Source organism: Sebastes fasciatus, chromosome 3, assembly GCF_043250625.1.
Source record: "Sebastes fasciatus isolate fSebFas1 chromosome 3, fSebFas1.pri, whole genome shotgun sequence".
In the NCBI taxonomy this organism is placed as follows: domain Eukaryota; kingdom Metazoa; phylum Chordata; class Actinopteri; order Perciformes; family Sebastidae; genus Sebastes; species Sebastes fasciatus.
In genome coordinates this window covers 18,713,303-18,785,391 of record NC_133797.1, presented here as the reverse complement: position 1 = coordinate 18,785,391, position 72,089 = coordinate 18,713,303, and the positions used below count along the sequence as shown (strand labels likewise).

General features: G+C 41.1%; 2 protein-coding genes across 3 annotated transcripts in view; both read right to left on the bottom strand.

Moving 5' to 3' along the window:
- LOC141762695 (nephronectin) overlaps positions 1-5,140 on the bottom strand; it is an 8,575-nt gene extending 3,435 nt beyond the window's left edge. Inside the window, exons 1-5 of the mRNA XM_074626695.1 lie at positions 4,980-5,140; positions 3,115-3,239; positions 1,247-1,339; positions 1,001-1,123; positions 411-530 (exon numbers count right to left, since the gene is read on the bottom strand). Of these exons, the coding sequence (XP_074482796.1) occupies positions 411-530; positions 1,001-1,123; positions 1,247-1,339; positions 3,115-3,239; positions 4,980-5,056 (538 nt within the window). The 5' untranslated portion in view covers positions 5,057-5,140. The remainder of the gene's footprint in view (positions 1-410; positions 531-1,000; positions 1,124-1,246; positions 1,340-3,114; positions 3,240-4,979) is intronic.
- Positions 5,141-24,669: 19,529 nt separating this feature from the next.
- hhip (hedgehog interacting protein) lies at positions 24,670-66,150 on the bottom strand. Of its 2 annotated transcripts, none has more exons than XM_074629403.1 (13): positions 65,520-66,150; positions 60,215-60,407; positions 55,344-55,488; positions 53,540-53,741; positions 45,322-45,473; positions 43,284-43,457; positions 43,017-43,160; positions 42,612-42,730; positions 40,943-41,066; positions 39,299-39,444; positions 37,904-37,985; positions 28,549-28,697; positions 24,670-27,214 (listed from the first exon to the last, which is right to left on the bottom strand). In XM_074629403.1, exons 1-13 carry the CDS (start codon positions 65,829-65,831, stop codon positions 27,018-27,020), a joined length of 2,139 nt encoding a protein of 712 aa, XP_074485504.1. In that variant the 5' UTR covers positions 65,832-66,150; the 3' UTR covers positions 24,670-27,017. The 2 variants fall into 2 exon arrangements, with proteins under 2 accessions (XP_074485504.1, XP_074485505.1); XM_074629404.1 differs by lacking the exon at positions 65,520-66,150 and adding an exon at positions 64,706-64,816.
- Positions 66,151-72,089: the final 5,939 nt, after the last annotated feature.

Sequence of the window (72,089 nt, the reverse complement as noted above, 5' to 3'; positions counted from 1 at the left end):
ACAGGGTGAAACAAAAACATAATGATTGGTTTATGTTGCACTGCGTCACTGCGTCAAAAAAGTTGAGACCAGCTCAATTTTATTTGTAACGCGTCATGCCCGTCACACAGCGATAAGTGTCGACCATGAATTTGTAGCTCCATGAAATCAAAATAATGAGCTGAAAGACACTAAATGAAGCTGAGGTGTAATAATTCTCTGTGGGATCATCACTACAAGCTGAAAATTAAGAGAGATGATTGGTTAGGCTAAATAGCAACCCCTCCAAAACACGACCATGATATCAGACTGAATAATGAAGTGAATAGAAACAGCAGTTCAGGCGGACTATCACGCTAACAAACATTGAATCTAAACAAGTGAGGCGTGCTGTAATGATGAGCTGGGGGGTGTTTCTGAAAGAGCATTACCTTCACAGGTCTTGTTGTCAGCGGCCAGGTGGAGGCCGGGGGGACACAGACAGCGCATCGCTCCCCCTCTCGCCATCTGGCAACCAAACTGGCAGCGCAGCGAGAAACATGCGGCCTCTCCTGGAAGACAGACGGGGAAACACTGGCTGAGGATCGGTCAGAGAAATGGGCCACTGGATCACCGCTGAGAGAACCATACCATCATACCGCCACACACACAGCACACAAGTACATACTCTGCAACACTGGGGCTGGTAATGACACCATAAACAAAAATTTTGACCAAACACTGCTTAAAAACAAAAATCAGCATCTTACATAAATCACTAATTTATACTTTGTGCCCTTTAAATACCACCTAACTTTGTTATGATATCACTTTCTATAATATAAACGGTGAATTTCTGTCATAAACATTTATGTTAGCCTAAAATAAACTGAGTACCAAGTCCTCAGATACGTTAACCTCCTATTATGGTATAAAGATGGCAGATGGCTTTTTGTGAAAAAACTGATCCAACATCAGAAATATCATCTGTCAGTTTACAGATTTTCATCAAATTGTTCAGTTTAAACAGGAAATTACTCACTGGTGCAGGTGTATCCATCTGCACCGAGTGTGTATCCAGGTTCACAGTAACAGCGATAGCTACCGTGTGTGTTCATGCAGCGCTGGGAACACGGTCTCTCCAGGAAACCGCACTCATTCACATCTGGAGTCAATATGAAACATTATTGGAGCAGCAGATAGAAATCCTTGAGGTAAATGATGCAGGAGAACGGGTTAAGAAATTAGAAACATAAGACTGACAATTATTTTGTGTGTTATACTCTACCTTCATCACAGTGAGCTCCTTTATACCCTGTGGAGCATAAACACTTGTCTGGTCCCACACATTTTCCATTTGCACACAATGTCTTGCACACCGCTATACAGGACGACAGACACAATATAAACCAAATTATGCTAACATCACTAACTTCTGTACAATATGATGGGATCCATAATTATAGTACAGGTATAATAAATAAATGTACAAATTAAAGCAGCATTGATTGACTTTTTGTCCACATGAAGGCAACAGAAAAAGCTGTAAACACAACAGCGAATATTAAGCAAACTTTTGTAATGTCGTAAAAAAGAAATGTGAATTAGGCGCGTTTCCATCAACTGGTTTGGAGCGAATAAACTCAGCTTGTTGCTTACAGTGTAGTTTGGTCAGAAGTTGTCGCTATATAGGCTACGCATGGCTGTAATTCGCCAGTAAACAGGGTAGAAGAAGTAGAGGTTACGAACTGGAAACAAAACAAGTCACCTTGGCCATCTAACCAAGTTTTAATTGTTTTTTCATATCAGCTAGGACTGGCCATGTTTCATGCTGTCCGGAGATGAAATCAAGCATTCCTGCGTTATGGGAATATCTGAGAAGACGGCGACAGTAGAAACAGCTGATCAGTCATGGGCGTTAAATGTTCGCTACGTCAGAATTTATTCAGCAAAGGCGTTTCCGTAATCCATTCAGCACTTCGACTCTTTTTCGACCAAGGCAAAAACCACCTCCTGCAAGTGTAAAAACTTTTTGCACAATTGAGGAAGTTTTGCTGTCAAATTGTGCCGTTTCCATACAGCTACTCTAATGCAATACTTCAAAATGTGCATAAAAATATGAGAATGGAAACATGGCCAGTGACATGCATCATGTTATAAAGTTGATATGGCGATTGTGTTAGCAAACAGATGCCTATTTACGTCTTCCAGCAGATACAGAGCAACATCAGCATTAATTTGGAGTCGTGTTTCACGGCACCCGGTGAACGCAAGTCCAATATTAACTCTGCTTTTACCTCGGTTTTGGTCTCCACCAACTCCTGAGGGAAAAATTTGAATTTAGCTAATAAATGATCCACTATCTTCTCCAGCTAGTCGCTAAATTTGTCTTTGGGCTAAAAGATGCTAAAACACTCTGTAAGGCTGAGGGGAACTGCAGAGTTGGATGTTGATTCTCTGCTATGTAACACTGTCAAAATTACATATAGAAATTTGATAAACTGGTAATGTCAAATTATTGATTAGTGCAGCTTTAAATGTAAAAATGTTCAATTTAAAAATAAATCTTGCATTCACAGTTTGATCAAAGATACAGTAGTAGTTTCAACACAATGTACTTGAATATTAAAAGAAGAATGTTTCAGAGTATTTGATTATATAAAAAGATATTGGATTATTACTGATGCATTCACACATACTGTAAGTAGTATTTAAATTTTGTAGCTGGTTGAATACGTTTTAACTTACTTTACACACTGTCAGGTCATGTAATCTGTTTTATCACATTCTCATCACATATATGTAAAATCTTAATATTCAAAGTAACTAGTAACTATGGCTGTCAGATAAATGTAGTGGAGTAAAAGAGTAAGGTATTATAAAATGGAAATACACAAGTACCTCAAAACTGTACTTATGTGCAATATTTGAGTACATTTATTAATTTACTTTCCACCACTAATGATTCTAATAATGATATGTTCATACGGACAAAAACAACAGATAAAGTATGGCGGAAAAATGCAAAGAAAAAAGCCAGAAATGTAAGAATCAGAACTTCCTCTCACTTATTTCCTAGTATTTGTTGTTCTGCTGAGATGCTGAACGGATAACCTGTGAACTCTGGGTAATGTGTCATTGTACTGAATGGCTTACGCTGACAAATGCCGTTAACATTCCTCCATCCCACACAACAGGAAGTAGTCCGACCATAGCTGCAGTGTCCTGGCCGTGCGCGACCCCCAGTGTGCTCCGGCGCATCCTCCGCTGACCTGCGGAGGCTGGGACGAAAGGTTATCAGATCATTAAGCATCGTCAAGCCTTTAGGGCCTCAATCTCAGCACAGATCACCCACACAGACTGATGACCTGCAAGAGGGTGAAACACTTCAGTATTAGAAAAGCACAGAGGTCGGCTGTTCATCTGCCCTCACTGTGTGTGTAAGTATGCAGCGAGCTAAATAAACATATAGGTTGAAGACAGCAAGGGAATATGTTTAATCATCACTCCCAATATCTCATGTAATCATATCTGCAGGGTAGTATCACAGTAGAAAGATCAACATTAAGTCCCCAAAGGAAGTACGACACAGTATAATTAATCTAGTAAACACACATCTAGAGCCCACAATCATCATCATCCTCATTTACTCATTCACCACCTCCCAAACACTTAGATTTTACTCTTTAGTGAGCAATAAATTGAGATTTTAAACACTTATTAATCACTGTCATTTTGCATGATCACCGCCAGGTTCTTGTAGTGCTTCTTAGAGTGCTGCAGGCACAACATATTTTTGTAGGCCAACCCAGAAGTTAGCATCGCCCTGGTTCCTCTCGACAAAACAAAATGGGATTTTTCCATTGTGTTTTGGATTATTGCAGAAAATAAGCTCCGTGGCGAATAAACGTTTATGATACTTACAAGTTTTGTTCCGTAAAATAATCTCCACAAATGAACACCACTTTAATGATTTTTGAAGTGTGAATGCAATCGCCAGAAGTAAAAAGCTAACGTTATAATATTTAAACAAACTACACCACGGTCGCATGAGCGTGAGTATACACAACGAGAGTGTAAGAGACCAGGGGACGTGCAGCGTGATGATGTTTAGTAGTCTCATTTAGCCACTTGTTAGCAACCGCCTTTTTTAAGACATGCATATAAAAGCTTAAAAATTCACGAGTGGGATATTTACTGACGTGTTTTTCAAATCGTAGAACAAAACATTCAAATCTTTTAAGCTTGTGTTAACCACAGTTCTCAGGCATCTAACTAAAAGCCCATTAAAAAATCACATTGACTTCCAGACGAAGGGAACCGGAGGTGTTAAAATACTAACTCATTTCCAGGTTTTAGGACTCAATCCTGTAGCACTCTATAACACATCCATAGTCACACAACGGAAATGTTCACATCTGTTTAATGTGATGCATTGCATTATGGGACTGTTAGCTGTAAACACCATGGATACTACTTTTTAAGACAATAATAAAAAGGTATCTAAAAAGATAGGGATTAAAGCACAACAAAAGAAAAAAATTATATAGTCAAGAATTAATTTAGTCTACAATAAAATGCCACTAATACAATCCCACGTTCAGATAAATCTCTCCTGCAGTTTATAGCTTACCGGATCTTTTGACCACACTTGAACCCATTTATTGCAGCTATATACCGTAACTACTTATGAAACACCTTCCTCATTCCCAAACATTCACCAGAAAAAGTCCTTAAATTCTTAGCAGCAGTAATAATTTCCTCATTAAAAATCTGCTGTCATAAACAAAAGTGCAATAAACTACAAGGCGTACAGAACCACCGAACAAGCTTCATTCATGGCTGCTGTTAAATCTCCTCACACCCACAGCGCAATAAGAGGCTAATAAATTATTAGACACAAGCCAAGTGTAGGTTCATTTCACATGCTCACACTGTAACACACACCTTCCTTTTTTAAGGAGGCTGACTATGTTTCACAGATTATTGTTGTCCTGATAGATTCATAAATGATTTCTTACCTGTCCTGATGATGAGCCATGGAGAGCGTAATAAAATGCAGCATCACCACAAAGACCCTTCGGCTTATTTCAATCATTTTCTTCCACCACAGTTTCTTTTATAACCCTTCAAGTTCATATTAACTACAACTATCCTCCGAAAACCTTCTCTGCGTCAAACGAGACACTCGTTTCGTGATGTGTGTGTGTTTAAAAGGAGGTGTCTTCCGTGCCAAAGGGCGTTTACGTGTGTGTGATGTGTGTTTGTTTGAGGAGAGGGGGGTCACATGGTGTAATTGTAGGGTCCAGGTATGACAGCTCACCTGTACGCAAAAAACAGAGGTGGGGACGGACAAAGAGGCAGGGAGAAAAACAAGAAGACGACGACAGAGCAGTGATGGACTCAGGCTGTCGGAGGGGCAGGGACGGAAAAAATTAAAATGGCACGAGCGCGCAGAAAGTTTCCTAGCATAAGGCAGATATGGCACTGCATTGTGTCTTCTCAATTAAAAGGCCACACTAGGGGGCACTTCATCACGTTTTCTCTACTGGAAGGACACCCTAGAGGGCACTTCATCATGTTTTCTCCACTCGAAGGGCACCCTAGACGGTACATTATCACATTTTCTCCATTTAAAAAGCTCCTTGTGGGCACTTCATCATGTTTTCTCCAATCGAAAGGGCACCCTAGACGGCACGTTATCACATTTTCTCCATTTAAAAGGCACCCTAGAGGGCACTTCATCATGTTTTCTCCACTCGAAGGGCACCCTAGACGGTACATTATCACATTTTCTCCATTTAAAAAGCTCCTTGTGGGCACTTCATCATGTTTTCTCCAATCGAAAGGGCACCCTAGAGGGCACGTTATCACATTTTCTCCATTTAAAAGGCACCCTAGAGGGCACTTCATCATGTTTTCTCTATTGGAAGGGCACCCTAGAGGGCACTTCATCAGGTTTTCTCTACTGGAAGGGCACCCTAGAGGGCACTTTATCATGTTTTCTCTACTGGAAGGGCACCCTAGAGGGCACTTTATCATGTTTTCTCCACTCAAAGGGCACCCTAGATAGCACATTATCACATTTTCTCCATTTAAAAAGCTCCTTGTGGGCATTTCATCATGTTTTCTCCACCAGAAGGGCACCCTGAAGGGCACATTATCACATTTTCTCCATTTAAAAGGCACCCTAGAGGGCACTTCATCACATTTTCTCTACTGGAAGGACACCCTAGAGGGCACTTTATCATATTTTATCTACCGTAGGGGCATCCAAGAGGGCACTGTTTTTGAACATGGGGGCACCAAGAGGTGACGACCCCGAGTCCACCGGTGCGACAGAGGAAGAATGGAGGTACAGGAATGCAAAGAACTGGAAAAATATATTAGTTGACAAAACATGCACTCAATATCAACTCCCTAACTTGTTCTGGGCCATATCACACAATCTTCATCAGCAGATGCTCAGGTGTCATTATTCTGAGTACTTTCAGGTCGGATGGACAGTTCAAAATTCTTGACATTGAAAACAGCAATCGCCACTCAAGGTGAACAAAAGGAACTGGGCTAATATACAGTATATAATAGTGACATACTGATGGGAAGAGGGAACAAGTGATGGCTAACGAGGAACAGGTGAAACTAATCAGGGCGGGACAGACAATCAAAACTGGCGGGAAAACACAAAGGCAGGAAGTGAAGTAATCTGAAACGAGAGAAGAGGTGAGTAACAAAATAAAACAGGAAACACAAAATATGAATGATATGAATAAAACAAGGTAAAACATGGTCGCTCTTCTCCCAAGTCCGACTGGCCGAGTTTGATTAACAGATGGTTCATCCAATCACCTGCCAAGTATCTTTTCTTTTTTTTTTAAAGGTCCTGCCCTTTTCCAAACAGTTTCCAATGACGGCTTCTCAGATGGTTCTATGTAACAAACCATCTGCCAGGTTAGGTTACAGAAGATCGACACCATTCTCACATGCTAAAGGCTAGAACCAGCCGGCTAGAACCATGGACAAGAAGTCTGTATGTCCGTGACAATAAAACTTCACCTGCTAATAAGGACCATTTGATTCAGAATATATTATGATATTATTATATTTTTGTTATCATCATTACTGATTTTTTTATGATTGTTTCTGGCCGTATTTTAACATTTTACCCTTTTTTATGACTTTTTCCCTCTCTTGACTTGTTCGCTTGTACTAAAACGTACAGTAAAAAGCTGAAAAATGAAATAAAATGAAAAATTGTTATGCAATAAAGCTGAAAGACAGACAGAGATGAGGACTAAGTGTTTTCCAAAGGCCGGGACAACGATCTCAGGGTCGGAAATAACTGCTGGCAGCCTCAGAGGTAGAGCCTTTGAAGCCTTAACTATTACCAGCACTGATCACAGTGCAATCAGCTGTATTAAGCTCAAAGGCGCGGAGTGGCCTGGTGGTCCGCTCAGCATGCAGAATCACACACACACACACACACACACACACACACACACACACACACACACACACACACACACTTGCATCTTAACACTACATCTGTCTGATGAATGAACATCAGCTGTTAAACAAGTATTGATGTCATGTGTTAGAGGAGCAGTGTGTAGGATATGGCAGCAACTAGCGGTGAGGTTGCAGATTGCAACCAACTGAAACTTCTACAATGTGCCAAGCATGTAGGAGAACTACGGTGGCCGACGTGAAAACGTGAAAATGTGAAATGTGAGTGGCCCTATCTAGAGCCAGTGTTTGGTTTGTCCGTTCTGGGCTACTGTAGAAACATGGCGGCCGGCTCCGTGGAGAAGACTCGCTCCATATGTAGATAGCAACGCCTCATTCTAAGGTAACGAATCTAAGGTATTATATTCCCTTTCCAGCCCGGTCGTACAAAAAGGCGTGTGAATGACACGATATTACGCGAGGCAAAAGCGTGCAATAAGAACGCAGTGTCATGACAATTTCTTGCTTTAGGCGTGTCATTTGTACGCCATGTAGTCTGAACTGACTTAAATGAAAATGCATCCATGTACATATGCTACGTTGCTGGTTGCCTAAACCTAAGTGAGTGCTTTTGTTGCCCCCTGCTGGTACTGCACATTCTTACACATGTGTAATATTCACGCCTCGGCGAGGTAAAACGTGACAGTGACACGCTATCCTCTGGTGGACGGGTTGGTCTATTGCACGCTTTAGCATGATACCGGGTTGCCATTTATGCCAATAGGCCCCCCCTTAATGCTATGCATTGTTCCTTAAACCCCCTACAGCTTCACTATCTCTGCACCAAAGCCAACATTGTTCTGCTTTACAACAAACCAGACTTTTCTGTTTGACACCTCAATTTGTCTGACCCCAAAACAACAAATGGCACATATTTGGCAGGTTCCTCCAATCCCATCCAGTTAATTATGAGATCACTGAGGGTAGTTAGGCCCCGGGGTGCCGCAACTGCAGAGGAGACCGTAGCGTAGAAGTGCTCAAACTGCAAACCGCACAGTTTTTAGATTCAACCAATCATACTTGTAGAGGAATGTGATTGCATGAGGTGCAGGAAAGAAGATGCAGTTCAGGGTGACTGAAAATTGAAAATTGGTGTGTGTAAGAGTTTTGTCTCAGTTCATTTTCAATCTCTCTCTATAAACACAACCCCCTCCACCGCCCTGCGCTCCATCTTGGATGGTTTTTGTCAAATGTGTCACCACCACACATCAGCAAGTGAGGTGGAAAGAAACCATAAAATGTCTGTGCACGGTCTGCCTTGAATTAGTGCCAAACCTCACTCCGTATCTGTCATAAACGATACAATTAAACTTAATCCTGCCTGCCAAAGAGGAAAGGAGCGAGGGAAATGGAGGAAAAAGAAAGTGGCCGTCAACAGTAAACCAGGATGATAAACGTTGTCGGAGCTAGCGCAGTGTGTGGCAAGTGCAGGAGTTGATCAGAGGGTTGTGCTGCGCTCGCCTCCATCTGCCAGCATGCACTTGGTGGGAGCGGATCAAGATTTGAAGTGTGTGTCTGCGCCAAATCTGCAGATCGTCCTCCTCCTCTTTTGACGACATTAGAGGTGTAACACATTGGTGGTCTTTGATTCCTCGACTTGAAAAGGGATGCCCCACAAAGGGATCAGATGTCATTAATGTAAAGCTTCTTCCCCACCCCCCACCTGCTCAAAAGATATAACATATCCGTCATAAATGATGAGGTTGGAGTGATTCCCCCGATGTGAAAATAAGATTCCTGGAACAATGTTGGTGGTCAATCACACAGGCCGTAAAGACAGCCCTTCTGCTCGCATTAAATTGTTCTTTTTCATATGCAATCGTGACATGCGGGTGTATTTCGTGACAATTCAGATGCATTTTCTCTTGCCCACAGAGATGAAAAGACCACCAGTGCACTGGATAGTCAAATTAAACTTAATTCAATCATTGCTGGCTATCATGGTGGAGTTAAACACGGCCTCTAATGGCTTAATTTGGACTTAATTGTCAACGGTCTGCTTGAGGTTTCACTTGTGTATCTTTGCCCTTTTGGGTGTTTCTGTTTAATGTCACACTTGAAGGATTTACTTGCCACAAAATATAAAGATATGAGGACATTTATAACACAATAAGATGTGAAAAAGGGAGAAAATCTGTGAATGTATACCCATAAGAAGTTACTTATTGTGACGCCTACTGTGAAATAGACAATGTTTTTTTCTATGAAATTGGAAAATATATAGGAATATATTGCACACATGCCTACATCTTACTGAGAACATGATTCAGGAAATATGAAGGATGACTTTTCTGGTGTCGGACATGGACCACATGTTTCAAATGAGAGGCAACCACAAATCACAATAAAGTTGGAAGACACGGTCTGCATTTCAGCGTCATGCTATATAAACAAGGAAAAGATAGACATCAAAAGTAATAAATAAAGAAATGGTTGAAAAGTTACTTCTATGGGCTCTCGTAACGTCTTTTTCATTCATCCTACCAATGGACTCTTCCTAAGTGACCCCACTTGAAAACCAATGGACTATATTATTATCAAACTCTGTCTGACAGGTGACTTTTTAAATCAAACCAACATACTGCATCCTAAGCTGCTTAACTCAACATTAAAGCTTGTTCAGAATCATATTAGAAAGGAAAATTCAAAAATTGGAACAACTTGCTACTGATTTAATGATTTAAAAATGTCTGTCTTTGGCTATTCCCACTGGTATCAAAAGATGAAACACCAATTTTCACCAGGATGGTTTCATTTTTCTACCAAAAACTTTTAGATTCATCTTTTAAGCAGTGAACGCCATAACTTCCACGGGTTGCTATATTTATAAAGGCCCGGAAATTACTGAAAGACTACATTGCGGATTTAAATAAGCAATGTATTTAAAGATGCATTCAAGAACCCGTGTGTGACAATTAAGGGGATCTATTGGCAGAAATTGCATGTAGTATTAATAAGTACGTTTTTTTTTTTTGTATAATCACCTGATTATAAGAATAGTTTTGTTTTTGTTACCTTAGAATGAGCCGTTTATATCTACATAGGGAGCGAGTCCTCTTCACGGAGTCCGCCATGTTGCACCGCCATGTTTCTACAGTAGCCCAGAACGGACAAACCGAACTCTGATAACATTTCCTGCTTGGGCTGGAATTGATGACGTTACACGCTTCTGTCGCCGCCGCTTTCTCTCTCTTGCTTCACCACTCACTTCCCACGTTGACACACACACCCTACGTACTGCTCAGCTCCAACTGGCTCTAGAGAGGGCCATTGGCATATTTGCATCAGCTCCCGTAGCTCTCCAACACGCTTGGCACACGGGAGAGGCTTCAGTTGGTTTCAATCTCCTAACCTCACCGCTAGATACCGCCAGATCCTACACACTGGACCTTTAAGCAATATGTGTTGTATTTACATTGAACCAGATCACTCCTATGGCTGCTACTACCAGCTCCACTGAGCATGAACATCCCATTCTGCAGCTTTCTGTCAATTTCAGTCTTTTGGACAGACAAAACCAAAACAATGCCACATCATATAAAACCGTGGGCAGCGGCTTCCTGCACAGGAGCTGCCCGACTGGCAGAGTGACTGGTAGAGAAAGTTTTCTATTATTTGACTCATAGCAAAAAATATACAGCATAATGTATACCTCATGGTATGCATGATAAACACACTGCTCTGTTTTCATGCATTCATATGCATAGTTTCAAGTACATGTGGTTCTGATACACATCCATGTTTACAGTATGAATGCATGTACAAGTGTATATGTAAAGCAGATATTGGCCTATGCATGTGTACCCATGCATGTTTTTCTAATAGAGAAATGCAAGAAACAGACATTATGCAACACTTTTTAAAGTGCTCTTTAAAGGTTCCATATGTAACTTTCAGAAAATCCTTGTTATTAATGACACCGTTAAATGAACTGCAGTCAGCATCTTGTTGCTTGCGCACATGCTCGCACTCTGGGCATCCTGGGCATCGGCCAAAACAGTGACATGACATTACATTACAATCATATATCACAGTTACTATCTGTAATGTCCAATCTCCATGATACGAACTAGCTTGCCATTTGCAAAGGACTTCATCAGCTAATTTTGTGAAGCAAAACCGTCCCGAGTCGTGTACATAGAAATCAGTCCACAGGCTTATGAGTTACATTACAATCTGTTCACACATTGGCAATACAAATCAATTAATGCATGTACATTTTTACATATAGTACCTTTAAGACCCTCAAAAGCGATAAAAAAATAAATAATCAGGTTTGTAGTCTCTGCCATATTGTAGATATAAAATACCACGTGCATGACTATTTCTATATTTAAGCCGGCCTGTTGGAAACAGCACAATATAATGAAACTTTAATAAAAATCAAAGTTGTGTGCCAAAGTAGGGGTGTGTCATCATTGTTTTGAGGGTGTTTCTCTGATTTATGAGTGGCTGTGCAGAGAGCTTCATCACCACAGAGCTACCAAAGTGTTTTTTTGGTTAATGTTTTTACCAGGTGACCCCCAGGATGATGGACAGTCTGAGGTCAGAGTTCAGAGAGGGTATGCAAAGGAGTCGCCCAGGTGTGAGGGGTTAAAGAGTAAAGGTCAGGGATGAGGTCAGCAGACGGGACACCTGCGAGGGTCTGATGAGGACAGCAGGGACGGCTGTGGCAGGAGGACGATGTAACAGATTTGGGGAGGAAGTCTCACTTCATCCATCACCATGATGCTGATTACCTGGTGCAGGCGCAGCCTTTTCTAATCCTCTCCCTCACTCTGCCCTTCTTTCATGTGTAGGAACACATGTACATTTATACATTTACTCTAGCTTACTGAGGAATTTCAGTGTCTTCTGTTTGACTCAACCTCATTTAAAGTTTAAATTCAGCTTATGCCAGCGAAATAATTTGAATGAGGCTGTCTGTTTCGAGAACGGCAGTAAGAGAGTGATTTTGTGCTACGTGAGAAGTGATCCGTCTCTCAACTGAAATCATCCCATTAGCAGGTTTTCCACTTGTTTTGACGAAAAATGCTGGCATAATTATATCTTTGTATTATTATCAAGAAGAAGTCACATGACAAGGCCAAAACATCTAATCTATCCTAATAACAAGTGCAACATTTGCTGACTCCAGAAATCCACAAAAGCAAGGATTTACCTCTGATTTATATAATTGTAGATTTAATATACTTGGGTTTGGTGAAGGGCATTTTTCATTATTTTATGAAAATGTTAATACTTAAAGGATCAGTGTGTAACATTTCAGGGGATCTATTGACAGAAATGGAATATAATATTAATAAGAATGTTTTCTTTAGTGTATAAACACCTGAAAGTAGGAATCATATTTTTGTTATCTTAAGGCCATTACACACTGGCCGTGCTTTTTTTTGTGCCATCAATGTGCATGTTAATATATTTTTTGTCATTTTCGTCATGAGTACTTTCACATAGAAAATCCGCTTTTCAGGACCATTTCCCTTTTTGCGTTGTCGCGTTGGCTGCAGTAGTTCTCCTACACGCTTGGCACACGGGAGAAGTTTCAGTTGGTTGCTATCTGCAACCTCGCCGCTAGATGCCGTCAAATCCTACACACTTCTCCTTAAATGATTGATTTAATGACAGATAATTGAGGTCTAAATAGACAGAATAAAGAATGAAAATACATGTGTAGCCCCACCATCATCGTTCAACACACAAGATTGGAGCCTGCTATTATTACTAAATTGATTGACAGGTCTGGTATGATGCAGACTTATAACAAAATCTTGGTAATGAATGTTTTCTGATGATGTGACAAGTTTGTTTACATCAGTAACGTTTGTCAACACATGAGTAAAAGAGGATGTATTTCATATATTTATGACCAGGCTGATTTTTTATTTCAAAGTCACCGTCTCTGCAATCATATACAGTATGAATATGCCCAGTCTTTTATGCCTTCTTTCCTTCCTTCCTTCCTTCCTTCCTTCCTTCCTTCCTAGTCTGCTTGTGTAACAACCCCTTCCTGTCATCACTTTGCCATGCTTGTTAGGCTACAGCTAAACTGGAAGTACACAGAGTACAGAGAGGCAGTGCAGCCATTAGACACAGAGCTTTTGGAGAGATTAGGATGCACACAGTACACCGCCACCAACACAGGCAGTCTCTGTACCGAAGGAGGATTAGGGCTTTGGCAATGGCGAGGCAGCACACCAGAGCATTGCCAAAGAAATGATACGCCATATGTGTTTTTACCTTATGTGGCACTGATGAGAATGAATGGGCAATATTTCTTATTCAGTTAAATATTTCTCTGTGGAGACGGGCATGTTTACTCTGTAATCCTCCATTTCTGGAATAACACTAACTAGATTTATTTATGATTCATTTTGTAGAGTGTGCTCTGACGCAGGAGTTGGAGTTATGGGGGTGCATTTGTGTGATTGTGTGTGGGTTTGACTGAGAGGCCACGCACTGTTGTGATAGCAGAGCCATAAACAATAAGGCTGTCTTGTTTACCAAGCCTTGCTTTGCCTTTTTTTTTGTTTCAAAGAAACTCTTGATACATTACACAAGTTAAGAGAAGATATTATTTTTATTTTGACTCATTAAAAAGCTTTTTCTTAATTACGCTTCAACCCTTAAAGGAATAATTCAACATTATAGGAAATTAAATGATTTGCTTTCTTGCAGAGAGTTTGTTCTTTGACAGTCTCCCATGATTGTACATTTAAGGTCCAGTGTGTAGGATCTTGTGATATCTAGCGGTGAGGTGAGAAGATTTCAACCAACTGAAGCCTCTCCTGTGTGCCGAGCTTGTTGGAGAGCTATGGTGGTCGACGTGGAAACGTGAATGTCCGTTCGTAGAGTGTGTACGTGGGAAGTGAGTGGTGAAGCAAAAGAGAGAGAGAGCAGTGGCGACAGGAGCGAGTAACGTTATAGACTGATCGCCCAAGCAGGAAAAGTTAACAGAGTTTGGTCCGCGGTGAGAAAGAAAAAAGTGGTAGATGACGGGATGAGAGACAACGTAGTGTAACGTTATACAGACATAACAAGGCTGCCGAATGGGAGAGGCATCCGCCGATACGTTACACGGAGTGACATGGTGTTAATAATAAGCCGACCGCCTCACAGTACCGCCAGCTGAGGGCTGTGATCTGTTTCTAAAGTCAGACACCTCGCTCTCTGAGTGCCATTCTTGTTAATATTATATTCCATTATTCCAATAGATCCCCCTAAGTGTTAAACACTAGTCCTTTAAGTATGGAGCTATTGCCAGGAAGTGATTAGCTTATCGTAGCATGTTAAGACGGAAGCAGAGGGAAACAGCTAGCCTGGCTCTGTCACAAGTCTACAGCATGCAACCAGCTGTGTGAGGCTGTACTGAGGCACAGCTAAATACTGAAGTCAGCATGCTAACATGCTCACAATAGCAATGTTAACATGCTGATAGTGATAGTGATCTCAAATCTCACAAGAATGTGAATGAGTATATTTCCCAAAATGTCAAACTATTCCTTTAAATTGGCTTAACCCTCATCCTACCAATCTATTTAACATACAAGGAATACCGACTGAGAATACATTTAAACTGCTTAAGCTGCATTTGCGTGCATTTGACTGGGGTTCCCCAGGACCTCAATACATTGGTCTTTTTAAAAAAGCACTAATTAAAACAGAAACAGAAAACAATGATATTAAGTCATTAAATTCATGAAAAAGTGGAATGTAAGAATAAAGCACCTGTGAGATATGACAAAAAAGTATACCTCTGGGGTCTGTGGGGACCCCAGTTGGTAGGAAGAGGGTTAAAGCTGCAGTGGCTTGGAGCAAATATGATTTAAAAAAGTTTTTTTTATAAAACGGTCGCTATATCCTGACAGTCGTGCATGAAACAGGCAATCTGAAAAAATGGTGTGCCTCTGTGTCCTCCGGTGCTCCTAACGGCATCTGCAGGATTTCACAGACTGGAGGAAAACAACCAATCAGAGCTGATCTGGAGTCTGCCGTCTCTGAGCAGCTGTCAACCACTCACGACCTCCGATCAAACGGTCAAACCGATGTTAAAATACAGTAATGTAGGCCTACTCTATTCAGCAATGCACAGTTCACGCAGGAGGCACATTTATTCCTAATAAGAATATTACATAATTGTTGGCTTTTGTCAAAGTGGTAGCACTAGAACTGGCACTTAAACTCTTCCACACAACTCTCATACTACGCAAAGGGCAGCCTCTCACACTAGGCCTGCACGATATGAGGAACATCTGCGATGTGCAATAACACCGTTCAATATTGCGATGATGATATGACTTGCGAGCAAGATGGATGATGGTCCTGGAGAATCTGCATGCAGAGATGTGCATTTGTCTCCATGCATGTGTGGGTTCATGCAAGATTCTCTCTCTAAGTGTACGTGCTATTCTAGTGTGTGTGTGTGTTTGTGTGTGTTTGTGTGTGTCTGTGTGCTATAACTTGTGCAAGACCCCAGCCTCTTTGCTAGTGGTGTGTGTGATAAACTGTTTGGCCCACACAGCGCAGCAGAGCAGGCCGGGTCTGTACAGATAACAAGGCGGCAGGCATCTGGCAGAGTTCACCGGCCTGGACACACAGACACACACAGACACACAGACACACACAGACAGAGGGCTGATGCAAGCTATGGCCCCACTTCAGTCAGAGGAAACCACATCTCTGCAAGCACAGAAAAACCAACTGTGCTTTACTTTCTTTTCCTTTCGCTGATCCTTTTTCTCTTTCTTGTAGGGCAAGAAAGTTCTGGAGGGAAGTCGGTGTTTGAAGAGCAAATATGTGCAAAGACATCAGAAAATTGTTCCGGGCCATTTATCTTGTAAATGAGAGCTACAGTTCGCTCTGCTGCAGTGGTCAGGTGCCTGTGAGCATCAGTGCACAGTTAGTGGACCTTTTTTGGCATTGCTTGGTCGCTTTGGTTGACGCACACTCTGACAGAGACACACACAAACACATACACACTATTTGACCCCGGTGTCAGCTCTGGTGTTAGCAGTAAGGCTGCGGCGGATGTCCCTCTGTTGACTCGGAGTGATGTAAGCTCGAGATGAGCCCCGCAGATTAAGAGTGAAGGCAAACAAAGGGCCCTGCCAAGATGAGCCACAGTGTATACAGATTAATATAACAATACAGCCACACGAGCGCTGCCGTAAACCATTTGCATAACTCTTTTTAATGTGTTTCGGAAAATTTCCTTGCTTTGCTTTGAGGGGATACCCCCACATGGAAACTTGTACCTAGGTGGTCCATTCCAGCCGACATCAGTTGTTTACCTAGCCCTGCTGAGGATCACAGAGAGGGGAAGCAGACAAAGAGCGATGTGTTGTCTTTGACAGCCACATGTACATTCGTATAGATCAGACACACACACACATACACACACACACAGCAATATGTCATATATGCAAAGTCACACTGTAAGGACCTTCATGCTACTGTACCTACCCTCACAGGAGCACATTTCACTTGTACTTTTTATGACAAAATGTTTGTTACATTTTTTTTCCTCAATCAGGAAAAACACGACAAGTGAACAGGAATACATTATGTCTCAAACTGGGGGCACCTGAGGAGTGATAATAAGATGAATAAATCTGATTCATGTGGTCACAATAAAAAAACATGAGTGCTTTGCGGGATAGCAAAGATATGAAGGTTCAGGTTAGTAAGATAGCAAAACTACATGTTAGATGTTACGTGCCTACAAGATGAACAGATTTTAACAGGACAGAAAAGGTCCTCTCTCTAGGTTCCATGGTGGAGAGGAGGTCGTGTTGCTCTGGCTCTATCTGTCTGGCGACGCCGGGGAGCTGCTTGACATGACATCCTCCTGGATCCAACTTCTCACATATGTTCACATTATATGTATTCATTTCTGCCATATGGATTGTCTATGTTGTATTTTCATTATGTTGTTACTCTGTACACACGACATCTATTGCACGTCTGTCCATCCTGGAAGAGGGATTCCTCCTCTGTTGCTCTTCCTGAGGTTTCTTTCATTTTTTTTGTGAAAAGTTTTTCCTCATCTGATGAGAGGGTCGTACTGTAAATGACAGAGGGTGTCGTATCCTGTAGAGTGTGCAAAGCCCCCTGAGGCAAATTTGTAATTTGTGATTTTGGGCTTTACAAATAGACTTGACTTGACTTAACAACAGATACAGGTGAAACTCATCAATCAAATCCAAAATATGAAGACTATCTACCTGTTGAGTTCACTGTCAATGTAGCAGGAGAGACTTGTTATCTTGAGTGTCAATAACAGTTTGGTAATTATTTAACATTTGTCATAAGTAACTCTTGAGAAACGTGTTAAAACAAACAAAGTATTCTTCTTCCTTGTCAAAACCAGGTACCTACCATTACCCACAATGCACCAACCATTGACTGGTCCGTCAGAGATTAGGGTGTGTTATGCCAATAGCGGCTAATGTAGCCTCGAGCTTACCTTACACAGTAGCTGGATTCTTGCAATGTCCCGCAATTCTCACGTGATCAAACGAACATCCATCTTGTCAGGCTTCCAGTAATGAGTTAGTGGCCAGTAAGTTTGATTGAAAGATGGTTCATCCAATCACCTGCCAAGTATATTTTTAAGGTACCTGCCCTTTTCCAAGCAAATTTCCAATGACGGTCTCTCTCAGATGGTTCTGTGAAACAAACTGCGAGCCACAAGCAGAAATGAGGAGCGGGCTACAGAGTTCTGGTTCATTTCCAAACTTGTCGTCTTCAGACCCAACAGACGCTTCCTCAAGTGACATCACTTGGTCAGACTTCACGCAGTTCCTTCTGAAGCCACAAAAGCATAGGTGCAGTTTGAACTTTAAGGTTGGGGGTTCACAAAGAAAATCTAGAGGGAATGTAAGGTTTACAACGCAGAGAGGTCTAACGTATTGGGATGTGTGTAGTTTATATATTACAACATCCAAACAGAATGCGATGCAAGTAAGCGTCAGTGACCAAATCAGTTTTATTGCATTGTTTTCTACTGGAATGAACTTAATGGCTGCGAGCGACGAAGAGAACAAAGCTGCATAGAGTGCCGTTTTGAGCTGTCAGATGCTGTTTCTATTTATTCTTTATTCCAACGGATGACGAACGACTGATTCGTGAAGTTGAAATGAGGAGTTATCTGATACGATACCTCATCAGGCTACTGTTGGCTGTATTGTATTTCATTTTCAGTAACTATTGCAGTATAAAACCTGTTTTCTGTTTAAAAAACAAACGTCGGAATAGAGCAAGTAGCCTACTACTCACCCATCTTTTAAGTGGTTACGTCTCTCGACTGATCTTGACCGCGCAGCTGATAGGTATGTGGTTTTTTTACATGACGTAGCAGAATATTTAACGGTGTGTGGACAGAGAGTGTCCGATGTTATTGGGCTATAAGTAAATAAAAATACCACAAATCTATCTTCTCATCTTGTTGGTTTCTTATTCTGCCAATATGAAGACACAACAAGGTCGATATTATTCATCATTACAATAAATTATTAGTTGTACATTATTATAAAACAAATATGAGGCCTTTCTAGGGGGTTCAGTGAGCCCCCTGAACCAATGCAAACTGTGTCTGTGCACAAAAGGTCCATTTATGTATCTTTCCTTCCTACTCTATTTATTATTTTTATATTTATGCCTTTCACACTAATTTATCAATCAGCTGATTCTGCCAATCCAACAATATCTGTGAGCCAATCATCTCGTTGCTCCACCCAATTTCATCAGAACCGGTCAGGTCTTTCCAGTGAGCACATCAGGACTCCCTCTCTACACATCACATCGAGACAGATTATCAGATGCATTCACTCTTTCACCACCACCACCACCACTGTCTAGACTCCGTTGGGGGGATATTGCTGTATGGCTCGTGGCATGTTTATCCCCGTAAAATGATGATGTCATTGAGAAAGACTGCTCTGATGGCTGCATGTCTTCAACTTTTTCAATTGTGCTCATGAAGTTAAATAAATTATTTTTTAAATTAAGTCTTTAAACCCTTCTTTCAACTAGTCTCTCCTGACAAAAATCTAGATCTACATAAAAAAACAAACATACCACATACAAGTAATAAATAGGGAGCAGACTGTTGGGATGACGTGTTGGCACTCAGAAATCTACACACACCTGATGTTTTCTCTCAGAATCCTCTAATTTCTCATGCTTACATTTTGCATCTCCTGCAGCACAAGACATCACGCTCGCCTCATTTTTTATTCGTCACCACTCACCCCCGTCAGTCTTACCTGTCGCCCAACACTCAGTGCTGCTCTCACCCCTCTGTGGGGGTTCAGCATGTGTTAACATGACAGATTGAGCCCCAGTGGGAACCTTAATTGCATCATTTCATGGATGCGAGTCAGTGCTGTGGTCCGGGAGAGTAAACAAGCTCTGAATCCAGGAGCAGGGAGGGAGGGAGAGGGGGAGTGATGGAATGAAGGGTGGATGGAGAGATGAACGGAGAGAGAGCTGGGTTTGAAGAAGAAAAGAGGAAGTGCTTCAGGATGGGAAATTGGTGTAAATAATAAGTGGGAAATATGAGATAGTGGAGGTGTGAAGACGGAAAAAAAACCCTCTCTTAGCCAATAACAAAAACCGACAAAAAGCAACAGCCGTGCATAAAACCACCCAGACCTCCTCCAAGGTGGTCGTCGAGTGAGGTTTGTTTTGTTATGTGATAAGCCGAGAGTTAAGTGAGGCAGAAGGAAAAGGCAGCAGCAGCAGGCCGGTCGGAAAGTGTGTCTTCATTAGTAAGTGATCGGGGCCAGGGAATATGAGATTTCAGCTGCCTCCGTCGGTCGTGCGTTTCAGCAGTAGTACTCACTGAGTCAGCCAAGAGTAAACACATGAGGTCACAGAACACACTACGCAATTAGGGGTGTGACAAACCCAGATATACAGCCGGGGGATTGACATGCACACACATGTACACATGCAGGTAGAGACTCACTGAAAGAACCACATGTTTACACAGTCCAGATCCAATATTCTCACATGAATCAATATGTTGATTTATATTCAAAATCACAAGAGAGTGGTGCCAATGTGGACAAACACAGATGTTAATGCACCACATTGATCAACTCAGCAGGGATCCTTCCCTGACAAGACATCATGACTTCATGTGTTAACGTGTGACATCAAACTCTATGTTGATGTACAACATGCTGTAGATTTTAACAGTGATTTTGTGGTGAAGTGGTAACACGGTACAGTTAGATCACAGTGGAAACAGTTAGTCATGGTGCAGGGAGTGTCAAACAAGACTTGAAGGGATGTCACAATCTATGGTGAGTAGAGGGAGATGTTTCCAGAAAAGTGTCATAGCTGGACATGGGTGGTATCAGAAATATCATGTTGTTGGAGTCAACAGTTGAGAATAATGGATTATAATGTGGGCTTGATAAAGGAGCAGAGCCAGACATCGGGGGAAAATCTGACGAAAATAGCTTAATTTTCTTTGTTTAGGTAGTTAAAGAAAATAACTTCAAACATGGTGGTCTGCATTTACTGTAAAAAAATGACCAGCTTTATTAAAGGGACTGTGCAAAATGATTTATATCATATTATGTTTATAAAGCTTTGAAAAGGCCATTAAGCAATTAGGTCATTAAAACACATATTTCACACCGACTCCAGACTTTTCAAGTTTCCATGAACGTCTGGGTACATTTATATATGTTTTTTCCACTGTTGCAACAAGTCGCCGTACTGTACCTGCACTGTTTTACCTCCACATGCAAGTTTATACTTATAAACCTCACAGTCACCTGCTGTGCTCACAGGGCGCCTAAATATTCACTTTATTTTTAAAGAATGCAGTTGAGCTTCCAGTCCTCTCCTGCATAAATAGTGCTACACCTGTACAGGACTGCCATGAAAAAATAGGTGCCAATACTGGCGACCAAACGTGAACTCAGCACTCAGCGAGGTATAGTGAAAATAAATGTAAAACTATAAAATGATTGGCGACACAATGACCTCACAATCTTGCAAAATGGTTCAAGTCACAGGATCATTCATTAAAGGTTATGTTCAAATCTGTAGATATCTCTGGTGAAGCTGGTTCTTAGCACATCTTGGGATCGTCACACAAAGTTTGAAGACAAAATTGAAGCTTTAATTCAGCAAATATGGTGCCACGTTTTGTTCCAAATCGCAACAAAATTAGTGGAGAAAAATACTTAAAAACCAGCAGCTCCTCCCACTTTGCAGCTTTATTAAGATGATGTGGCCACCAGACATCGAGCAGTCACGTGTTCCACCTTCACAGGCACTATTAATGTCTGCTCTACAGGATGCAGATATTATATTATATTTGAGTCATTTAAGCCGATGTATTGGCATTAAACAGTCTATATAATAATCAGTATGATAGTTTGCATATGGGATTGATTGGCCTCCTATGACTCAGTAGTTTCAACTGTAATTATTCTGCACATTTCCTAAACCCACATCACTCTTTGAATCTATTCATTATTTCCGTGCTTGATTTCACAAGACAGATATATTCCCTAAACAAAGCAGCTATTGCATGTCTATTGTATCTCCCCCAGGACGTAATACATTACTCCAGAACAGAAACGCCAGTAAATACAGCATAATGAATTGCTCACTTTGGTCTGGATGAGCAGAAAAAGAATGACGTGTGTCTTTTTAATCACGGGGCTATTGTTTTTTCCTGTTTTTTTCCTGTCTCCTCCTGTTACCCTATAAGTATTGCTTGTGCCGACTCTTTTACTCATGTATACAATATTATAGCATGCACTTCCAGCCATCTCAGTCCTACAAATATTTGGTATACAGGCTCCTCATGTTTATTCAAAGTACTGGGTTACACTGTTTGGGAAAGATAGCCAGACAAGGGCCCTCTGGGAAGGAAAAAGAAAACTATTCCAAATGAAAAGTAATGATTCATGCCACAGATAGTGTATAAACTCAAATATACGCTGGACCTCGCAGCGCTATTGGACAGTTCCACTTTATGCAATTTTGATTGGATCGGAACAGTGCATAGACAACTTAGTATTGCATTACTCTAAATATGGCCGTGTGTGCACTTGTGTGTGTGTGTGTGAGAGCAGAGTGAGGTGGGTGGTCTCCACTCACTATCAGTATACAACACAAAGCCTCATTGGTATTTTGAGAAGGAAATTAATATTGCCATCAGCGGTGGCTCTTGCGTGTGTGCCTCCATGCACGAACGTGTTTTCTGTACTTCCGAAGTGAAGAATTTCCACTTGAAATGAGGAGATTTTCAGGCTGAACTTTGATCGATGCCGTGACGCTGCTGCATGACGACATAGCAGCCATCTCAGCTCTCTCCTCGCTGTCAACTCTGCAGGCAGCTTTTCCATTCAAGCAGGAGTTAAAGGAAAACCCTGGGCCTGTTGCCACATTGGCCCTAGTTTAACTTAAACATTTTCTCAACATCCTTCTCTTTACTCTTTTTACCTGGCTGGAGGACAAACCATCAGTGGAAATGTTGCAGCTGACTTACCAGAAATGAGACAATTCCCAGTATGGGGCCACAACCAAGAACAGGGTTCTTATACATTAAATTACCATCCCATAATGACAGATTATGTCTAGACTAGAATCTTAGGTAACGGGTCTGCCATTTCTCAATAGTCAAGATTGAAAGTTAATCCTTTTTCTAGGTTCTTTATTTGTTGTTGCCATTTTTCATATAGTTATCATATAGTGAGGGTGAGTATATACATGTATATATATGTATATATATATATATATATGTATATATATATATATATATACATATATATATATACATGTATATATATAGCCTCATATAAAGAAACAGGGATATTGCAGTTTTTATTTTATACGTTTCAAAAGAACAGTTTGGGAAATACACTTTTTTAGCTTTCTTGCTGAGAGTTTGATGAGGAGACCAATAGCACTCTCACATCTGTATGAAAAAATATGAATCTACAGCAATAGCTTAGCATAGCTCAAAATGAAGGCAAACAAGGGGAAACAGCTAGCCTTCCTCTGTCCAAAGGGTAAAAATCCACCTACTAGCTCCACTGTGTAGTATATAATACTAATATACTATTCGTACAAATCTTAAGTGTGAAAATGACAAGTTTAGGGGTTGTTATTTGCTGGACTATTTCTTGGCTGGGAGCAGTGACTTGCTGGAGTCTCTTCTGGTTGTTTGCCAACCTCACGTTGACAACAAGATTTGACAAAAACCCGAAGTAAATAAATAAGATAATACGCGTTAATTAGTGCGCTTTAGAGATCTTGGTGGGCAGATTTTTATTCTTTTCTTTTCAACCTTCGGACAGAGCCAGAATAATGGTTCCCCTGTTTAGTCTTGATGCTAAGCTAAGCTAAGCGTCTCCTGGCTGTAGCCTCATATTCAACGGACCGATATTAGAGCGGTATTGATCTTCTCATCTTACTCTCTGCACAGCCGAATAGTATGTTATCCGGATATTAAATAGGCGTTATTGGTCGCTATAAGCACCATAGATGTTTAGACTGTTTTTGTTGCCTAAACCTAAAGAAGCCTTTTTGTTTGTATTCAAAATGTAACGTTTGATTCGGTTTTACATGTTAGAACGTGTTGCAACTTAGCTTATAGCTCCTGATAATGCCTATTTAAGGGCCCGATAACAGTCGAATTGGGTGCTCTGCTAGAAAGCAAAAAAGCACATTTTTCAAAACGGTGAACTGTTCCTTATTTAAAGACTTCTCGTTAATGTTGACTTAAAGTTGAGACTCATTCTTTACCTAGAGAACAGCAGTTGACATAAAACCTCACTACCAGGTTCACTATTAGCTGTTCTGCAGCTTTCAATCATATCACATGATCTTCCTCAGCAGATGTAGATGTTGCCCGGCCAACATAAGTCCATATGGACAGGTGCTTAAAGTGCACAGAGGTCAAAGGTCATGTGATATGATCAAAAGCTTCTGGGCCTTGCAGTGCTTTTGTTTTGTTAACAATTCAACATATATGGCAAATACAGTTTGCAATGATACATGAATAATAAATAACTATTTACTTAGGTTTAGATTACGTTTTTTTCCCAAGGAAATTTCTACTTTTCCAATATTAAAGTAGTAATAAATTACATTGGAAACTTCCTCAGAAATTATTAGAACATGTAAAGCGTTACCATATATTACTGAATACCAAAAACAAAAGAGACAATATTTCAGACATGCTATAAATTTTAATAGACATATTGATATTTCTGTAGAGAAACAAAGTTATCCCTAGTTTTATTTACAATACAGGAATAAAAAAATTGTCACATACAGTACAATGGTAAAAACAACATAAAAGAACTTAAATAATTATTTTATTTGTGTAACTACTTAAATAATGAAAATGGTTATTCTAGTCACACCACGCCGTCTCAGCAGCTACAATGCAACTTTCACATTAAGTGCTAAAAAAAAAATTATAATTTTCCATTTTACAGCATGAATTCCATTTTGACCAGGTAGAGTTGATTTATTTCAGCAAACACAAGCGAGGCGGGAGATGAAGAACAAATAACATCTTTTACGGACACTGAACTTCAATTAACCATGATACTTGGAAACTTGTTTTTCAAAATAAAAGTTGGGGAGAGAGCAAAACTGCAACTGTTTGCCTTCAAAACAAAATGACTGATGGTTCTGTCAAGACTCATTTTATGTTATGGGATTTAAATGACAAATGTGTAGTTAGATAGTTTAAGAGAATATGGGCATGCATGTATGTGTGCTGCATCTGTATGAACTTCTGTCTGGCATCTGAAAAGACACATTAAAGTGGCTCCAGACAATCCCGGTCTGTGTTTAACTATTTTCTGACTACATGTAGGGAGTCATATGTTCATTAGAGTTCAATCATTATCTCCATTAGACAGATCCTTCGGTTAATCTTAAATCTGCTCTCTACAGATAAGATCGCACTGTGAACTGCCTCCACAGTGACTTGGTGGCCCGACGAGACGTTTGATCATCTCACAACAGAGACACATTTCTGACAGTGGTAATGAAACCACATGTCAGGGATAAGAATTATATGGAGTCAGCCAACTGCTCCGAATTACTCTCTGCAGGCACAGACATGCATTACTTTTACAGTGGGGGGGGGGGAGGAAAAGAAAATAGAAAAGATACAGAGGAAAAAGCTGCATATGTATAAGTACAAGAACATGAAATGACATGAGCTGACAAGCTTAGTGTAAAACTGCTTTCTATAAACACCATTCTCTCCCATATATTATTACGCTTAAAAAAATAAACCCTCCTCTATGATAACAATAGTAATGCTATAGTTTTTTTTTTGCAATGCTAAGTAGTACTTAGGTAAGCTCTATTGGAAATATACTGTACATCACTGCGCTATCTCTTCCCTTTGTAGTTTTGAGTTCGGGTTTCAGTGTGTGACACAATGAAAGGAGTTTGTCAAACCATACCTGTGATAGTGTGATGTGTGATGTGTGTGTGTGTGTGTGTGTGTGTGTGAATGTTAAACTACTCTCATTGCGCTTTTTAATAAATGTTTTAATTCATTTTGAATAATAAAGTGAATGAAACAAAAATGAATACAGTGCATGGGAGCCAAAAACTCTGTTCAGATTGTATGAAACTGGCTTTGACAACGTCGTTCCTCTGTTGTAGATCCATTCTGTACATTGACAGCAAGTGAGTGTCGCAAAAAAAAAGTATACACACTGTATACTGTTATAGCTTTTTATGACAACGTGTCCCACAAACTAAATACAACATCATAAGTGAGACGACATCTCTCTTGTATTAGTGCCTTTAGAATAGTACGGCACATGTGACCCACGACTCTCATCGACTTCAGAGGTGCAGAGTGTTCCTTCAAAGTCTGCGTATGTGGACATTTATTTTGCTGGGTTTTGAATGGACCGTGAGCACAAATTGGATCTGGAGCCACGCCGCTCTGTACAATTTTGAATCCTTAAAGAACCTCTGAACAATCAACAGTCCTCACTGAAATGCAACAAACTCCCATTTTTGGGGGTCTTAAGGCAACAGAAAGCCCCTGAAAAGATCCAAAGTCTTGGGTTAAAATGGTCTGTTCCTGTGGAGTTCCTGTTCCTGTGGAGTCAGCCGTGTGCGAGCGTTTTCTGAACGAATGTCTTAGTGGAACATCCATAACTTGGCCGTGCTTATCAATCATCTCCTCTGCTGTCTGCAGGTCTCTCCGAAGTGTGAACACGGCTTGGATGCCAGGCCTGGTGCTCAAGAGCAAGTAGCTTATAGGCGAAAAAGGAAGAGTTTGGTGATGAGGATGAGGATGAAAAGCAGTCTGACGGGGATCCTGTGTGTGTTTGTGTGTTTGTGTGTGTGTGTGTGTGTGTGTGTGTGTGTGTGTGTGTGTGTGTGTGTGTGTGTGTGTGTTTACATGCCTGTGTGGGTGTGAGGGAGATTAAGAGGCCATGTTAAGGACACCTCGTTAGAGTCTGCTGGTGGTGGTAGGTAGATTTGTGTCAACTTGAGGATGACGGCGGGGAGCAGCCCCCCTCTGCTCACCCCTATACGATATAGCTGGTCAGGTCTAGGAGGTACGAGGTCATGTCGATGATGTGGTCCAGTATGCCGTCTTTCTCCTGGTCGTTGGGCATGCCACGCTCACTCTTCTCACACTGGGCCCCGGAGTAGCCGCTCTTACACAGGCACTTGTTGGGCTCCATGCACACTCCTCCGTTGCGGCATTCTGGTTCACACTTGGCTAAGGCCGCAGAGAGAAGAAGAAAACAGAGAGGTCAGAAGTAAAGTCAGAAAAGATGGTGTTCTGTTTCATTCAGGTATTTAAGTCACAAAAGATCATATAGATTTTTGAATCTTTATAAGAAAAAATGTGGAAGCCCTACAGTGTATGTTGTGCATTAATAAATAGGGATGTCACAAGAACCGATACTTCGGTACCAAGTCGATGCCAAAATTCTGAAAAAGGAACAGTACTCGCTTTTCTACAGTACCACAGGTGTAACATATGCCTCTTGCATGTTACATTAGATACACAATTTCAGTTTTAATAAATTGTTACTATTGTTACCATTATTTTATTCAGTAATTTCACCTTTAATTGATAGTCGTTTGGTGAACATATTTGTGTTATTTTCATATTTTTATGTGGTTATTTTATATTTTATATTTAATACTACAGTATCCAAGGTAACGATGAAGCTATACAAGCTCGTCACTAGGGGAACAAGTCAGACCGGGCTTGTATCTCCCAGGTGAACGGGTGTCCCGAAGTGCTAAGCAAATAAATACATATGGAATCGACATCAGAGCTGTCTGTGGTTCATTGGAGTGTAATGCTAACCGTCAGCCGTTGGTCTACGATCAAACACAACGCATTGGTACAAAACAAGGTTAACGGGGCCGTTATGAACTGTGTCTAGAGGTAGTAAACAGAAGAAAGACACCCTGTTACACAGGTACTGTCATGGCTTAAGACTAACGTCGTCCCGTCATCCTGAAGACAACAGAAAGTGTTTGGGACGCAGTACACTCACAATAAACGCGTCCTATTTTTCCCCTGATAATGTTACGTGCGACCAACAAATCCGTTTTGAAATAGTCACGACGAGAGCTAGTTAAGGCTAGCTGCCAATTTCAACTCAGGAGGTGCTGTTGATTCACATTATGATGCGTTCTAGAACTAATCTGTAAAAATGAGTATTGGGCGAAGGTAAATTCTAACATTATCATGATGATTTCAAATGTAATATTTTCAAATGTAGTTTTTGGTGAGAAACTTGAATAAATACAGTTGTTTGAAGGAGATATATTCACAGCAGAGGGAATTATGACCTGTTTATCTTCCTAACACTAGCTCAATAAGTGTTTATTGTTTTGTTTTTTACCATGGTATCAACTTGGTAGCAAGAATTGTAGAATTTCACTGGTATTGGTATCGACTACTAAATTTCCGGTATAGTGACATCCCTATTAATAAACCTAATTTATACATCTGGAAAGGAACAACACACCGATGTTTGTCCAGAGGATACCATGCTGAAAGGAGCAGATGCAGATCTACCAAAAGGCACTCACCAACTCGGCAGAAGGGTCCCTCCCAGCCGGGGCTGCAGCAGCACTTGCCAATCGGAGTGCAGTGTCCGTTCTTACAGTGTCTGGAACAAGCTGTCATCAGCAGCTCTGGAGGCTCCACCTGACGCTGGCACTCCTTCGGGGCATGAGGCCTGTAACAGTTGTTAGAAGGAGGGAAAGTCAATATGTGGGGGACACAAGCGTCACATGGCATGCTCACGAATTACAGAAAGGAGGATAGTAGGAAAGTAGTATATCATCGCTTAATGTCTTTCAACATAGTCCCACCATGATATCTCCCAATTAATGCCATTTAGTAAGTTGACAAGATCGGTTTTAGGACATTTTCATTAACACAGTTTTAGATATTGGCAGTCACATTAAATTATATTCAACTTTACTGTCACCACAAAGAGTACTGAGACAACGAAATGCAGTTGAGCACTTTCTGCTGAACCATGGACCTTTAGACCATCAGTCTAAAACCTCTTCCTAAAATGCAGCGAGCAAGCGAACTCTGGCGAATGGAGCATGAAAAATCAGCATTCAATAGGGAGTGAATACAAAGATTTTTAGTTTTTGCCTCTAAAGTCACAGTGTTAAGTCTTGCCCTCCTTATTTATATCAGGTCAAACATTGAGCTTACATCCAATAATAATGACACATTGGATCTTGAGTCATGCTACTACAATTTTGTATCCTTAAAGAACCCCTGAACAATGAACCGTCTCCGCTGAAATGCCTCAACCACAGATGCACCCAATAATAACGACTGTACTGGAAATAATTATAGATGTAAACAGGGTCGCATTGATTTAACAACGGAAAAATTGTGGTGTCAAGGTGTGTAGTTATACTGTTACTCAATGTTTGTATGATTTGATGTCATTTATTTAATTCTACTAACTTGTTCAGACTGCTGTCCAGTTACACTACACGGCTAATCAGCTCTGTATTTGTTCTGTGCTCAGCTGCTGGCAGGGTTGTCATGTCCAAAACAGAAATGACTTTTCCAGTATCCACAGGTTGTTTGATTGGGCTAGTAATGGATAGTTTCCTACTTCTTATGTCTGCTTTTAGGCACACTATGGTCAATGAGTCCGTTACGAAGTTAGAAGAGCCTCTCAACAACACACATCAGTTCTTATTTTCCAGATTACCACAGTTTCCACAAAGTTTCGTGCAAATCAATCATTTCAATCAAACACAATAGACAAACAAAAGAGCAAGGACTGGGCAAAACAAAACACTCATCCAACTCGTGTTGGCTGAGATACACAATTCACTATGATTCGTGGCAGTACTGTACGAAACATGTTGTATTTAAACACATTTTGATATATCATAACAGCTGTAGCTGCAACAAGATCGACAATCATATAGCTTTTGTTGATATGTAGCCTAAGTGGGATAGCACTTTTGAAGTGATGCACATTGTCTACATTTTCCGATGATTTGTCATCGATGTGTTGTCAACTTTTGTATATTGTCAACTCATTGCAAGTCAATTGTTAATCTACCATCTAAGATGGATTTAAACTGTACAGCAGACACTACCTGTGTCCAATGTGGTGCTTTTATTGTTATGACTCCTTAAATTCTCCCTTCTTGAAGAACAAAACAACACATACATGTAGGGTTAACACAGGGCCACCACGAATATAAACATGATTTGGAAAATGCAGACACACACAAACACAAACATCTCCACACCATATGCGTCAAGTTTGAACACCAAAGAGACATATTGTGATCATTCCATATTAAGACAAACATCCACACACGCACATCAGCAAATGGGCTGAAACAGAATTATTTCATATCACGCTCTACAAATCTGGAAATAATACAGCGAGTGCGTCATGGAGTTCAAATGTGAAGCGTCTGTTAGCGCCTGTTGCCCACACACTCGCACACATATTTGTCTGTGTGTGCATTTGTAAAAAAGAGAGCGGGAGAGCTATAGACGTGTAAACAGTTCTGTTGTGCCGAGGTAAAAAGCTAATGAGGCAACACAATTTGCTGGACACTGAGCGATACACACTCACACACACACACACAGGCTTGGTAACTGGACTCCTGTAGATTGACGCTGGTATGAGAGCTGAAGAGCATCAGTAGTGAGGTCAGTGTGTATTTATGTAATGCTTCGTCCGTAGGAGAACAGATTTCATCAATCATGGCTGCAGAGTAACTGGTCAATCAGCAGTAGAAACCAAAACTAGATGGGGCTCAGGACCTTCAAACAGGTGATCTTTTTGTATGTGAAATCTCAAATCAGCAATGTTTTAAATGTACTGTAGTACATAAATCTAGTTGAGCCAACTATGTATTCACTCTTACGCCTGGGCCACACTACCTGCGTGAGCAGCGTGTGTGCATTGCCGTGCAGGCGTGCCGTGGATCACAGCAAAAATAGACAATGAAAATGATCTTTTGACAGTGTATTGAAATCATACCAGCAACATTACTACAGTTTCTATGTTTCGATTAATTTCAACTCAAAACTTCCTGTTTCTATTTCAGAATAAAAGCCCTCTTTTTTATTTGTTTGACAGAATCCCATATTTGCGAACACAAAGGCTTTTATTCTGAAATATTTGCAGGACAGTGTTGTGGAAAATGCAGTGACTTGCACAACTTCATAAATAAATAGAGTACCGGCTTTTAATGATTGATTATTATCATTTACAAATGAGCACACGCTTCTTAACCTTTTTTCTGTCTAAAATAAATAATATAAATGAAATAGCCATTATGAAAGGCAAACTATGTAGAAAGAAAGGGCTGGCGGACTATGTGGACACCACACACGTGAGAGACGCAGCAGTTCAGCAAGGTAGCCATCACGCGCTGCTCACGCAGGCGGTGTGGCCCGGGTGTTAGATGCTCTCAGTATTCTGCTGTGGGGAAATTTTAATCTGGTTTGTTGAGTCTCACCTGCTCTGACCTTCAGTAGCTGGGTAAATATAATATTTGTTTTACCTGTTGTGCAGGGTTGACTGTGTTGGAAGACACAGCTTTAAATAGAAATCTGTCAGTTGTTGGATAAATGACTGTAACTACGATGTTGTGTGGTTATAATTGTATTTATTTGACTGTGCGAGTGTTTACTTTCTAGTTTGAAAAATATGTTGCAAGTGTTCTGACGGACACACTGACTGATGGCAATGACAATACTGTGACTGTGTGTGTGTGCGTTAAAGTTGCTTTAGGGATGGAGGGCGGGGGGGTTGATTCCCATGCTCCCATCAGCACCCAACTCCAGACTCCATCCGTGCTGGCTTTTGTTGTTGCAGGCTGCATGCAGTTAAAAAAAGAGCGAAGGAGGGAAGCAAACAGAAAGAGAGGGAGAGAGAGAAAGAGTAAGAGTCCCTGGAGGATTGGGGGGGTCTGTAGCTAACACTGTTAATAGCAGGCCGGGGTCAGCAGCGCTACTAAACAGTCTGTACGACTGCCAGGGTGGCTGTGAAAACAGCACCTGCTGGTAGCGCCACTTGACAAAGGCAGCTGGGTCAACAGCCACTGTGGGAATTTATCAACTTTGGGAGGGGTGGTGTATGTGTGAGAGTGAGGGAGTAGGAGAAGGGCGACAACTCTCACACATGAGGTAGTTACATGGACAGAGAGACAGATGATGACGAAAATTAGAAATAAAACGTAGATCATGTCGTAATTAAAATGAAAACAGAGTGGAAAGTGAGCAAGGGATACTAGTTCAGGACTGACTGCACAGCTCTAATGATAAAGCAAAGAACCAGGGAGATTAATGAAGGTTATCATTCAGTCGTTTTGTGCTAAAAACTCGCCCTCCCTTCTGTCCTTACATCAGGGGAAACTGAACATTAACATATCTTAACACTGACGTCCAATCGAGTCTGTGCCATCGGAGCAGTGTGGATGCTCTGCCTCAGATTTGTTTGATTATTATGTTTGTCAGTGCGTGTGTGTGTGTGTGTGTGTGTGTGTGTGTGTGTGTGTGTTTAGCTTGTTGGCTCGCGGGGCCAGTTTGATTGACGTGAGGTATATGTGAGAAAAGGGCTGTGGAGTGGTGTACATTGTGCGCCCTGACAATGGCTTAATCAAACGGCCCAGTGTGGTCTCTTTTGCTGTTTTGTCATCCGACTCCATTGTTTGGGGGCTTCTTTTGTAGCTTCATTCCTTGTTTTAATTGTGCAAGAAATTTACTGTGTATTGTAGGAGCCAGGGCTATTCAGTGCGACTGGCAAGCAGCTTTGTGGAGGGGAGGACCACAGCAGAGATGTAGGAAGATTTAGGAGGGATAGGAAAATAAAGAAAAGGCTTTTTTTCCCCCTGTAGCATGCTGGGAGCTAGCGCACCACACGCTCACACAGGCTCACAGATGTGCATGTTCGCGTGTACGCACCACCCACACGGTTTATATCTGTACACACACAAAAACACATAGAGGCACACATGCAGATAAAGATATCCACAAACGAGCACCCGCTGTCTCCTTCCCCTGTACATCCAGTGATTTGTGACTTCCATGGCTAATGCAGTTCATAAAGGAGGTCCCAGGACCCTATTCGAAGTTCACTGTGTCTCTTTAAGGTCTCTGCTCACTGTAATTCAATCAGTCCAGCCTGCAGCTGACAAAACCTGGACGTGTGAAAACTCTTTCATTATACTGCTTTCCCTCCTTCTCTGTGGAGAGGGGCTGTAACAAATAGAGAGGCAAATTGCATTTTACACCAGAAATCAGCAGGAGGTCTGGCTCTATACTGTATGGTATAATTAAGCCAACTGTAAGAGTGAGGCTGATTCTGTCCAACTGCATTGATGGAGTGCAACATGTGCCTTTTGAATTATGGTGCGATAAACATTTAACTTTGCTATATGACTCCCATGACATATTGTATATACACAGAGGGGGTGAAACAAATCCCTACTTTGTGCTGTTATCATAATATCTTTCTTTGTTTTTCAAAAAGAAATGGGTCTCTTTTAGCATTATTTGTTCCTGGCATAAATATAATGCTCTCACTGTATAAATAATTATGCTATCAAATGCAGACTCAGTGGGACTGAAAAGTAGCCAAACGTCCCCATGAATACCTGCCTACAGTATACTTTATGTGCAGAGTAAACCACAATCATTCAGTATCGTTCAGTTTGAGGCCTACTGCTTTGCTCAATTACTGTATGTTTAAGGCTAATATAGGAAGTAAGATTGTTGAAAAGCAGAAGAAGATAAGGCTTGCCACGGTGGTCGGGCACACACCGATTACATAACTTGCACCGCCTCATCCGTCGTTTTGCTATTTTTACAGAAATAAAACCATTAAGTACATTTTTGCGTACAGTGCCATGTTATCAATACATAGTCAGAAGACGGACACTACAAACTGAAAGTGAAAGTGTCTGCTCCGTATGGAGACACATTCACTTAGTAGCAGGAGTCAGTTTGAACACACGGGATGAGAGAGAGTTGATAGACAAGACGATGGCGGTGGATTTGGTGTCGAAGCGAAAAGCAAAAGCGCCTATTTGGCAATATTTCAGATTTAAACCCAATGCTATAATGGAACCATAACGTTCACCGTGAGGAGGACGGAGCGGTCACAGCCAATGTGCGCGGCGCCAGATGGAAACCTGCGGCCATGCAGCAAAAGCTCTATTGGAGAGGCCAGACACACAGACACACAGACAACCGATGGTAAAGATCAAAATAAAGACGCTACACATATTGACAGTCATCTTTTCTTATAAAACGTTCGGTGTAATTAGGTTACACCAGCGTTGTCACAAGTGTATTAACCAGTGGGAAAATTTCCTCACCATCACATCTCTATTATTTACATATTTTACTTTTTAAAAAATCCTATTTACCGGTATATGTATCTTGTGTTTTCTTTTATATCTTAACACCTTTTTTATATCTTATGTAAAGTACTTTGAACTACGCTGTTGTTGAAAGGTGCTAATACAAATCAACTTCCGAGTCTGAAAAGTGAAGCCAATGCAGAAGTGCCTTAAACTTGCATTATTTATAATAGCCAACAGTGGGCGACGCCTCTGGTTGCAAAAAGAAGCCTGATTGTACAGAATGGTCCAGGGATGACATATTTTTGTAGGCCAAACAGGAAGTTAGCATCGCCCTGGGTTCCCTCGACAAAAAGCCAATGAGATTTATCAATTGGGTTTTGGATTATTGCAGAAAATAAGTTCTGTGGCAAACAGACGTTTATGATACTTACACGTTTTGCTCCTTCAAAAAGGAACACCATTTTTATGATTTTTTGATGTGTAAAGCTAACGTTAGGCTATAGATGAACTACACCACAACGACACTGTAACAGTGGATGAGTCGGCGTGATGACGTTTAGTAGTCTCATTCAGCCACTTGTTAGCAACTTACAACTTTAGCCCTTTCACAGTGTGTTTTCAGTTCATGAAAGTTAATTGTAACATTTTGGTCGCCTGAAAATGTCTTATTCAGAGTTCGGTTGTTCTTAGCTCCACCCTCTCGTATCACTTCTGGTTGCAAAAAAACAAGATGACGACGGCCAAAATGCCAAACTCGAGGCTTCAAAATGGCAATCCACAAACCAATAGGTGAAGTCAAGGTGACTATGTCCACTTCTTATATATAGTCTATAGTCTTGCCTTAGATAAAATATAGGTGCGTGGATGCCCCTTTTAACCTTAACCTGGGAACGGTACATGGTGAAGAGAATCTAAACTCAAAGGTCCACTTACTACTCATTCAAAGCTTTCAACTGCATCTCACGGACAACTTATAGAGACTTTATGATTGGAAATATTTCCATCCAACTGCTATACCACAAACAAGCCCTGTCTTGCTCTCTCATACTCTCACTCACATACACCCTCACACCACACACATTCAGCATGTTTCAAAATGCATGGTGGCCTATTTATTATTGGAGGGGTACTCCAACTGACAAACATATACCTAGAAATGAAGTCATCTGGCCAGGACATGTTTACACAAACACTGCTGAGGGATTTTATGGCTGATGTTTCCCTGTAAGCCTTTGCCGCCCTCCCTAACAGTTCCTCTTTTCCCCTCCATGTTCCCAAACACACAGTTGATCAAAACACAGCACTAGATGCTATAGCGGACCGCAAAAACCACCATACTCTAAAACAAACCTCTTTATGAGAGGGATTTAGGGTCCAGATGTTCTCACAGTATGGAAAAGGGAAAAAGGGGAGGACCACCAGACTTGATAACGCGCTGAGGTCAGACACGTTAGCTACCCCAGTTACACCCCCTCTCCATCCTCCCTGTAACAAGATCATAATAACGAAGCCAGAGAGTATTAGGAGTCAAGGCTCCAACACCACAGGGTCCGCACAGACTAAACAAGTCCACTTGATGGTGGAAAGAATTGTTCTTTGGGAGAAATGCGTCCAGCGGCCATGCCAGAAAACATAAATATGGAGCGAGCCACCGGGGCCCCTTTGAAACATCTGTGGTGTAATTAATTGTGCTAATGCCTGGGTGGCACTGTCGTCACCCAGGAATAATCAGCTGCGGATATGTTTCTATTGTCATTCTGAGGCATGCAAATTTTTCCCTCTGAGTCTGCCTCTCTCACTTTATTTGCCTCTCTTAATCAAATCGGACCTCGCCTAAAGAAGTATGATTCATTTGGGACTTTTCATATGCATTTGTTTAAATTTGGACAGATGGGCCTAACCCTGCAGGATCTCACTATCTCAACTTCCTAAGAAGTGCTGATAAGAAGATGGGGGGGTTCAGCTTGAAACTTAATATGCAAGTGGTTTGAATTACAAAGTCTGCTTATGTTTGCGGTGATTTCCTTACTGCCAGGGTAATATATCACACAAATGCTCATACATCCCTACTGTATCATGTGGGATGAATTCATGCCCTGTCTGCATATTTTCTCGTCTTGAGTGACAAATGTTTTTCACATGTACTTGGCTTTGCACAAATAGTTTATAGATCCATCACTATCACTAATACTGTGATGCATATGGTAAGGATTATGAGACAGTGACACACAGACATTTGAATTATAAAGTGTTCCCCACAGTTTCCAGTTGTTTAACATCAACTAATTAAGCATTAGACTGCACGGAAATAGATCGGTTGCACCGCTCAAAGTTAAGCTGGTGTGTGTGCTGAACTCCGTCCAAATAATGATGAATAAAATGTGCACTATGTTATATGCATGAACATGTGTGTGTTTCTACACGTGCTGAAATAAAATATGTAGAGGTCTCTGTGCTTGACAACAGGTGGCTTTGTGTTTTCCTTACTCTCAGCAGAATAAACCCTGCTGTCAAAAGCTCTGACAATAACCAGCAGGCAATAGTTACTTAGGTGAACGTGGCCAGCTAGTCGGTGTTTCTGTTCGCAATACTTTACACTAACATTTTGAAATGCTATGCTTATTCTCCACTTACTGCTCAGCATTTGTTTTGGCCCTGGCAGGTGGTCATGTGACGACTTGTTGAAGGGCACAAAAGTTCTGGTCACAGCGAAATGTTTAGTGTGTAGGGAGAGGACGTGTATAGGTAGTGAGGACTTTAAATTAGCAAGAAAAAGATGTCACTGTAGTGAAATGTGATTAACTATAGATCCATGGCTTCATTACAGTCGGCTGCATGTGTCTTGTATATTATACTGTATGTGGGATCATCATAGTCTGGTGTCATAAAACAAAAAATGGAATTAGGGATGGGGGATTAGTGCTGTGTCCAAAATCACATACTATGCACTACATACCCAATATGTGTACCCAATATCGTTCAACATAATTTTGTGTCAATATAGTAGTAGTAGCAGTAGTATGTATCTTTGACGCACTGACATCCTGAGAGCCTCCTTGCTGGTTGGAGACACGTAATCATGGTAACCCCTCATGTGACCAAAATTATGATTTGTGAGAATCAAAGTTTGAACTAATTGAAATACTATATTACGCCTAGCAAAAGTGAAATCTTACACTTAAATTAAGTCCGTCAACATCCGTTATGAACGTTGTCGTCACTACCAAATTGCATTGTGGGATATCTCTGCCGCCGTAGTGTCCAGCTTTGCATACTGTAATATTTCACCGGAAATAGCATGTCATTCACGTACTATTGGTTTCATACTAGGTTTCGGACATACTAAAAAATCTCTCATACTGTTTTAGCGTACTAAATAGCATGTTGATTTGGAATTAAGGACACAACATAGTTGTCATTAGATGGCATGAGGGATCACTTATTGATCCAACTGTATATCACCACAGTTTACAAACATATGATGGCTGAAAGAATATGATTGACTCAAAGCCCCTTTCCAAATGTGAAACAAACCAGCCCCCGAGGAAAAGAAAATCTGCGATTGTACCTTTTAGGGTCGACCAGCTTGTAGAGTTTCCCACTGTGTGACTGCGCCAGGCTTTTACTGCTCGCCAGTATGTAGACTTCACCTGCAAAGAGGAACAGTCACATGGAAATGGACCATCAGCACTATTTGCATTACATAGTTTTAATGTGCAGCATATGTCCCAATAATTAACCTTACAGCCATTCATGCAATACCAAAATGAGGAGAGGAGACAAGAGGAGACAAGAGGAGGCAAGAGGAGACAAGAGGAGGCAAGAGGAGACAAGAGGACAAAAGGAGAGGACATGAGGAGATGAGGAGTGTAGCTACAGCTTCTGCATTGCTGCACTTGCCAAAGGACTCTAAGAAAGAGTTTAATGGGGCAATTGGATACTCATGACTGGGAACCAGGCGGATAATTTAATGAGGAACAAGCCCACAAGAAAATTCCATAAGGGGACAAATTGTAAACATGTGTCTGTGGGGCCCATACTTTGGGACACGAGCCCACCCCCTCCACGATTCTTGCACCACTTGCAAATCATGATCAAATGCAGGAATCTTTAAATACCTCGTCAAATAATAACTCCAAGAGACCTGGCAAGAACTGCGATCAAACATTTCTGATGGCTGTGTGAGTGATCCACATCATGTGTTCATGTTAATCAGAAACACCAGAGCTGACAGTTAATAATTCTGTGAGTGTCTGGTGGGGGTCCAGCTGGGAAAAAAATGTTCTGTATCATATTAGTCGGCTCACCTCAGCTCACCCTACCTTATCTTAATGCTGCAGTCCCCCCAGGTAAATAGTAACACATCTCTCTACCCATGCAAAACATTGCCTTGTAGGTGGCCCAATACCCAGCTCATGAGTGGGTCTTTGGAGTATCGTTGCTATCTTATGGAAATGACAATTAATCCAGAAGGAAGTACGCACTATTTAATATCCTGTTGAGAATGTGCCATAGAGGTAGAATAAGAGTGGTATTAGTTCCCCTGTAGTTTTGAGTGTTATTCCTTGTTGGCGAGGTGTTGCAATTTTTCCAGATTTTAATAATGCTCTTATGCATCCAACTGTGTTAGTACAAAACATTACTAACATATCTGTAAATAACCAACTGGAAAATTCCTCACCATGATGTTAACATGTGCACCATTGATAAATATACAACAAAAGAAAGATTTTTCCATAGTTTTGACATCCTTCATTTCAAGCCAACAAACCTTCAAGGGTTCATGTTGTAAAAATGTGATTTCAGAAAATATGTTAACACATAGCTGTCACTCATGTGGATAGAGGGAGTACAAACAAAACAAAGGAGGGGAGAAAAGAGAAAGAAAGAGCTAGATTGAAATTCTGAGAAGAGATAGATCATCTGCATAACAGCGTAGGTTTCTCATCGTTGCCCTACTGACCTTGTTCATCCTCTCCGAAACCGAAGATGTGTCCCACCAGCATGGTGCCACAGGAGCCAGCTGAGCCCAGACACAGAGCTTTCTCCTGCCACTGTTCACCACTTGCTGATGTTGACAATGTAGCCTTCTGGAGGATCCGCAGATTACTGAGACAGACAAAACACACAGAGTAGGTGATTTACTGCAGGTCATTACTTTGTCAGTATATCTCGTGCAGATACTGTTCATGTCAGTGCTCGAAGTGGGCCGGTTTTCACCGGTATGCATATTAATTTCACTCCTTGGCGTACCGTGACTTTTTCATGCGTACCGGAACTTCTCACAAGCTGCTGGTACTCTTTTGTGCCCTCTCCATATCAGTTTCTCTGGGAGATTCGTAATGGCGATTCATAACTTTTCTTTCACATACATTCACTGTAGAAATTCAGAATGCGTCTCTTTATCTTGCTGTGGCAGCTGCCAATTCTCTGGTGTTTGCACAATATGTCCATCCTGACTGGGACATTGCTCCTAAAACCTGAATGATACCCTACTATAGACTATAACGCAGAAAAGTACTTTAACTATTAACACTATGGGTAAATATACAAACACGCCACCTTAACCCTATAATGTTCCAGTTGGAATATTATTGGAGTATTATAGGGCTACTATAGAAGATGTATAGCCCAAGTATAATAATATAACAATAAAATCACAGCTGATTATGACTGAGACATTATAACATGCTTAAAAAAATAGCAAATAAAGAGAGAGAGATTTCTGATACTGGCTGATACACACGGCAACATGTGAATAAGAGAGTACTGGCACTTATTTTTTTCCATTTGATTTGATGATGTACTAAACGGTACACGACATGTACATTTCTTACATTTATAAGTCGCTGTACAAGTGAGAAATACAATGCAATTCATTTGCAGCAGTATTAGGCAAATAACAGCTGAGATCTGGAAAAAGGGACAGCTTTTACTTCTTGTAACGTGGTTCATTGACCCATCTTCCTTCTCCACCCCATGTCGCACATGGTGTTATTTAAGACCTTGGCTTTTAGTTTCAAAACACACATCACGCCGGAGCCTTCACTTAGCCACAACAGTATGCCCTCAAATTGTAATGAGGTTCAGAATTAACCGACCACACATTGTTTTAAACACAGTGCCAACTCCTGATAGTGTACTTCCCCCCCTGCTATTTACTTCCTTTGTTTACTCAAGCGTCAGCGTTTGACATCAGCAAAGTAGGATAAATTACAAACCAAAGAGAAGTGTGAACAGCACAGAGTAGGATGTCTAATCTCCATTTACACTGGATGGGCTGTGCCGTGGTGGTGACAGTAACATAAAACTTGTTTTCCCCCACGTGGATGGAACTCTGTGTTTACTTTGGCACATACCGACGCAAGGGACAGATTTTCAGTGTGAGAAGAGAAGAAAGGGTCACGCTGATCTAAATGGGACTTAAGATGTTTATGTGATAACTCATAAATCAAGTCTACTTGAACACCAACGGGATACAATGTCGTTAAAATATAGCTGTCTGTCAACAAGTGTGCAGGAAGTCTATCTTGATTTCACAACATGTAGCAACTTAATTTTTCAGTTTGATTTCCATCAGCACTGTTTCATAGTTTTTCATATTTACCCATTCTTATCTCCAAACACATAGCTGCCATAAAGTCTTCTAGACTGGCAGCCCCTGTAGATGAAGCCCCCCACAGGTGGTGCTCCTCCACTGGACTGCAGGTCATAGACAGAGGGCTCGTTTTCTGGGGAGGGACAACAAGGCAAAGGTCTGATTAAGGCACTGCTGCCTGCATGCAACACCAGTAGACAAAGATTATGATAGAGGCAATCCAATCCATGTATTAATCATGATATTCATCAATCTGCATGCTTATAAGTAGTCTATTAGATGTCATGCTTGTGTGGTTTATATTAGAGAAACTCAATTTAATAAGAAAAAAGAGCAAAGAGTGCGTCTGGATTTGAATGGGAAAGCAATATATTTGACTTCTTCCTTCTTGGCAGCCAACTTTAATATGTCTTTATCAAAACTGGAAGAGAATTTATTAATCTTTTATTCAGAAGTGTGATGTTGAAGCAATATGGTCTTGGCAAAGGGAAATATTAATGGAAGTTTGCTGCCTTTAAAAATGTATGATCCAAGACTTGGTGTGCTCAACTGTATTCACTTTAGAGTTAGGTTAGTTAGTTTTAACTGGTTACATCAGGCACTAAGCCAAGTGAGGAGTGGTATGTGGCAATAACAGGCACCTTGAATCGGAGTGAGAGATCAAGGTTGACGAATTCATTTGGGTTGCCAAAACAACCCTCACTGTGGCAAAGATAACCAGCCTTGTAATTTGGATCAAACCGCAGTAATTTGTTGTTTTTTTTTGTGGAGAGAAGAAGATTTAGCATTGTGAAGGTGCTGCTGTTATTGATTATTTTCTCAATGTGAGAAGAGCCAGACTCCTCTCAGCTGTTTTCAACAATGCGAAACCATCACCTAGACCGTTATTGTTGTTGACAGCTTTAAATCGCACTTGTGGACACAATCTCACATTCCCCTGGCATATCTACACTCCACAGGGGGGGAATCTTTCTAGATCACATCATTTTTACATTCAACCTCCACTGTCTCTGCTCTCAACCTGGGGTGTTTTCGGAACGTGTTGCCAAAACACCATGTTCTTACAAAATGAAAGACATTCGTAAAAACAGATGTTATTTTCAGCAGAATAAATCTGAAAGATTATCCAAGAGGTTAATGTATTTTCATACCTTTCTCAGTACGCAATGCCATCAAAAAAACGTAGACAAAGGTTGCACTCAGTTATTTTTATAAGAGCTGCAATGATTAATTGATTAGTTGTAAACTATTAAAGTAATAGCCAACTGTTTTGATAATAGATTTATTGGTTTGAGTATTTTTTTTAGGAAAAAAAAGTAAAAATTCTCTGATTCAGCTTCTTAAATGTGAATATTTTCTGGTTTCTTTAGTCCTCTATGACAGTAAACTGAATATCTCTGAGTTGTGGACAGAACAAGATATTTGAGGACGTCATCTTGGGGTTTGGGAAACACTGATCAACATTTTTCACCATTTTGTGACATTTTATAGATCAAACAACTAATCGACTAATCAAGGAAATAATCAACAGATTAATCGACAATGAAAATAATCGTTGCAGCCCTAATTTGTATCATGAGCAATATTAATATTGCAAAATAATGAACTCCATCCAAACTTAAAAAAAGACAAATATGATGAACATTTTTTGAAAAATCTCGTGGAAATTGGAACTCACCATAATCTTTCCCCTGAGTAATCTCCAGTATTCTTCCTGCTGATGTGTTTTTGCCACTTGCATCCGTACAGAGGATCAGCAGACTCCCATTTTCACTCTGAAGCCGATCCACTGCACACCTACAGAACAGAATACAGAATGAATATAGGAGAAACAGAAATTGTGACACCAACCAACTACAAGGTGGCATAAGAACAGTCTGAGTTCATGAAACTCTTTCCTAAAAACAGCAGTAATGAAACAGCATATTAGGATAATTGCTCAGTTTTTGACAGAATCAAAAGCAGTAACATTTTGAACCAGTCGTAGCCATCCAATTTTGAAGAGTGGATCTCTTTTGAAGGAACAGCTGTTTAGTTCTTCAGTGTGACGTTGCTGAAGTGTCTCATTAAATGTTTCACTCACCTGCCTGGGTCATGTAATCCATGAGCAAAGATTTCAGGCGGCTGGTTGGTGCTGTTGAAGTACGGGTTGTTCCGCGGTATGGAATAAGGTGATGTACAGCAGTCTGTGTCCACATCTACCCTCAGGACGGACCCTGTGAAATCACTGCATTCAAACACACAAAAAAAATACACCTTCACGATAGTGGGAGCTAGGAAAAGATTCAATCTTGGGGCACACACCAGCACTCGATTATTTATACTACAATTCTTAGACCTCTGATCTCACCTAAGTCCATCCATCTCCTCCATATCATCGAGGGTGATCATGCCATCTCCCAGGACGATGTGCAACAGACCATCAGGGCTGAACAGAAGTTGACCACCAAGGTGCTTCCTGTGCAGCTCTGCCACTTCCATCAGCATCCGAACAGTCCGGGTGTCAACCTGGTTCGGGTTTTTCCTGAGGTAAAACATACACATCATTGTCACAGGGTGCAAAGATGATTGCTATACTCACATGCTTCCAGCCAGTCTCAATACAAATATTCAAAAGTATACACTGTATAAGGGTCTTGGTAAGTGGCTCCTGAATGCCCCGTAGTTGCCTCATGATTGGGATGAAAGCCGCTGAAGAAACTCAATGTAATGTTTTGAAATATACTGCGTGAGACATGATTTTATAAATGAGTACACACTCTAATTGTCTATAATTACTTTACAGAATAATTGTGTTGGTGGAAAAAATGATACAAAGGCATGAATAAGAAACGCTGACATGACATGAAATGAGTTCAATTGTTTGTTGTCTGGAGACAATTAGTCTGATGCACTGTCTCGTTAAAGCTAGAGTTGATAATGTTCTTCAAAAACATTTTTTGTTATATTTGTTGAAATTCTCATTATATCCCAACAGCAATCAATAAATCAAAAGCTAAAAAAAAGAAAGAAATCCGGTATCTGTAGCTGTCGCAGGACTGTAATAAACCCGTCCACTCATTGCATTTGGTCCAAATGCAATGAGTGGACGGATTACCTGCCTGTCTACCTGCTTGCTGCCTGCACGCGCACTCATTGCGCGTCACTGGAGTCTTCCACAAGCTTCTAGCTTGACAGCTGTGAGTACTAACAATAGCCATGTTCGTGATTATAATTTTGGGAGAGTGGCTTTGGGGGGAGGCCTGAAGAGACAGACTGTCAGTGTTGCTGACTTGGCGACTTTCTTTCTAGATTTAACAACTTTTGGAGCTACTGCTGCTAGCTAATTTAATTGGGAAAGAGTTGGCAAGACTGGGCTGGGTTTTTCGGTTGGATCATTTTAAAAATCTAGCGTACTCATGCTGGTTTCTCAACATTACCAACCCTAGCTTTAAAGGCAAAGACAGTGGGTGGAGATGTAACACAGGCTTCAAAATGTTGCACAAGTTCTCGTGCAAAGTGAGGATTTGGCTTCACAGTATCAGCAACAAATATTTCATGATGTGTTATTTTGGGTAGTCCTGCAATTCTTGAAAAGCAGCTTGCCAAAGAAAAAGAAATGACTCTCTTAATCTACCATCAAATACTTTAACTGTCATTCCTCTATTGGACCCTCAAATTAAGGACTATACGCTGCAGTCACCACGACTGCATGCCAAGACTATAATTAAGATTAGATCATTAAGTTAAACATACAACTGTGATTATGTAAATTAAAATGTAACACTTAAACACGTTCGTGAGAAAAGATTGTTTTCTTAATTACAGGTCATTGTGAAGGGAGTGTGAGGTATCGACACAGCAGAAGGCACACATCGCTATCATCACAAAAGTGTTGCAAATGAATGCCCATAATACGCTGTGTGCTGTTGAAGCTTTTGTATTTACTGTGGTTACCATGGTCTCTGGCAAAAATGTGTCAAATCAGTGTTGTTGGATGGGAAAAGCCAATATTATAATCAATTCCTTCAGGGTTTTTTGATCAGGACTTTTTCACAACATCCAATAAGTTTCAATCTCATCCTATTCTTATTTCTCTTATTGCATTTGAAAAGCAATCAACAGTAAAATGAGAGCATGCACTGAAAAACAGATTGTGGGAATTTTCACCAATCGTCATGCATCGCTACAAATTACGACTGACCTCATTGTAAACTGTCCTGTATTTTTCAATGGTTGAATAAGTGGGCTTTGCATGAAGAAATGCATGTCCATGCTATATTAATCCTCTATAGTTAATAGGTCAGTTAAATGTTGTGTAGACTGCGAGGCAGCTGAGGTTTTGGTTTCCTTTCAGGCAGTGAACGACCCATATTTAAGGTAGCTTTGGCACACACTTCTCCCATTACCTCGAAACGGTGTATTCAACCACACGGAGAATGTGGTCGTGTGGTCCGATGGCCCAGCGCTCTTGGTTGGTGGTGTAGGAGACGTAGAGCTTGCCATTCTTCTTGTAATTGGGGTGGAATGCCAGGCTTAGCAGGCCCCTTTCATCCCCACCCTGCAGTCAGATGAGAAACACAAAAGATCCAGGAGTTAATTATGTCCCTCCTTGGCTTCTGCTCGGCTGTGTGGGGTTGGAATCACCCCCCTCGGTCATCTTCATCATCACCAAGACCACTACATGCAACCCCTACACACCCATCACCCCCCACCTCCTTTAATTCTTCAACCTCTCTAATCCCCCTTTTTTATTTATCCATCACATTCCCTTTCACACCCCTGCTATTCTCCCATTCTCTGTTTTTCTCCCCTCGCCTGTTTCACTTCACACCTTCACCAACCTCCTTGAATATACCATTACCAACCATTATAAAGCATTTGACTCTGGGTAGCGCTGCACCTCCTCTACAACCCCCCCGCCTTTGCCCCGTCTTCTCTGCAGCCTGGTTATGTGCGCTTGTCCACAGGGTCGGGGGGCCCCTGTGACGCCCCGGCCCTCCCGGTGGCCTCCATTGTGCAGTGATTTGTGTGTGTAATCTTTGGGGGATATCCGTGAATGCTACGCTGAGTGGCTGAAAGAATTTATTAGCTCACTCACAGTTCATAGAGAGCACAAAAGTGCAGAGTGCTTCAGTCCGTGCTTTTTGCTCCCCATCCCCTCGCTCTTTCCTGGTTTACACAAAATCCATGCAAAATTCAAGGCTTGGGAGGGGGGAGATGGGGTGGGGGTAGGGGGGTGGGGGGGGCAGAGAGCTGCCAACTCCCACTGTCTTGGCAACATGTTTAGAAAACATCTAAATTGCTTGTGTAATATGTAAACCTTTGTCTCACCCCGGAGGCAGCTCCATCAGTTGTCACTACCCTGGTGGTCCTCCCATCATAGTTAGCTGTAATAATCAGCTACAGCATTTCATTCCCTAGGCAAGACAAGCCAGGTCGGCCCTTTTTTTATGTCGTACTCTCCCTCACTATTTCTTCTTGACAAAAGAATGAACAGAATGCTAGGCTTAGGTGTGAATAATGTTTATAAAGTGGTCCCTGTGTGATTGTATCCCTCTAAAACAGCTTGATTCTTTAAAAAAAAAAATCGAAAAGCAAAAGTGAGCATCATGCAGAGAGCTCATGGCAAAGAAACAAGTATCATGTCTACAATTAACACATCTATTCCCTCTCAAAATAATGAAAAAGGGAAATTCAGAAAAATATATATCTTGGTTTGAACACAAGTGGCAAGCTTTGGATATGTGTAGTCCATGTCACAAGCCAAGTAACACACATCATAAATTGGTGTACTGAATCTTGTAGTTCTGTTTGGACTGCGTTAGACCCGGCCCAGTCAAACACAGCAGTGACACAGGCCACATGCGAATGAAAAAGAAATGACTCTTTGCAAAGGAATGTACTTGAAGCACCAATGAGCAACAACAGAGAGCCACATGATAAGCCACAGGGGTTCTATCAATCTGAATATCAAATGAAATGTTGTGAAAGTTGACAAATAAATCTCCACCCCAAAAGACAGAGTTCCTCCACAGTGAATTTATGAGTACTACTAAACATCAGATCATTGAAGTCAAATAAAAAAAGGAGTTATGTGGGAGTGGATGCAGCGCACTGCACAGCTGGATGTTAGTCAGAGCAGAGGTGAATGCACTTTGCCAAAGAATGTCAACAGGTTTCATCTCAGGAAGAGAAACTTAACTTGAAATGCTGGATCCATATGTTGGATTTGGGGATGCAGTGACCCACATCCCCAAAATAAACTCACCATAGGGAGCGGGTCAAAGACCACAATTCCAAAGGGGCCTAAATCCGGAGCCAAAGGGGGACCACCAAGATACACAGTGGTTAAATGGGCTGAAATATTAGCTCCCTTGCTAATGACTAGCTCCTTCAGCAGCAGGCGAGCAGCAGAGCTGGCACCGGAGCCATAAGAAACAAACACTGCATTAGAAAGCCTTTCAGTGCAGAGCCAAGGAGATACCTTGATTAAAAGAAGACAAATTGCCAACCTGTGGCTCCTCAGCATCGATCATGCTAAAACTGCTGCCAGAGCTGCAGTAGGTAAGATATTCTTGGCACGGCTCAAAAGACAATATACTGTACAAGCTCATTTAGAGAAACTGCAGGTTTCACATATTGTCAGCTGCAAAGTGAATTTGCAGGAGTTTCAGCTTTCACATAGTGGGTTTAAAAGGAGTTTTGTTCTGCCTTGTGTCATAGTACATTTTATCAACTACTACAGTACAGTACAATGTGTGCACTTTTATACTATGCTATATACTTTTCACCTACAGTACATACAGTATATGGATGAGGATGAGGGACAATTTAGGGGTAGGCTGCAAGGTTCTCTGTTATATTGTAAGCTTAAAGCTGCAGTAGGTAGAATTGGAGCAAATCTGATTAAAAAAAGTTATTTTTATAAAACGGTCACTATATCCTGACAGTAGTACATGAGACAGGTAATCTGAAAAAAAAAGAAGTCTAGTTTTCTCTCAGAGCACTTGAATTACAATATGCTGAAAGGTTATTTTTTTTGCCCAATGATGCCAAAAACATTCTGCCTACTGCAGGTTTAACCCTCATATTAATAATAATTTACCTCCATAATTTCTTAACAACAGATGTTAATGTCGCTGATCATAATGCCTGCTATCTCCAAACCTCAAACTATACAAATGACTCTGCTGTGTCAACTTAAAACGCATTCCCTCCATTTTTCCCCTGAACATCTTCGTGATTTTTATGACTGCCATCATTCTTCCACAGCCAGGCGGGGGGTTCTGATTGAATCTCTCACGAGGCATTATCTCTTCATTTTTCACAAACACCTGCCTCTGCATTCCTCTTTTCCCTCCAATTCTGCTCTCTGGGGCTCCGGCTTTGGCACTGTCAAAGTGTTGGCGTCGCTCCACAGAAAGCTAGGAGAGTGAGGTGCGGGGATGAGGAGCGGTTGTTATCTCACATCTCACGGTGCATTACATGGAATGCTGGTCCTGTCTGAGTGGCGGAGAATGCTACCATTTCCAATTCTGCAGGGGCAGCTGTCTTTGAATCCTTGTGACGCACGTGTTGGACCATGCATTGTTACCCTGAACCTTTTGATCCTTCCTCATTGGCTCATGGGCATTCCTCCACCGAAGGACATTCCACATGAGTTGACTGGAGCAAAACAATGTCTACGGCCTTCACTCAAAGACTACCTGAAGCATCTACGCTCACACAGACAATACACACACACCTCCGGTGTAATAATCTCTGCTTTTCCCTTGTACAATGAGAAATAAATCTCCACTGCACCTCCTCCACCTGTTGATACATAAATCCTCCCACCAACCAAGAATAAGATATAATCCATCATCTGGGCTATAAAGTTCATAGAATAGACTTTCTTTTCTGCCTGCCATATTTGTTACCATTTCATCTTTCACTAGCAGGCATCCCACTGTTTGAGGATAATTGTGAGATCAGTATGAGTTATAGTAGAGATGAGGCCACTTATTTATTCCGTATGAAATGAGCCCTGAGTCTCTGATGGCCGCTGAGAATGCAGAGCAGCTGTCAGCGGAGCAGGGACAGAAAGAATAACATGCTGTGACTTATTTGTTTTAACAGTGAAATATTTTATTGCTGGCCCCATCGCCCCTGTTACACAGGCTAATACGTGTCAGTGGACTCGCTGTCAGCTTTAGGTTTCTGCTCCCAGATGTCTGCATTTATAAAACTCACTGTCACTATCACACGTGCTGGTCTCGAGTGTCTTTACGGAAGTTGTACTATGCAAGATGCTGAGCAGAGGCTGAAGCTTTGCACCAAAGTCTACAAACACCACTAGACACCACAGAACTAAGGGGAATATTTACATGTATATCAAAGTGTCGTTTTTGGCTTTAACTGTTGCGTCTTAAAATGGGTTGCCTTGAGAGCAACTCCAAACAAGTTCAAGGATAATTGTAGTTTTTGCCATATTTAATTGTGTTCAAAGTTGTGTCATTTACTTCTCTGTAAAGCTTTACGTAGGCTCTCGTATGCTCGAATCAGAGCTATCCAATAAAACATGTTCAAGTAGGAAGATGGCGTCATGCACTGGCTGAACCACACCTGTGCTTGTGTGGCACGTATAGAATGAACGCGGTGCTATTGTGTCCTCAAAGAATAGGGCTGTCCTCGACCGAAGAAATTCTTAGACGACTAACACTCGTACGATTTTGTCGACTCATCAATTAGTTAATTTAATCGACAGATCTGTAAAACTGAGTTTCTCCGTAAAGAATCACACATAAGCACCACTTTAAATTTTGTGTCTACCAGAGATGTGCTCATGAGTTTATAGAAATAATTCATACAGCACGAAAAAAGCATAAATAACGACTAATCGACTACAGAAATCTTGGTTGACTAAGGCCAAAACGACCAATTAGTCGACTAATCGACTAAGAGGGAGCAACCCTAGTTTAGAAAAAAAACAAAAACATATATTTTCATGAAAAATACAAATCTAAATATAAAGAAAGCATGATGATTTAAGTTTCAAGTATCCGTATTGGTATTGAACAAAAAAAATCCACTATCGGTCAGGACTTTTAGTAAGAACGGTCAAACTCATCTACATGCACCATTTCTGTCAACGTATCCTCATACAACAGTTCGAAAAATGTCCAGCCACATGTGTTTATTTCTGCTCGTTACATGTCTTTTCAAAATAAACTAAAAACTAAAACTAACTAAAAATAAACGTCTTCACAGGAAACAATTTCGTTATGTTTAGGCAGCAAAACTACTTAGGTTTAAGAAAAGATCATGGTTTGGGTTAAAATAACTCGAAAGTGGTGTAACTTAAGTACGGAAGTTATGTGACAACTAAATCTACGTTGACTTCTGGTTTCACACGGGGTACGAGCACCGGTCTCATGGGCAAAAGTCTGGTGTTTTTTGACCCACCCACCCTGACCTCTTCCCTACGCGATGCTTGTCACTCTTTATACTTTCTGGTTCACAATTACTTGGATTCCATACAAATTGATATCATAGGATATACTGAATATGAATTACAGTGCATTACTTTTCAGAGGTATAGCTACGAACTGCGTATGAGAACAGCCTGATCCTGTAGCGGGGCTCCAATCAGGAGGTACCACAATTCACCATCATGTTTAAGGTGTGTGAATGTGAGCTAGTTGTGGAGAGACCACTGTGATGATGACATGGGTAGTGTGTGTGTGTGCGTGTGTGTGTGTGTGTGTGTGTGTGTGTGTGTGGGGGGTGGGGGGGGGGGGGGTTGTAGTATAGAGATTGAATTTCAGGAGAAGAACACCCACAGCGCAGCTAGGAGCCCACACCACCACAGCACAGTATTGTTTCTGTGCAGTTCAGCTTAATTGGCACCGGGGGGATCCGTGGAAGGAGGGGGATAGAGGAGCAGAAGGAAACACAGAACATTACAATCAAAGCATGTGCATGGAGCTGATGATAAACCCGTTATCTGCCCTGTCTCCTGGGGGCCTGGGTTCCTCTCTCTGTATAAAGGCAGCTCCATCCTGTTGATGCTGCCAGTAAACACCTTAGCCCTCCCCTGGTTCTGTTCTACCCGTGTGGCTGGGAGCCCGTTCCGGCAGCCAACATCACAGAATAGGACTCCTGGGGCCTGCGGGGGATCGAGCCACGTCTAATTGTCATAATGATCACTTTATCCACAACCAGTTTGGATTGAATGATGATAAGAGAGCACAGCGGTGCAGCGAGAGCATCCCGCAGGGGGCAGTTGCATATTCAATTGCTGTGCTCCGTTTGACTCCTTGTAAGCAAAGGGTCTTGTCAGTGGAGGAGCAGGAGGCATGCGTGATAGATAAACTTCCTGTCTGAGAGTGTGCCCTACAAATATCTCCAGCTAACCCATCTCGTGCGATCACAACAATTTCCGAACAATTCTCAAATTCTAAATCTGAGATGCATTAAGGATTACGGATAAAAAAAATAAATATCAGAACTTTATTACCCTGAAGATTACAGTGTCTTTGAAACTGAGATATCCATAGAGAATTCCTAGAGCTACAGTATATGTCGTATTGCAAACAAGTAAGTCTTGCAATATTTCCAGTGTCACGAAGAAGATATTTCAAGAACTACACTATAGCACCACACTAGAACACACTAGACACAGTTAGTTGAAAATAATCTACTCTATGACCCAGCTGAACTCAAAAGATATAAATGAGGAAAGACTCCCATGAACATATATTTAATTGACCTGTCAGGTGCTCTGTCGGGTGACCTGGCCTAGCATGTATTTGAAGATGTGTCTCTGTTTTATATTCTTTGTCTGAAAAAAAGCTTGACACTCGAAAAGTCCCTTGGTGGTAGGGCTGCACGATTTTGAAAAAATATCCAATTGCGATTATTTTGACTGATATTGCGATATGATTTACAATATTAGAGGGAATAATAATTGTTTTAGTGCTGTCAATCGATTAAAATTTTAAGCATGATTAGTCGCGTGATTGTCCATAGTTAATCGTGATTAATCACAAATGAATCGCCTAATTTTTATTTGTTCAAAATGTACCTTGTTAAGTATTTAATACTCGTATCAACATGGGAGTGAACAAATAAGCTTGCTTTTTGCAAATGGATGTATATATTTATTATTGGAAATCAATTAACAACACAAAACAATGACAAATATTGTCCAGAAGCCCTCACAGGTACTGCATTTAGCATAAAGGAATATGCTCAAATCATAACATGGCAAACTCAAGCCCAATAGACAACAACAACTGTCAAAGCCCTATAATTTTTACATCATTATTCTCATTTTCATTGAAAAACATAATAAAATGATTATGGGGGGATTTTTTTGCAGGGATCTTTATCAAACAAAGATGTTTTCTTAAGTCTGTAGAATATGATGTGTAGGCCAGGACATCTCTGCAGCACGACAACATTTAATTTTAAATGGTATTTTGACACATTTCGCCTTTAACAAATATTGCGATTTTAACAAATACTGCGATTTGAAAATTGCAGAAGGCCATATTGCGATTTATATAAAATGATTGATTTTGATTAATTGTGCAGCCCTACTTGGTGGTAATTAAATATATGTTCATGGGAGCATTATCTAGTGTGCAGACTCTCTTTTTTCCATCTTTCATATGTTCTTCTGTCCAGCATCTAGAATTTATCGTCTGGATGTGCTTTTGTAAAAATGTTTTGCATAAATGAGAAAAGATAGTTCATGTAATTGTATTTCCTTTTTACAGTCTTGCCTGTGTTTGTTTTTCTCAGAGAGGGTGCAAAGCCAAACAGAAGTAGAACATATGTTTACTTGCCCCTTGACACCCCTATCATCTCCCCTCTTCTGGCAGGCAGACTTTCATGATGGTAGCGGGTCAAGCAGACAATGTAAATGCTACATAGGTGTTAATTCCTGACAGAAATACAGACATATCAGTCTTTTTTCAGCTCTATATCACTAACCTCTCATTATTTTACACTAAGAGAGCCGGAGAAAGCAAAATTACATCATAGACATTCGATAAAGTGTCTTTGTTGAACTGAATGAAGAGTGTAGTAGACAAGGTTACAATTCAAACCAGTCATCATATGGGATATTGAGTTAGGTGCTATATGAAGTATTGGGTAACAATGTGGGATATTAGAACCCTTATAGGAACAATATGGGAGAGATTAAGAAAGCCATTAAACCATCTTGTGAGAATTAGCAGAAAATTAGCAGTGAGCACAATGTGCGCTGTATGTACAGTTAATTTGCAGATAATAGCGTGATGATTAGCCACGATCACATTTGATGAATGACTGCTTGTTTGGTGTAATTATATAATTGAATACTAATAGTGAGCAGGCACCACTTTAAAGGGATTTGTCTTGGCTGGAGATGTTCCTCACACGTTTACATAGGTGCAAACACTTGTGTTGTAAAGAATTGTGTTAAGGCTCTAGCACATTATTCCTTTACTTTAGCAATGTAGTAGACAACATCGCATACTCCATCAGCCAAGTTTTTTGCTGTTTACATCTGTGCTTAAATTACATCCATATCATCATACTACCTCTAGAATTCCTCCAACCCTGTCAACACTATGACGGCAGGCTCATTCCTACCTTCAGGCCGTTCTGCACCAGCTTGTGGATGTCCAGGAAGGGCTCCTTGATTAGATCGAGGTCATGGTTGAGTATCCTGACAATTCCCTCCCTCTCCAGGACAAAGAGCCGCTGGGATCCATCCCCACAGTGCACCACGGCCACCGGCTGCCTCAGACCACTCAACACCTCCTGGGCACAGTAGCAGTTGTGTTTGTGTTTCCTGGGTAACAAGGGAGACAAAAGGTCAGAGACCGATGGTGGCGGTGAATAATCCAGTTATAAGGTTGAAGGGGCATGACAGAATTTGAAGTAGTAGTATTGGAAAATAGTCAACAATAAGACATAACAGTTTAACCTCAAATATTTTTTATGACATTCACAATGACTTTCTGAATTAAATACCTCACTTTGCTGTCAAGGACTGCAAGTACTTGAGATTCGTCTTAACTGACAAAACTAGCAGGGATGCTCTTTCATTTTTATTCCTTGGTTTGGAAGTGGGATGTTGCATTTTGCTGAGGCTCAGTAAGGCTTGCTGGTTTACTAATTTCATGACTTGCCTTTTGCCAAGGTGGGAACATTCTTAACCAGTAGACACATTTAAATGTGTGGCAAAAGTCTGGTTTATCATCGTGTCTATTATAATACAACTAAAATTTCTTTCTCCTCCATACGTCACTGAACACTTTTCCCACCAATCCTCTCCCTCCATCTTTCCATCTTAATTAAAAAACTGCAGCTTACCAGGGCTTCAGCTGCATGCTTCATCTCTGTCTTTTACAAGGATCTAGCAAAAATAGCGCAGGAGGTTCTAACTAATCCTCCCATGTCCATCCTCCACTGTGCAGGTACCTGACCAAACTGTAGAGACAGGGCCAAGAACCATTGTGGCTTTCCCACCTGTGAACATGGCCACTTTGGTGGAGTCAGCACAGATTTAAAGGGGTATAAGAAAAGGTGCTGTGATGGCCACAACTGATACAAGCCAATAAACCAACTAACACACCAGCTGGTAATGCATAATGGTGGATTTTTTCTTGTCCTATCCTGTTTTAAATGTGCTTGGGTGGTAACCAGATATGAAAATACCGAAAAGTGCACCACCACTTCCTCTGTGGATTGCACGAGGACCACATGAGCACTTTGTGTCTTAATTCCCATAATGTCAGCCCCTAACTGTGACTTAATTTTGGCACTTTATCCCAGCCTCTACTGTAAGAAAGTGCTACTCATTCACCTGAGTAGACCTCTCAGAGGATAAGGCGCAGAAGTGACAAATGAGCCCCTGACTCTCTCTCACTTTTGGAAGTTATTTGACTGAACATTTGTTGCTGCTATTCAGGTGCACATGCTGCTTGGCCCTCTGGCCTCGGGGAGAACAGAGATGAAAGGCATCCCTCCATGGACAAAAGGGCAAAGCCCTCTGTGATGTACAGACCTTTGCAGCGAGGGAGGCAACTAGAATGACGCAGGATAAGCATTTTCATTATGTGAGCAAAGCTGAGCAAATGCAGTCTGGACAAACTTTAGGATTAGAGAGGAGATGGCATAGCATTTCTGTCTGAGAGTATGGACCATGTCAAAATGGACCAGTGAACCCAGAACATGTGACCAAGGCTACACCTGTTTCTATAAAAACATAAAAATCACAACTGAAAGTCATGAATCTGAACTCATAGTGCTAATGGAGTCTGAAAGTTCACTTTGCTGAAACACATTTAAAAACTAACCAAAGCTCATTCAAAATAATATGTACATCTTCCATAGTGTGTAACTCAATGCTCAAATGTAATAAAACATGGTAAAAGCCAGACTACAATACCTGCTGATATCTTCTATTTTCTCATCTCCCAAGTAGTTGGAATCTTGCCCTTGTGGTTGCTTTCGTTGAAAATCTGGAAAGCACAGACTGGCATCTCTCCTCCCATAGTATTGGCAGAACTCATCCACATCGGCCTGGAACAGTTCTAGCAAACACAACAGATACAAAGACAGAGGCTCTTACGTTTACTGTAGATACTGCATGGTTAAATGACTGCATACACTGGGCTTATGTAGACACCTAAATCAAGAAATATATTCTTCTAACATTGTTTTTATGGTACTTTAGCTCTGTGTGTGCACATTTCTGTGGTTGCACGTGGCTGTACTGTAACTGTGTGCATGCCTGAGTATGTGCAAGTGAGGACAAAAGTGTAAGAAAGAGACAGAGGAAGAGAGAAAGGATGTGATGTGCTTGTGTGTTGGGGAGGGTTGGAGTTATGCTTGATGAGCCAAACCAAATCCTGGCTAGACTGGGCTGAAATGAGCAAGTGAAAAGAAACTGGGCCAAACCAAATGGATCACAGATTAGACAGGGCCTTTCTGTGAACTATGCCTCCTCCAGAGAGCAAAAAGATTGCATTCTCATTTTAAGTCTACTCTGTTATTTTTGATTCATGTAATGATGCTTTTGCACTAGTCCTAATGGATTCCTATGAAAGAACCCTGAGACTGGCTTTCTTCGAAGTCCATCCAGCAACACAGTAATGCTTTGTTTGTATATTTTACTTTCATTATACATTCTTAAACCAGAAAACACATTTAAATGCACAGCAAAATCCAGTTCATCATTGTGTCTGATTCCTACCAGCATCTCTTCAGTGTAACAACTCGTGTGCAGTATAAGTGTAAGTATACCTCTCTCTACAGCCATCTGAAGGCAGCAGGTATACTGGGATTTCCATCTGCAGTCTCTAATCTGAGTGACAAAGCCCTGACCTTTCAAGGAGTAAAGTCATATTGCCGTCATCCAGCTGGTCTAGAGACTTTGCTCACACAGACAAACCAGATAAAACTGTCAAAAAAACGAAACTACATTGCATATCAGGACAATAGAACCAAATTGAAAACACTGACGCAGAAAGACCAAGACTCTCATATTTACTTGAAGAGATCACAGGATGTGAAATTTGTTGTCATACTATGTCATAACAGTTCACTTTATAAGGACATTTGTAGGACATTTAAATTGGCAAAATCTCGCTGCACACACAAGTTGAGGGGCTCACCGTGTCAAAGCTCTTACTATCGCCTGTCAAAATCTGCATGTCAAAAGGTCACTTCAGAGTAGTTATTATGGTGATGGTGGATGATGGTTTTCCCTGTGCAAAACTGTGTTTCCACTCAATTCATTTTAAGAAAAAACGTTTTTTTTCTTAGGCATCCCTACATGTAAACGTTCCTCAATGAATAAGTCCCGACCACTTGTTCTTTCCTTCAAAACAGGTCTGTATGTTTTGCATTACTGAGCAACACATGGGCACAGCATGCAAAATGAAATAATCAACTCGTTAAATATGGCATGTAATTCCGAATAAACAAAAAATGTTTTCAGGGTGAGGGATATTCTTTGCTTGCATTGCCAGATGAAGACATGATGTTCCCAAATGCTTCCTGAGATGCGTCCCAGCAACTTTCATTAAAGCGTTTTTTGGGGTGAGTTATCCCCTATCCGAATTGAGGGGTGGTCTAAGGATGGAAGGTGTCATATGCTGTACAGATTGTGAAGCCCTTTGATATAAATAAAATTCACTTGACTTACTGATTGTGTTCTACTAATTTAGCATGTGAATTCAATGTAAAACTGCCATCACATCATTCCTTATTTCCCCTTGGCCTGCTGGTTTACCTAAAATGTTTCAGTGCCAGAGCAAAGAGTGATCTGCCTAAACATGGCAGTCACACGCAGCTACGCCTCCAGCCTGTGCAGTCACAACACTATTCCTGGCAAAAAGCAAAGTGTGCAGTGGGTCTCAGAGGCCCTTTGTGACCTAAAAACAATCTTGCCAATATTGTTTCCTTTAGTCAATCCCTCAGAGGACAGAGGAGAGCAAATACACCAGTGATAAAAACACAAACAGGACTCTCCCTGTCCCTCCTTTCATCTCCCTCTCCTGCCACACACCGACCACAAGCGCTGACCGCACCAAATACTGGAGGTGATAGGATATCCCTTCAAACATCTAAACACAACATGAAGATCAAACACACACAGAAACACACATAGCTCTGGCTATACCACCCACTCACTTGTGTCTGCAGTTATCTTAACCATGCTGGTTGGGGACCTCGGGTGCAGGGTGGGGTGGGGGGGATGAGTGAAGAGGGGAGGAAGATATGTGAGAAGAAGAGTACGGGGAAGGTGGGAGGCCTCCAGGCAGAAGTGAAAGTCAAGGCAGTAAATGTCTTTATGGAGAAATGGGGGCTAAGTACATGGCCTAATCAAGGGCTGGTAGGAAGTTTCATTGGAGCAGAACGACAGTTATGGATGCAGTAAAGGCTACTGTTTCATTTTAATACCTTTGACCAGCGATTTTGAATTAGCAGAAGTTAAAGACATAATATTATCTGTTCATGTCTGTGTTTATGTTCACTGATACTGCCTCACATGATAAGATTCAGGGCCATAAATAAAAAAAATATCTGTATTAAATATTCACAAATACCAACACAGTTGTTACCGTTTATGCAAATAAACCATTAAACTCTATGGAAGAGATTTCTCTGTGCAATAGGATTCAATCTAATTAATGTATTTGTGTTCAGCAAAGTGTGCATTTTTAAAGTTTATTGTATTTATGTATGTTCCACCTTTATTGTACTGTGTGCCCAGAAGTATGAACCACGTATAAGAGATGAGGAAGAGCACACAAAAGAAAAAAAGACAGGAGAGAAAGAGAGAGAGCAAAGAAGGGGATAAAGAGAGAGAGAGAGAGAAAGAGACAGAACTCTGTCCATATTCCCGGCTCCCCAGCGCTAAAGTTATACTTCCATCTGGTTATCTTCCAAGGCAACCTGGGTGGCCCACCCAAAGTACTTGACATCTTGATGCACTTCAGCAGTTTTACATACACACAACCTTTGTAGAAAAATAAATGTGTCATTCGTCACCACATATGCTGATCTGTGGAGGGTTGGGGGGAGGGGGGGGGTTGAGCTGGGAGGAGCACGACGGTGAACACAGGGAGGGGGGACTCCTCTCTGGATTCCTCTCTTAAGCTTTTTTGGTTTGACTCTCTGAGCCCATATGTCTGTCAGCTCATGAGCGAGTAATGTAACTCCAGACAAGTCTTCTTCTTCTTCTTCCCTCTGTCTATGCTCTGTGGAGTCCCTCTCGCTAACCTCAAGTGCAGTTCAAGTGCTGTACAAGATATGCGAGCAGGCCATTAGATGCAGACTCGGATGGACCCGGACGGAATGTACGTGTTTGATATTTGACTTGCAGCACACCATGTGGGTGGGTTGCAGACAAGTGTGTTTGAAACTGTTCTCTGTTTGCAAATCTCAGAGCAGATCTAATCAGTTTGTGACGACAGAGATTGGAAGAAGACTTGGCTGGAGTTAGAAAAGACAGTCAGAAAGTGTTTGATCATGTTTGGTATGCACTATGAAGGCACAGGTACCTGTGATCTTGCATCCCTTCAAAGGAAATTCTGAAGACTAAATGCTTTCAAAGGGCAAAGAGGGGTTCCTATCATTTAGCAGGACCATATCCACAAGGAAAACTGTTGCATCAATGAGTTTTTTTCCCTGTTCTGTGGATTCTGCCATCTCATAGTAGAGCTAATAGTCAGAGGGGCCAGTAAAGCAACACTTCAACTATGTTTAGCTTCATATGAACTTGCTACTCAAATGAAAACATACTGGTGGCAGAGCATGAGGCGTTGGTTTTTAAGTGACAGTTTATGTCTGAGGAAGGCAAGGTGCCGGGCAGTCATGTCTAGACCACAGCTAGGGTGCTTATGCATCCCGAATACAGAGTCAACCCCAGGAGTTGAGTCCGGTGAGCAGTATCCAGGAACTGGTCATAAAATAGTTCATTTTTGCTCCAGTCCAGTTTTCTGGTACACTGGTCAGGCTGGGCCGGCTTTTGTTAGTGCATGTTTTCACACCCACCTTTGCAAAATCTAATATTTTCCATTCACATGTCAGGAAATGCCTCAAATTTGTGTATTGTTACAACACTCAAGGTCTTCAAAAAAAAAGTCAAATGTTTGCAAATTCATGCTGATTAAAATAAACTTGCATGATCCGAACAAACCTAACAGAGACAAAAGAACAAAACCTTCTGCACCTGGTGCCATAAATACAGCGAGACTGAATACTGCGTCCTAAAAAAAAGCTAAAATATTGCTCTGCCGTTTGCTAGACCAAATGTGCTATATCAGACTGCAGACTAATCAGCAAACTAGTGTTGTGTCTATATAGGCAGTGTGTGGCGAGTCATTTTACTGATGCATTAAAGTGCAACAGTAAAGCGAGGAGCGCGGCAGCAAGCAAGCAAACGGATGAGACAAGCTCAGCAACAAATGGAGGTGAGGTCAGATGAGGTAAGAGCTGGATAAATAAATATTCACAGACCAGACTACTGACGCACCACTTCTTGCATAAGTCCAAAAATCTGCCAGTTCTACATGTGCAGGGCTGAGTCTCAATGAGAAATGGGGCCTGCTGTGAAATTTAATTCATCACAATCAGAGGTGTCAGTTTCATTTCAAATGTATGAGAGGCTGAAATGAGCAAGTATAACGTATGTCTGGTTTCACTTCTTACTCTATTCAATGTGGATATGTTTGCTTGCGTATCACCAGGTAACCACACAGGGGCTATAATTCAAGTCACATCCATGGTCATTACTATCTGTATAATTACCTGGTATGTGCCCCCTGCAGGTGTAGTAGAACTCGCGGCAGAAGTCCTGGCAGAGCCGCGGCAGGTCTGGCTCCCTGTGTGGCATCTTATCCATGTCCAAGGAGTGGAACAACACCTGGGCATTGGGGGAGCAGCGAGCACACTTGATCTCCTCCAGGAGACGTCCACATTCGGTGTTGTTGGTGGAGAAAATCTGGAGACCACACGCAACAAGGACCAATGCCTGATTAAAACGGTGGGCTGTTAACTTTTACTTCTTTTGTTTGGATTTGTGGGGCACGTTCTCAAATCTTCATTAACATAAATTCCTGACGACTTAAGACACTGTTTGAGGCTTTCAAGGACTATAACTATACAAATTACATTTTAAAAGGCAAATATTAGCGATTAAAAGATTACACCTAACCTTTTCAATGTGTATATAAGCCCATATAATGTGTAAAATTTATGGTTTTGATTAAATATTTAGATATTTCCTACAATAAAACACAGAGATGCCTAAGCACTTTCCAGCCCTCACCAGACTTTCCCATTTAACAACCCTAAATTAGCAAATCTCACCCCAGTTACCGCACAGAAATTATCTCTACTTAACATAAATACTCTAAAGTTACAACAACACATTCAGATGTATGTTAACATCGTTCTCCCATATGACACATGCAAAGTGAGATACTCTCTTACTGGCAACAAGGTGAAAAGCAACACTAGATGTAATAAACCCATTACTCCACATGCCACATCACATGTTAAACATCAATGTCAAACATCAATGTCATCATGTAGTCTGTTTATATTCGACATGATCTTCAGATTTGTCATGTGGTTAGTTATTGTTGGGGTTGGTATTGTTTGCACGGCAACTTTAGTTTTTTTCCTGGCATCATCTGTTGAATGAAGAATGAGTTGGGAGACAGACAGTCACTTGCATAGTGTGAAAGTCTGCAGCACTACGATCTGCATGAATGTTCACACCATTCACACTGCAAAGACACTCCAAATTTCCACTGGTAGTGCTGGTATAGCATCTTTCCTCATTTTCCCACTGAAACATTTCTGTAGAGCTTTTACAATCTCGTGTACACAAACTGAATCATAACAAAGCCCTGAAGTATTTTAGTTTTCACATTTCCATCCTATCCTAACAACATTTTCTGTAATATCCAATTCTATATCCTTTATACCAATTTGTTAAACATTGAGGTTGGAACACCCTGTCTGTTTGGGGAAATAAACAAAGAAATCATCTCATTCACTGCCTACTTACCCAAGTTCATAAACAGTTAAAGTCAAATTACAATTCCCATGTCTGACAGATCCCGGCGCATGAAATGAATGAAGCCAAATAAGAGCCTCAAAGCATGACTCGGGGTCATTACGCAAAAGTACACAAAGAGTTAATCCAAAAGAAATTAGCAGGATTATTTACATAACAAATTAGCTGTAATAAAACACAATGTAATCTGTTTTAGGTCAAGAGCAGCACTGCATGGGCAGCCAGGCAGGCAGGCTGGTAGTGCTTTGCTCTGTGTGAGGTCCATGTGTAAACACCAATTTAGAGATAGACAGGCACATCATTCCCACTCTGGTATCAACAAATTAGCAGTCTGTCGAAGTCAATTAGAGCAGCGGACCCAAGGCCAACATATGGACGCCTTGTACTTCACTCTGACTGCAGAACAAACTGCAACTGGGGAAAAGATTTTCTGTTTAGAAGTTATTTAGAGCCGTGTTTACGCAACAGGTGGCAGAACATCTGGCAAAACCTTGAATGTCTACCTGAAAAATAACATATACAGAAAATCTCTCATTACAAAAGGCAGTATAATGGACAAATTGAGGAGGGTAAAGAAATTTTAGCCTATTTGAGGTTCCATAGTTAAACTCTAAATCCCACTTTTGTTCTATATTGTATGTAATTGTTGATGTTTTCCTCAAAAAGGGAGCTCCAGGCTGGCTATGACCCTGTATGTGTGGTGCGTTCCTCTGTCTCAGTGCCCTCAAAACTCATGCCATGCAGTGTTGTAGGCATGCCTGCCCTCCTGCTCTAAATTGCCCATTGATTCTGTGTGCCATGGGCTGGCACAAGGTCCACGGAGAGTAGCATTTGTGTGCTCTCAGCCATGCCCTGTGTCCATATGTTGCTGGGATGGGCTCCAATGTTGCCATCATCCAAACCAGAACAAGTGGACCTTTGTTTGTTGTCTTTTGCTGAATCTCAGCGAGTGCGTTCCTCAAAAGCAGGGAGAAAATGTGCAATGAGGCTCAGCTGTTGCACTTTTGCTGAGGACACGCTAAAGCGGGTCAAGGACAGAGCCATAATCAAACAAACATGGAGCAATAATAGCGTAGGAAAATAAAATTGACATTACGCTATTTCAGATGTTTACATTTTCTAGAGGTGGCATCACACCAAGCTGCAATTCATAACTTCATGTGGGAGAACAGCTGTTACCGGATTACTTCTTTCTAGGAAAGCATCTGCATAATAGGGGTAAGAAAAAAATCGATTCACCTATATATCGCAATTTTCTTTTTTTTTACGATTTTGAAATTGATTTTTTAATGCCAGAATCGATATATTTGCTTCATTCCATTCACCGTTTTGATTGTTGTAGTCTGAGTAGCGTGACGTCATATCCGTTCCGTATCCTTCAACCAAAACAAACCTGCTGGCTCCCGCGAGCCAAGACGAAAAAGTAGAAACGGCGGAGGGTCCTCGAGGACACGACCTGTACCCTCAAATTTCAAATCCAACGTGATAAACACTACACATCAGTAAAATATGAAAACACATTGCCAGGAAAAGAAAAACTAGACATTATGGCAAAAGCTGCATGCTAACTCTGTCATGGATAGTAAAACGCTATCACACTGTGGTAACATGCGGTCAAGCCAGCTGTCACTCGTGTCTCTGTGGTCAAATTGAATGACGCTACAACTGTAACGCACCTATATACTGACATTTATGTTGAATACATTCAAACGGCCACGATGGAGCAGACCATGGATGTATAAAGAGAACGGAGCTAATGGGAGAGCTAGCGATGGACTTGGCGAAGTTAGCGGAAGTATACATGTGCGACCACGTCACGTAAGGTGTTAAAAAAGGGAACTGTATATACAAAATACATAAATGGAAATAAGATTGATTAGATTATATTAACCAGAAGTATAACACATTACATGTCCCTAATAAATTTAAAAAGAAAATACTACTAATTTGTGAGGGAAATGTCTTTATTCTTTGATTTTTAGGTTGCTGGAAAAAATGTAATGAATAATACCTAACAATGACTTATATATTTGACTTCAGTACATCTCTGACTACATACAGTACATGCTAAAAATCAAACATTATTACTGTATTAAGTAAAAGTAAAAGTCCCTAGAAGTGTCCGATTCAACTTTTTCTCATGGTCTAGTGTTAAAAAAGTTAACGCAATAAATTGCAATATGAATTGCAATACTTGTAGAATCACAATACTTAAAAATCGCGATACATATCAAATCAGCACCCGAGTATCTTGGTAGTATCGAATCAGGAGATGGGTGAATCGTCCCAGCCGTATACTGCATAATGTTTTTTGCCAATGAAATTGACGGAAAACAAACATTAATTTGACTCTCACAAGTCTTTCAATTGCAATAAATCAAATGAAGCCCTGCAAACCTCATATGGTCAGAGAGACTGAGAGAGAGAGAGAGGGGGAGAGCAGAGCACTGATGTAGGCAATGCAAAGCTTTAACAAAAACACTTGTCCTCAAGGGAATAGGTGTAAGTTGGTTGGCAGGGGGGATATAGTTATAGTGAAGGACACACACACACCCTCTCAAAGGCATTAACACTTGGACAGGGCTGATGACTGGTGTGGGGGGGAGAGTGATGTTCTCCAGCTTCTCTCCCATTAGTGAAACCAACAAACACAATGGTGTTGTTGTTATTCTTTTAGCCATAATCAGAAAAGGGGCTCCGTGTGTGGCCGGTGTAGTGGAGGAGGAGGAGGGGGAGAAGTCGAGTCCCTCCATCTACCCTCCTCTTCTTCTCTTATTTGCATGACTTGAGCACATTAAATGATGCAATATGGCTTTTTGTCGCAACACAAAGTAAAAGATACCACCCAGCCACTGAGTGATGGTGATGAGAGGAGTGGTTTACATGAGAATGAGGATCCAAAGGAATCAGATACAAAGTCTGGCGCATATACAGTCAAGGAAACTGTTTAAAAACTCCACATTTTAACACTTAATTTTATCACTTTTAGTCGTCGACGACGTCATAAAAACGGTCATGACGTGTTACGTAAACTGCGTATCTTTTAGCGGTTGACGTTATCTAGCTAGGCTAACAAACTCCCGTACGTTAGTTAGCGCTGGAAACACGCTGAGAACTTCACGGCTGTCAAACAAAACAGTTCGCTATCAGCTCCCCAAGCTGCAAGTAAGAAAAGTAGTTGATTAAAATAAAAAAAAGTTCAACTGGGCTCCTACCTTTCCGGTAAACGGTTCAACAGTTTTCTCCTTTCTGACAGTTGTAAACTGACTGTGGCGAGAAGTAACGTAAAATCGTAAGGGAGTGATTACCATGGTAACGCCGAAGCGCATTGGAGCAGCTGCAACCAGATTGTGTACAACACCACCAGATAAACAATACATATATACCATGGAAAACATGGGAATTCATTCAATTTCAGAGCAAAAAAAGAAACAGATAAAGCCTTACAGAAAAGAGACCTGCAAAATAAGTTGCTATGAGAAGGTTTTATAAGGATATTATTAGATATAGGCTGTTAAAAACATGATAACAGCAGAGGTATGGTGAGGTTCACCTGCCATTATTATGTTAAATAAGACTTTTTCACTGAGATATACTGAGAGGCAGCGTATCATTGGGCTATTTCCTCCTAATTCAGATGCCAGACAATACACAAGGGCTAGTAAATGCAATATAATATATCATGGAAACATGGAAATGCATTCATTTTCAGAGCAAGTAAAGCAAAAAAAAAGAAGCCTTACAGAAAAGAGACAAATAAGTTGCTATGAGACGGTTTTATAAGGATTATAGCGATTAAAAACATGATAACAGCAGAGGTATGGTGAGGTCACCTGCCATTATTATGTTAAATAAGACTTTTTCACTGCGGTATACTGAGAGGCAGCATAGCTTTGGGCAATTTCCTCCCTAATTTAGATGCCTGACAATACACAAGGGTTGTAAATGCATCTCCTGAGGCGTTTAGGCGCGTAAAATCCCTTAATTTTGCAGCGTGGTGGTGCGTGGATGGACATTATTATAACCTACCCTGGCATCCCTGCGGTGCAGGATCTGATAGGCGGCTCTCCTGGTGGGACAGCAGGACACACGAGGATACAACCGGTGGCAAACTTCTCCTCCTCCTCCTCCTCCTCCTCCGCTGCTGCTGCTGCTGCTGCCGCTGCTGCTGCCGTCAAGCAACACTTTTCTCTCCCTTTTCTTCAGCCGCTTGGGCAAGCTCCCGTCGTAACATCTTCTCCTCCTGGGGCTGAGCTCTCCTCTCTCGCCCAATTTGGCGTCTCCACATTCCCACACGCTGACCGCGATGGCCAGGACCAGCACGAATTGCAAATGCTTCATAATATGTTTAAAAAATTATAAAAATTAAGAAAAAAAAAAAAGAAAATACAATAACACTTTGAGTGAGGTTATAGCCTGCAATGTATAGCCTATATATATCTATATCTAGATATATATATAGATATATATGTTTTTATTTTGGGCTATATTTCTCCAAAGCAGCAGAATTACAAGAACATTACAAATTTCTCAGAAGCAGGTGTCCTAAATTTGTCTCACTCACTGCTATAAAGAAAGGTGTTTAAAAATAAATTATTCTGCTCAGCCTATAATAAAAATAAAATAAAAACAATTTATCCTGATGAACACAAAAAAAAGTCAAAAAACCTGCAAAAAGAGCCGTGACGTCCCCTTTTAGATGTAATTCCTTTTTACGCACAGCACGGCTGGTTTGTGCATGGAAGAAAAAAACACACACATAGAAGACATAAAAGTTGTCTCAGTCTCACTAAAGTCCTCAGACCGCTCACATGTTTCCCCGTGCTCTTTCCTCCTTCTTTTTAACCAGCGCGCGAGAAGAGGAGCGAGCGCGGTGACGTAGGACTTCGCGGGGGCGCGCAGTGTGGCCAACAAGTCGCGTCCACGTCGAGTAGAGGTAAACATTCACCTGGCTGGTTAGAGAGAGAGAGGGAGGAGGACGGAGAGAGGAGAGTGGTGGTGGTGGGAGAGACGCACTGCTGGTGCTCCAGAGACCGGAAAAAGTAAAGGCTGTTATTACTCCAAGTCTGCTTCTGCCTGATGTATGTGATCTAAAATATAATGTGCAAAAATATAAAAACGTATTATTTTTTTTTTTATTGGTAACTGGTATAGCCTAATAGTTCAGTTGACTAGCAACCTCCAGATATCTCTGCCCAATAGATAGATAGATAGATAGATAGATAGATATAGATAGATCCATAGATAGATGGATGGATAGATTGATAGATAGATAGATAGATAGAAAGATAGATGGATGGATTGATAGATAGATAAATTGATCGATAGATAGATGGATGGATAGATTGATAGATAGATAGATAGATAGATAGAAAGATAGATGGATGGATTGATAGATAGATAAATTGATCGATAGATAGATGGATGGATAGATTGATAGATAGATAGATAGATAGAAAGATAGATGGATGGATTGATAGATAGATAAATTGATCGATAGATAGATGGATAGATAGATAGATAGATAGATAGATAGATAGATAGATAGATAGATAGATAGATAGATAGAATGATCGATAGATTGATCGATAAATAGATAGATAGATAGATAGATAGATAGATAGATAGATAGATAGATAGATAGATAGATAGATAGATACATAGATTGATTGATTGATTGATTGATTGATTGATTGATTGATAGGTAAATTCTTCCTATGTTATTTTTGTAGCCTACTTATGTGAAAATTTGAAAGCAGGAATTTTACTTTTACAGTAACCCAAATACATGATTTTCCACTGCTATCCATATGTTGGATTGGACTTCATGGCCAAGAGCCAAATCTTTAAAATATTTGAAAAACAATTAGCTTATTTTCTGTTCTCCAATAACTGAGCTTTTCGAGAGAGGCATGGGGATTTCTGCAAAGACACTGACATTATGAAAATTGAGAATATTATGTTACATCACAAACTGTGTCATGGGTGTTTGACTTTGTGTCTAAATATGGTCTAAAAGGTTTATTCTGGTAGCCGCAGAATGAAGAATTACATGTGTTAGGCAGTGGAAAATCGGCAACAATGTGACCTGATGCGCAGCGATTTTGTTGCTTCATACAGTTGCACACACTTAATTTGGCTCCTGATAATACCGAACCAAATGTGGGACAAATCTCCCCTCTTCAGAAAAGTCACACGATAGCGATCCGAAAGGGAATGTCCGACCATGGCAATTACTGGAGAAACAACAGCCCCTCTTTTTTTTTTGATACACAGAGAATCTGAAATCAGTTACATTAGCGGCACCTGTTCTTACTTGGGGGTCTCCGGCACTCAGCAGAGCCCCTGCTCAGCTTATCTAAAGGAATCTGGAGCGGGAGGAATCCAGGAGGGGTTAGTTTGATTGTGGGCAATTATGGAAATGACTGTGTGTGCTATGAAGCCGTAGCAGCAGACCCTGCCAGATCTGACCCCCCACCCTCTACATTCTTTACATTACCCAACTGGAGACATTTCAGGACCAAGTATAGCCAAAGTGCTACTGCAGTATTACTGGATGTAAAGGAGGGAAGACCATATGCAGAGAGGGAATCTGCCACCACCTCTCCTACCAACACCAACACTAGTGCTCCATGCAGAGAAAAAGAATATAACTGCGTCGTCGAACAGCGTGAAAACATGTGGGATGCAGCTGTGGAGCAGAGAAGAGTACATCTGCTGGGAGAGATAGACCATTAGAGAGAATCACAGCTCGACAGACCGCAGTACTGAGCTGACAGAGTCCGAGTGAGGCAGAGCAGACGCACACATGCATGCACAAGATTAAATAAGCAAACAGCCTTATAAAGTGTCTTCTCTCGCAATACTTGCTCTCCACATTATTCATTCTCCACTAATTTGGTTTTATTACAATTATTGCATCACATTGCAGGTGTGCGCACTTTGCTTTAATTTGGCTCAATCGGGATCATGCTCGTAACTCAATATTGCTATAAATAAAACATTAAAGGGATAGTTCGGGTGTTTTGAAGTGGAGTTGTATGAGGTACTTATCCATAGTGTTACTTACAGTATGATGGTCGGCACGCCCCCAGCATTGGGAAACAAGAAAGGAGCACCGGCACCGGAGCAAAGCAATACAGTGCTGTGGACAGGGGCAGCAGAAAAACTATTTTAACCACCTGAAAGAAAGGCTCACCTAAAAAAATGTATATCCGTTTAAGTGTACGCTATATTTACACTATTTTCCGACGCCAAACTGAACTGAAAGTAAAACGTATCTATACTGTTTTTGTCATCTGAGTCGACAGGCTTTAGAGAGGGTATGGAAAAGTTTCACTTTCAGTTCAGTTCCCTGTCAGAAAGGAGAAGGAAAGGGCTGTCTGACGGCAAGATAAAGCGGTGGAAATATTCTAAAGTGTACACTTAAACTGATAATGATTTTTTTATTAGGTGAGCCTTTCTTTTAGGTGGTTGAAATGTATTTTTTTGCCGGCCCCGTTCACAGCACTGTATTGCTCCGATGTCGGTAGTCCTGTCTGTTTCTCCAAGCTAGGGGCACGCCGACCGTCATCTACTGTAAGTAATACACCTACTATGGATAAGTACCTCATACAAACCCACTTCAAAACACCCAATCTATCACTTTAACAAGATAAAACCCTGAAAAGATACCACCTGCTTCGTTCTTTTATTTCTGCAGGGTCAGTGGGGGAATTCTCATGCACTCAGAGAGGATATCCCAGAGGAAGATGGTTAGGTTTGCGTGTGACCACATAAGGATCAACAACATGAGTCTGGAGCTCTGCAAGCTCTCATTGCCGCCTCCAATGTTTCCCAGACTGTTGAACTCTGTTCTCTCTGTCCACTCTGTTGTCTGCATTGTTTGCTTCATAACTCAGCATCGTAATCATGTGCATACACAACAGGGCTGATGACAGATCTCTGTTTGTGCTTTTTCAATTTTTTCCATTCTAAGCGGGAGAAACCACTACCTCACACCTCACAGTTCATAAGTCCACCTAAAGTTGTCTCTGAGTGTTGTTAGAGGGGGCCAACACTTAGCTGTGGGTCCAGGAGAAATCATCTGTGGAGCTGCAGGAGAAGAAAAATGTTTAGCCATAATTTGACTCAGTTCATGTGAACATGAACAGAACAGAACAGAAAGTCTTTTCCAAATAGCTGTAAAAATTGGATTCAGTCTATTTTAAAGGTGCAGTATGTAGGATTTGGCGGCTTCTAGTGGTGTGGTTGCAGATTGCAACCAACTGAGTACCCCTCCTCTCACTACTCTCTTTCCAAGACTGTGGTAATGTGCGCTGCCGAGTGCAAAACCATGGTAATGCTGTTCATGTTGCCCAGAGTCCATCCTTACCGTAGTAACACTACTTTAGGAGCAACGGAAATTAGACAGCGGTTGGCGGTACCAAGGTTTTACACTCTGCGGCTCACGTTACTGCAGTTCCACAAGCGTAAAAATGTGAAAGGCTCTCACTAGTGTTTGGTTTGTCCATTCTGGGCTACTGTAGAAACATGGCAGACTCTGTGAAGAGGACCCACTCCCTGATATGAAGGGCTCATTATAAGCTAACAAAAACACAACGATTCTTAGTTTCAGGTGATTACACACTGATGAAAACATAGTTGTGAATATTATATTCCATTTCTGATAAAAGATGCCCCAAGATGTTACACACTGTTCCTTTAAAGTCATGTTGCTATGATTTTTAAATATGTTTGAATCTGAAATTCAACCTCTGTCTGTGACAATTCTGTTTTCAAAGATTAGATTTTTATGGATGCCAATGTTGGTCTGTTTGTCTGTTGGTCCACCACTTTGGTCCAGACTGAAATCTCAATATATCTCAATAATAATTCAATGGATTATTATGAAATATGTTACATACATTCATGGTCCTCAGAGGATGAATCCTAATGACTTTGTTGCCAAACATTTCCTCTCGCACAACCATGAGGTTCACATTTGTGGCTTTGAGTGAAATCCCTCAACAGCTATTGGATGGATTGCAATGAAATTTGGTACACATGTTATTATTCCTCTCCGAATGAATTGTATTCACTTGAATTAGCAAATGTTAGCATGCTACATGTCCCTAAGATGGTGAACATGGTAAACATTATACCTGCTCAATATCTGCATGTTAGCCTTGTCATCGTGAGCATGTTAGTATGCTGATGTTGGCATTTATATGATATATGATTTACTCGCTTGCAAATATTATATGTCTAGGGCTTTTATTGTGAAGGTAAGAACGGAAAGAGTGGACCTGGAATGAGCTGTCTTTATCAAGGTAGAACGATGTAATAAAGGGTACATTCCAAATCCCATACTTTTTAAAAAACTTTTAGTACATACTGCAGCTGCCCTTACATTTGTGCTTGCCCTTGCTGGTATATTATCCACTGCACAGAGGATTGTGGGTCAGAATAGCCAGAAAAGCATGCTGGCTTGCATACTGCAAAATGCGATGTAGATAGATCCTGGTATTTTTTGGCATACTACATTTGACATACTATGTATTGATACATACTAAATCTTTTTCTGGCATACAATATAATATGGTAGTATGGGTATTGGAACGCACAGGAAGTTCACCGTCTTGGTTCGGACTACTGAGCCTCTGTGTTGTTGTTTCATAAGTATAGACGTCATAATATACACTCACCGGCCACTTTATTAGGTACACCTTGTACCTAATAAAGTGGCCGGTGCTGGTACCGGGTGGTCTTCTGCTGCTGTAGCCCATCTGCTTCAAGGTTCGACGTGTTGTGCGTTCAGAGATGGTATTCTGCATACCTTGGTTGTAACGAGTGGTTATTTGAGTTACTGTTGCCTTTCTATCATCTCGAACCACTCTGCCCATTCGCCTCTGACCTCTGACATCAACAAGGCATTTCCGTCCGCACAACTGCCGCTCACTGGATATTTTCTCTTTTTCGGACCATTCTCTGTAAACCCTAGAGATGGTTGTGCGTGAAAATCCCAGTAGATCAGCAGTTTTTGAAATACTCAGACCAGCCCGTCTGGCACCAACAACCATGCCACGTTCAAAGTCACTTAAATCCCCTTTCTTCCCCATTCTGATGCTCGGTTTGAACTTCAGCAAGTCGTCTTCACCACGTCTAGATGCCTAAATGCATTGAGATGCTGCCATGTGATTGGCTGATTAGCTATTTCTGTTAACAAGCAATTGAACAGGTGTGCCTAATAAAGTGGCCGGTGAGTGTATAATGCCTTTATTTGCGGTGCGAAAGCTCAGAAAAACTGACCTCGTTACGTAAAACAATTTTGCTTTTTCGCCACGTCATATTTGATTTCTGTGTGAAAGTATTCATGACAGTAACAACAGTTAGATGACATATTGATGTGTGAATCAATCAAAAAAATGTACCCCGGCGTGCAAAGGCCTTAAAGTGGCAGTAGGCAGTATATTTTTGGCATCACTGGGCAAAAATTCCATAATAACCTTTCAGCATATTGTAATTCAAGTGTTCTGAGAGAAAACTAGACTTCTGCACCTCCTCATGGCTCTGTTTTCAGGCTTTAGAAAATCCAGCCCGTGACGGGAGACTTTGACC

Coding starts and splice junctions, on each gene's coding strand:
- hhip (XM_074629403.1), bottom strand. CDS start 65,831: ATGAAGCATTTGCAATTCGTGCTGGTCCTGGCCATCGCGGTCAGCGTG. Junction 43,161..43,283: donor GAGGAGATGGATGGACTTAG/GTGAGATCAGAG, acceptor GTTTGAATGCAG/TGATTTCACAGGGTCCGTCC. Junction 28,698..37,903: donor AAGCTGGTCGACCCTAAAAG/GTACAATCGCAG, acceptor CAACTGTTACAG/GCCTCATGCCCCGAAGGAGT.